Here is a 72,089-nt window from a genome sequence, read left to right as displayed (position 1 = left end):
TGCAAAATGCCCACGATCACGAAGCAAACGCAGGCAAAATTGGAGTTACAGACCATTCTTCTTTCTATCTTGTGATTTTTAGGACCAAAATATGATATAGGTGTTTCTTTGACCTACAAATTCTAATTCCAAAAATTTCTAAATAAATTTTAGATCATTTATTCAAATAATTTCAGACCACCTAGGAATACATTTTTATCAGATATGGGTGGGTATTCTAGTTTGCTAGCTGCCGGACTGCAATATACCAGAAATGGAATGGCTTTTTTAAAAGGGAAGTTTAATAAGTTCCTAGTTAACAGTTCTAAGGTGGAGAAAATTATTCCAGTTAAAGTAAGTCTATAAAAATGTCCAAATTAAGGCACCAACAGGAGGTTTACCTTCACTCAAGAAGGGCTGATGAAATTCAGCGTTTCTCTCTCAAGTGGGAAGGCACATGGAGAACATGGTGATGTCCACTAGCTTTCTCACCAGGCTTCTTGTTCCATGAAGCTCCCCCAGGAGCATATTTCCTCTTCATCTCCAAAGGTCTCTCTGGTTCTCTCATCATCCTCCCACTTCCTCCAAAATGCTTCTTCTTTTAAAGGATTCCAGTAAACCAACCATGACCCACTTGGAATGGGTGGTGTTACATCTCTATCTAATCCAAAATTAATACCTACGGTTGGGTGTGTCACATCGCCACGGAGATAATCTAATGAAAAGATCCCAACCTACATTATTGTATAGGGATTAAAAGAAACAGTTGCTCTCACAAAATTGGATCAGGATGAAAACATGGCTTTTCTAGAGTTCATAATCCTTTCAAACCAGCACAGGTGACAACAATTTTCTCAGCCTCTCTCAGCTTCAGTTTCTCACCTGCGAAATTCAGAAAACAATGTATATTTTCCTGGCTAGTTAAAAGGACTAAACTAGTTGGACTACAGTTGTAAAGTGTTTAGTTCCAGGTCTGGCACACAAAGAGCAATCAATAAACATTTGTGGTTATAATCACCTTCATCATCATCATGATCATCATTGTCGGTCCATCATGGAAAAACAAAAAAGAAATCCCTTTTATCATAGACTCAAATGCCTGGAAGAACTCTTCAAAGACATCTGATTTATCTCTCTTGTTTTATGTAGTAGGGTTAAAGTTCTCCTTATCTACCCTCATTCTTCTCTCAAATGGTTGTAAGAGCTATGATAAAAACACTTCTTCATGGATACCTATGTAAATAATGCCGTTTAATTGTTACAATATTATCATTTGTTTCAGTTGTTTTCCTCCTAAGAAATGTATGCATTTCTAAGCCACAGCAGCTGACAGCTTCTTGAGACAGTGTTTTCATTAAAGATCATTGTGCAGAAATCTTTTCTCTGACTAGTACCAGGAAGAGAGGCTGTTAGCAAGCAGGCAGAAATATATTAGAGATTTTCAGAGAGCAAAGAGCTTTTGCAAGCTTGAGGGGTCTCCTTTTTGCCTAAGAAATCTCTCTGATTAGGCAGAAAACTGTCATAGGAGCATAAAAGCCATTTTTAGGACCATGTAAGGCAGTCTTATTTTTTTTAGTTAGACCAGTGAAATGAGAGTGACATCTCTCCAGTTGCAGCTGCCAATTATTTAAGAAGAGGCAGTACTCAAGAAAATCAGGAGCAAGTCTCAAGCATAAATGATAAAGTTGTGCCCAGAAATGGATGCAGCTTATGGCTGGCTTTATGGCCCTTTGGTAAGGTTGAACTTGGAAACAGCCAGAAAAAAGTAAACTGCAATTCTACCATAATTGTAAGCAGAAGCTTCAATATGGGTAAGGCAATTCTGTTTAGAATTAGCTGTTGCCAAGGACTGAGAAGACAAAAATAACTAAGTCCCATCCAGATTAGACCTGGCCAACTGAATAAATGAAAGGTATTACTTTGTTAAGAAATATAGGGAATCAAGGTTGGAAGAAAGGTCCTAAGCACAGATCAGAGAGAAAAAATTAACAACAACAAGAAGAAAAAAAGATTTTTAAAAGGGATGCATATTTCTGAGACCATTCCCAATTAAATTGGAATAGAGTAAAAAAGAACTATTTAAAGCCCTTGTTGGATTTAAGTTGTGTATTTACATTTGAAATCTAGTCTAAAGTTTATAAAACATTTTATTAATTTTTAAAAAGTTTATTAATGAATATTTTATTCACTGATGATTTAACAAATATCTATGAAATGCTCAGTGCAGGCCAGGCATGAGGGTTACTTGTAGTGGGAGGAATGATGTACTCCGTCTCCTACAGAGTTTAAAACCTAGTGAGGGAAATGGACATCAAACCAAACATACAACTTTTTCTTTAAAGGGTGTGATAAAAGATTATGAGAGGAAAATATGGCTTAAATGAAGAGGTAGTAAATATAAGGTAAATCTAAAAGACCAGTAAGAGTTAGGTATTGAAAGGAAGAACAGGAAAATAAACATTTCAACTCAAAGGCCTTAAGGTGAAAGAGAAATTAGAGTATGAAGAACTGAATGACAGGCAGTGTGGCTAGCACTGAGAAGAGAAGAAAGGGAAGGGAAGTAAAAGATGCACCTGGAGATAAAGATAGGGACAAGATCACACAGGCCATTTAAAGAGTCTTTCTTTTATCCTAACTTAATGAGAGGGCCATCAAATGGTTTTAAGCAGAGGGAACATCATTAGATTTATATTTGTGAAAGAATAACTTGGGATCATTCCATATACAGCATAACGCACATATAAGATTACGTGTACGGACTAGTTAGTAGAGTACAGCTATGGTCTAAGGCAAACAGAGTGGTGGTTTAGACTAGACAAGATATGTGGAGAGAAGTGGACTTATTCAACATCTATTCTGGAAGCAGCATTAACAGATCTGGTGATAGATTAAATGTAGAAAAGATCTGAGAGTGAGGTGTTGAAAATATCTCCTGGTTTCTGGTTGGAATTACAAAGTATAGAGGATAGGGCCATTAACTGAAAGACATAATGGAAATTACAGAGTTGCAGGAAAGTGAGAAGGAAGGAGAGCAAAAGTTCAGTTAGGGGCTTGTATCAGGTAGACTAAAGTAAGGAAAATGGGGAAAAACAATTCCTGAGGGAATGCTGCATAAGAAAGAACATGGAACCAAGAAGAGCATGTTTTACGAAGTTCATTGCAGTCATTTGTATGGAATACCACAGAATATCAAGTTATAGAATGAAGTACAAAGGCCCATTAAAATATAAATATCATTAAAGATCTTGGCAAGACCTAAAGAAATAAAAGGGTCAGAAGTCAAAGTGGAATGACCCTAACAGTCAACAGGGAAAAGTCAATAGGCAAAGATTGTATATTGAACAGAAGTGTTCGTCTCTTCTTCCCATCCTCAAATCCTTGGAATGACAGAAAAATTATACTTTTTAAAGGAATACATAGTTAGCAGAACATGAAAACATGAAAGGCTGTTGTCAACATAACACTTATTTTGAGACATTTTTAGAAGATGGAAATAAAATCAGACTTGTACATAATCAAAAACAAATGCAAACCATAGCCTAAAATGCTTGTGATAAAAATACAAAAACAAGCACTTAACACTGTTTAACACATACCACATAATTTACTTATGTATAAATTACTATAATCAATGCTCTGGGAGGGCAAGGATGGACCGTTTTGCTATTGCTGTAATACCAGAGACTAGATTAGTGTCTGGATTCCCGTCAGCACTCAGTAAACATATTTTTTTAAACAATATATAAGTAACTCATCCAAACTATACTCCTTTGATCCACAGGTTTTGATCTGTAGTGCTCTCATCTTTAATTTCTAATTATCTTTTAATTTCAGTTCTTATTGCCTCTTTAATAAAGGAGGTATGGGTCTCTGTTTTCCAATCACCCTGATTCTTCCTTATCCATCAGTCAGAGCCCCCACTTTAGAAGTACATATTTAGGTATATTCTTAGATCTCCCTTTTCAGCCCCATACTGAAAACTATGATCATTTTTTTCATGGACTATTGTCACAGTCTACCTTCCTTGCCTATCTCCAGTGTTGTTCTTATGCGAACAATTGCAACGAGACTCAGCTTCCTTAAATTCAAACTTAATTTTGCTATTCTCAGACTTAAAACCCTTTATTATGACCCCATTGACAGTAAGAGAATAAATACCAAGATTTTTGGCATGTGTTTATTTAGATCTCTCCTAAATCTCCCTACAGTATAATCTCTCTCCACTCCACATTTCCTATAAAATATTTATAGCCTCTTGATGAGCCAAGTCATTGCACATCTTGAGCCTCTGCTTGGAGTATACTTCCTACACTCACCTCAACGCAAAGTTGCTGAGCTACTCCTTCCCCTGTACACTTACTGTGCCTTTAACGGTATAACTACACAACTCATTGCTGAATAATTGTTCACTCCTGATTATGGCTTGTGCAAGACAATGAACTCCTTGAAGGCATGAAACCATCTTATTCACCCCTGTTTTTTTTATGTTACAGTCAAATGTTTGTTGAATGACTAACTTTTAAAATAACAGATATCAAAGTAGGTATATATGTGTGCTGGTTTGAAATGATGTATGTCCCCTAGAAAAGCCATGTTTTAATCAAAATCCCATTTCATAATGGCAGAATAATCCCTATTCAATACCATATGTTTGATACTGTAATCAGATCATCTCCCTGAATGATGTGATTTAGTCAAGAGTGGTTGCTAAACTGGATTAGGTGACGACATGTCTCCACCCATTTGGGTGGGTCTTGATAAGCTTCTGGAGTCCTATAGAAAAAGAAACATTTTGGAGAATGAAGTAAATTCAGAGAGAGCAGAGAATGCTGCAGCACCACGAAGCAGAGACTCCATGAGCCAGCAACCTTCGGAGATGAAGAAGGAAAACACCTCCTGGGGGGCTTCATGAAACTGGAAGCCAAGAGAGAAGCTAGCAGATGATGCTGTGTTGGCCACGTGCCCTTCCAGCTGAGAGAGAAGCCCTGACTGTGTTTGCCATGTGCCTTCTCACTTGAGAAAGAAACCCTGAACTTCATTGGCCTTCTTGAACCAAGGTATCTTTTCCTGGATGGATGCCTTACATTGGACATTTCTATAGACTTATTTTAATTGGGACATTTTCTTGGCCTTGAAACTTTAAAATAGCAACTTATTAAATTCTCCTTTTTAAAAGCCATTCCATTTCTGGTATATTGCATTCTGGCAGCTAGCAAACTAGAACAATATGCCTTACAAATTTAACATTCCATCCACAATACCAAGACCTTGAAGGAGTCAAAATGTAACGCCCTGTTACACTACTCCACAGTTAGTGTTTACTATTACATAGGAAGTGACATAGGGTTATCTATAAGCTAGATATATTTTTATCAGGAAGTAAATCTATCTGCTTTTACTTCCTGCAATAAGAGGAATCTCCAAAGAGATTTTAAGCACTCTCATGCTCATTCTTTCAAAACTGTTCTGAGACAAATAGTGAGTATATATTTGGGTAAGAGTACAAGGGTAAGAAAGACCATTTCGATTAGAGTAGAGATTTTCTGAATGGGAGAAGTCATGTTCTACCAGAAGATATAACAGAATCATCGGGAGAGAATAATTGGAAAAAGAATATTTTTGTTATGATACATTTTTCCACTATAAAAGTATGCTTGAGTACATATATATATATATTATTTATATTTTATTGTACTGCACATGTATTATGTTGCATTATTTACATATTCTATATATGTATATCTGGATATATATCTTTTGTTTTCTAACACAAGCCACAAAAATAAAATCTCAGAAAAGTCTTTTTTTTTTGGCTAAGAGAAGACCAGCATGTCCCCCTAGGGGAGTGAATATGATCTCCAGTGACTGATGTTTATCGAAAGGGGGAATGGATTGAAGAAGATTAAGAAACTCCAAGTAAGAAAGAGCCTCAGGGCCAAGTAAATCCTCAAAAATAAGTTTAAGGTTTAACAAGAAATAAAGGTTGTTAAAATTTCGTAGAGTGCATTGAAGGGAAGCAGTGTCATCCAAAGAAGTAAATTGTAAAAGACTCTATTGTCAAAGATGGTACCTCAATCAGGTAGGTGTATGAGCAGAGACTGGAGACTTTATGTAATTATTATTAAGTCTATGAAGCAAAAGTGGAGCACATTGAAGATCTGCTCATTAGGTTCCTGGATCCAAGGAAGGACCACTACTGAAGTCACCAATGGGGACACTGCAAGTTAAGGGTTATTGCCTGTACTAGAATGAGGAGGCCCTGGAGATGATTTCAGAAACTACTGTTTGTCTTTATCAAGTGCTGTACAAAAGCATGCCTAGTGAAGCAAGTACAGTTCATGTATTAGTTAGGGTTCTCTAGAGAAAGAGAATCAACAGGGAACACTTGCAAATATAAAATTTATAAAAGTGTCTCACATGACCATGGGAACGTAGAGTCCAAAATCCACAGGGCAGGCTGTGAAGCCGATGATTCCAATGGAGGGTCTGGATGAACTCCACAGGAGGAGCTCACCAGCCAAAGCAGGAAGAGCCTTTCTCTTCTGAATCCTCCTTAAAAGGCTTCCAGTGATTAGATTGAGTATCACTCATTGCAGAAGACACACCTCTTTGGCTGATTACAAATGGAATCAGCTGTGGATACAGCCAATGTGATCATGATCTAATTCTACGAAATGTCCTCATCGCAACTGACAGGTCAGCACTTGCCCAACCATACAAACAAGTACCACCACTTGGCCAAGTTGACACATGAACCTGACCACGACAGTTCTCATTACAGAAAGTGAATTCTAGTCAATCTCAATAAAAGTCCGGAGTTAAAGAATTCCTCCAAATGTTGTTTGGCACTTGGTGTGTCACTCAGTCTCTTAGCCTCAGTTTCCTCAACTGTAAAATGAGGCTAATGATGGTACACATTTATAGAAATTTACAATTAAATGAGCTAAAATCTGTAAAGGGCTTAAAACTGGATATGAAACTATATAAATGTTTATTTGAAAACTAGTATTTATTAATTGACTAAAATAAGCATGTGAAAATGGTAATTTAGACCAAATGTGCTGTGGAATGATCGGGGGTGGAAGGTGGGGAAACCCAGATAATTGTCTATTCTCTAATAAACTAAGTTTTTGATCCAACATAGTAGCTAGGCCATTGACATCCAGGTTTGCTGTTATAAATTAATTCAGTATATGAGCACATGCTTGATATTTGGGGAAAATAAAAAAAGAATATGACAGAGAACAAATGACAAACTCACTGGCCCAAATCTTATGAGATGCCGTTCCTAGCAGCGAGAAGTGTTTTCATTTAACCTGTATCTTCATTAGAATCATGTAAATTCTACCAGGAACTAATAGCCAAGCTGAATATCTGTAAGTATTTGATATTTCCATAGAATTTCACATTTGTAGAGAAAGCACAGTTTCATTCAATATTTTTACATATGGATATTTATACACAAGACTCCTCTCACTTAAATTCATGATTAGCCTTCTATTTTAGTTTTCTAGGCTACTTGAAGGAAATAGCATGAAATGGTTAAACAATGGGAATTTATTCGCTCATGGTTTTGAGGCTGAGAACACGTCCAAATCAAGGCATCATCAAGGAACTGCTTTCTTCTCGAAGACCATCTACCAGTGATCCTTGGCTCCTCTGCCATGTAGCAAGGCATATGGCGGCATCTCCCTTCTCTCCCATCATCTGAGTTTCATTGACTTCATCTTCTTGCTTCCATAGCTTTCTCTCTTTGTCTGAATTTCATTCTCTTAGTAATTAATCCTTCAATAATGGGATTAAGGCAAATCCCTAATAAAGTAGGTCACACCTTAACTGAAGTAGCCTCATTAAAAGGTCCCACTTACAATGTATCCACACCCACAGGAACTGATTAAATTCAAGAACATGTTTTTCTGGCATACTAATGGCTTCAGACCACCATGCCTTCATATTAGTAATATTTACCTGACCAGATATTCATGAATTTCCTATTGATGTTCTCAGCTGAAGCTATCAGGATTTATTCATAGACTTTAACATTTAGAGCTACATTTTAGTCTTCTGTTTCATTTAAAAGTCAGAGGAAAAGTGAAAGGGGTCAGACACAAATGGGAGAACGTTCACTATACTTCAATTTATATAAAATTCTAGAAAATGCAAACTAATCGATAAATAAAAATCAAATCAGTGGTTGCGAGGGGCTGAGGGTGGAGAGAGGGATGGAGTGCAAAGGATCATAAGGAAACCTTTGGAGGTAGCAAAAGATTTGAGTCTTTATTCTGGTGGTAATTTCACCATACACCATTGTCAAAGCTTATCAAATTATACAATTTAAATGGATGATGTTTATTATACATAACTTACACGTCCATAAAATTGACTTGAAAATAAATAAAAGTCACAGGAAAATGTCTAGAATCACACACAAAATTTTAGAAAACAACAACTGAGAGCTAGAAGAAAGGTTTCTAGCTAAAGATCAAGTTCACCGGCAAGGGCAATTCCACCCCCCACCCCTCAAAAAAAAAAAAAAAAATTCAGCAAATGGTGCTGCAATAACAGGATAGTCACATGGAAAAAGAATGAAATGTGACTCCCACCATACAGCATAAAAAAAAAAAATCAAGTTCAATTCTATTAAACTACCTAAGCTAAAGAAATAACAATTTTTGCCAGCACAAATTAAATTAAAGCTAGCATTTTAAAAAGAGCTATAGAACCAGCTGTCATCTAAGCTGAAAATTTGTATTTTTATAAACTTACACTGAAGGAAATAAAACAAGGAGATGCAGAAAAGTTAGAGGTGACTGTTTCTTCAGTGAAAATGAAACAGGCTTCTGCATGCAGAGTTGTCAGGAATATTATGGTTACTGATGGTTCAACCTGAAAATTTTATGGAATCAGATGTTAAAACTCTTTGCAAAACTATTAATGGAACCAGCCTAAGGGCTACCTGCTGAGTATTTTCCTTGTACATCATAAAATCCTCCATCCCACATCAAAATTTTAGAGTCTGCATTATAATTAATTATGCCTGCAGAGTGTTGGCCCATGCAAGGGAGCTATAGAGGCGCTTTATGTCTCTGATGTAAAACACCATTGCAGGATTACAACGTACTATCATGCTCATTACAATTTACCACTAGCCTGACAAAATAATCAAATTCACTGGATTAACACTAAATCATTTTCCTTATTTAACTAGTACAGCCTGCTTCACAAACTCAAAGTTCAATTATGGCTCTATTTCTTTACCCCCTTTCAATTCATTACTCAAGCTGCAAGTCTATTTCACTTGAAATTTCTCACTCCCCCTAAATTATCCAAGGTAAAATAAAAACAAAACAAGTGTTACTGCAGTCCAGGAGCAGCGTACAGGGTGTGCTATCCAAATTAGCGACCCCAGCCAGAAGCGCCCAGAGGCCCCATGAGTCCACCACTGCCATCATTTCTTGCTGCCAACCAGGATCACACCACAGTGTAATTTATGCTTGTGTTGTGCTAGCTGAGCTCAATAAATAAACACACAGTTCCTTGAGGATAGTCAACCCCTCTCAAGCTAAGGCTGTTTCTGGAGTTGACACCCATGGGCTCAGCCATTGCTCACCAAAACTCAATCCTGCCCTAGCAACAGTGATTGAGGGGGACTTGCAGCATTAGCCATGTCTTCTGTCAAAAGCTGCCTCCTTTATTGACGATGAAACCTTTGTCTGGAGCCCGAGGGCATCTGCCAAGAATCTGTGTCAAGCTGTGTTTACTCAAGACAATCTTCCTCCAGGAGCCTCACTGTCCTTCCTTGCCTCTGAACTTTGTGCAGGGCAGCTGTAGTTCACCCTAAACAGGTCTTACCTGTTTTATGTCTTGGGAAACGGAAGTCAGACTAATTATCCTTTCTTTACCAGGAGGCTCAAGGATCATAATGCCAAATGATCCATCACTTCTCCAAAGTCTTTGCATACCAAATATTAGTCAGAGCTCTCTAGAGAACTAGAGCCAACAAGGGATATCTGTAAATATGAGATTCTATAAAAGTGTCTCACACTTTTATAAACTGTGGGGATGCATGAGTCCAAATTCCATAGGGCAGGCCAGTAGCTGGCACTTCCAATGAAGGTTGTCAATGGACCCTTCAGGAGAGCCCAACTGGCTGAAGAAGGGAAAGTCCTCTCTTCTCCATTATAAGTCTTCAACTAATTGGATTAAATACTGCTGATTGGATTTTCTCATTACAGGAGATACTCCCTTAGTTGATCGTAGATGTAATCAACCACAGATGCAGTCATTGACTAAAGATTTTAAAAACCAGCCTTCTTATTTATTAACCAGCCTCAAAATGTCCTTGCAGTAATGGTTAGGCCAGTGCTTGCTTGACCAGACAATTGGGCACCATCACCTGTCCAAACTGACACATGAACCAAACCATCACACCAAGAATCTCAGAAGAATAATAGCCTCGTTTGGGGGCAAAAAATATTTTTTGAAATCCTAATACCAAGAAAATAGTTATCCACTATGGCAAATGCTGTTAGTGCCCTAATCATATCCCCTTGGCAGACACCATTTCTGAGTCCACTTGCCTACCTCCCAACTGCAAGTACTTTGCCTGAGGGCTTTCTCTGAACATTGGTGTACACGCTGCTCATACACTGGGCAGGCCAGAAGTGCTGAGTCCCCATGCCCTGGGAACAGCACTCAATTAAAGAAATGAGGGGATTGTTGGGTACAATACACAATTCCTTTGCCCCCCAGGTAGTGTACTCACGGAAATGTTCTACACCATTTCCCAGAGCTCTGCAATGGAATTGAGCTCCAGTTGCCCACAATGAAAATTTGGCTAACTCACTTTGTATTGGCTTCCTTCTCTTACTCCCTTACCAATGTTTCCCTGAGAGCACCTCCCAAATAATCTATGTGTATTCAAATCCTTGTCTCACGATCTGCTTCTGGGAGAAGCCAAACTGAAAGTTTGCTAATTCAGCATAACTAGTAGCCAAAACAGAAGTGCAGTAGAGAAAGATGGCAGAGACATGGTCTCAGAGTACACGGGTTACTCAGGAGACAAAAACAGCACAGAAAAATGAAAGCAGGGACATTTTAGGGACGAGAAATCAGGCAGGTGGTAAATAAACTCAGATCACAATTGGAGAAGGTAAGAGAATGCCAAAGCAGAGAGGAGGCATTGGGAGAAAAGTGTTCATATAAAAATGATATGGGCTGTTAGCACAATTCCCAGATACCAGGCACAAGGAAGCTGTGGAGCAGACAGCACAGCCTCCTTAATCCTGAATTCAGGCTTTTCAGGGCACCTATAATGAGACACCTTCACAGCAGGAGAAATGACTATGACCATGTGTATCTGAGTTGCTTCTATATATTCTCAAAGTATATCCTCTCAGGTTATAGCAAAAGACCTTTGGAAATATATCTTGTCTCTCCAGTAAGATTATGCGCTTAAATACATTCTTTATACTAAACATAGTCCAAGGATTTTAAAACAATAAGATTAAACCAGACATATGTGTGTTTGTGTGTACCTGTGTATGTAAATAAATAAGCCTCAGATGACGATGGTAGTGTTTTCCCATTTATAAGTAATTATATATTACTTAAACCTCATTGCAATTTTGTAAGATAGAAAAGACAGGGTAAATTATTTTAAGTACTAACATTTCTTTAACTGACATTGACCTTCAGCAATCCCGACTTCTAGACTCCAACACTCCAAAATATACTTCCTGCTTGAAATAAAGAAATTTTGGAACTTTAAAATAGGGAAAATTTTTCCTCACTTTACTCCCTCTACTTTCTCCTGAAAATAGAATTTATTTATTCTCAAACAAACAAATACCAAATATTCTTTTAAAAATTTTTTCTGTTGAGTTCATTTTTTAAAGATATTTCAGTGCTAAAATATTTAATGCTTTCAGATACGAATTTGTCACTGGTTAAGGCCTGCTGCATTGGTAACTATAAAAACCTGGAAGTGAAGATTTTAAGGTGCAAAAAATCTGAGATCATCTGAAAAGTGAGAAAAAAAATCTGAATTAGCTATTTAAAGTATATTTGAAGAATTGCTCTATCTCCTAATAGACAATTTATCCCCTAATAAGTAGCAGGAAGAAACAACTAGGTATCACAAATTTTCATTAGCCTCCGAGCCTCATTCTATTCATTTACACTTCGATATATGTTGATTACACACCATAGGAAAGACACTGAGCTATTTTCTTTACTTTCAGGGACGAGAGTATGATAAATGAATATATTTAGTATCTGGCTTAAAGAAAAATTTTGAGTCATGCTAAACTAGGATAATTTGGTCAAGTTATTTAACCTTTTCATGATGCAGCGATCTACATAAAATTAAGGTACTAATACCTAATAATATCTGCAGCCCTTCAATGAGAATTAAAGATAGTGATCCTTAAATACTTAACACTGGATGTGGCGCAGTATGTGTTTGGCTGTAAGTATTGAGTAAAGAGTAGGTTTTAATACAGAACTGTTCAGGCACATACAAAAATAATTATATATTTGAAAGAGTGGGATTCCATAGGATTCAACCAAAAAAAAATTGCTATTTTCCCACACTTTGCCTTTAAACCAAATACGTGGACTCATATTTCATTGTCTTTTTTAATAAAATGTTAGCCGCAACCCCAATTTGTTTCCAATTCATCTTAGATGGATTTTAAGTCCTCTAGTCACCTTTAGTAACAAAATACTCCCACATCAGTAACTAAAAATTGAATTAATCCTATGTAATAAATAAAGTTCCAATCTTTATTTAAAATTAAACTCTTCCCCTCCTGTAGCTCGGTTCAGCTCCAGCTGGCCAACTGCAGAAGGAAGGCATATGATCAGCTCTTCTAGTTCCATACCTTGCAATTATCCTTCTTCCCCTACTCAGAGACTGCCAGCCCTGGTTTCTGAGCCTTGGGAGCTCTAGTAGCAGAAAAGAGGTGAGGCGTTGAAAAGTCTTACTTGACTGATAGTATCACTCTCTAAACTTAGTACATATTTAAATTTGGATCTTTCTTTATTGAATACTTCCTTGGATTCTTTGGAAATATCCCCACTGGTAACATCAATTGTACATCTTAGGATTCAGACCATGCACCCTATAGCCAGGGCTGGCTTCATGGACATGCAACCAATGCAGTTGTATAGGGTTTTGCGTTCAGAAGTGAACCAGGCTTGACTGAAATCTCATTTGTCCTCATCTTTAAATTCTAAATATTGTGCCTATTCTTGTGCTTAAATGTATACTCCATTGAACTTCATTTACAAAACACAAGTTCAAAGATACCATTTTGATTAAGTTGTTTCCATGGAGCTGTGGCCCACCCAGTTGTGGTTGGGACCTGTTGATTAGGTGGTTTCCATGGAGATGTGTCTCTACCCATTCAAGATAGGTCACTTACTGGAGTCCTTGAAAAAGGAAACCTTTTGGAAAAAGCTTCAGAACAACACAGAGAGAAACTTTTATAGATTCAGAAGTAAAACACTCTGAGCAAGCTGTTTTGAAACCAGAAGTCAAGGACCAGCAGACATCACCATGTGCCTTCCCAGATGACAGAGAAACTTCTAACATCATCAATTCTTCTTTGAATCAAGGTATTTTTTTCTCTGTATGTCTTAGCATGGACATTTCTATGGCTTTAGTACTGTAAACTTGTAACTTAATGAATTCTCTTTATAAAAGCCATTCCATTCCTGGTATATTGCATTCCTGCAACATTAAGCAAACCAATACACCAATTAATATTTTATTATCAAACTCTTAGGGTTTGATAAATTTTGCCAAGCGTAAAATAAAGTGTCATAAGGATTCAAAGATTTTTGGTGATTATATTTGCTTAGGGGAATCAGAACAGTTGTGAGAGGCTTTTTGTTGAGGCTTGCAGAATGGGAAGATTTTCAGGAAATATAGCTTGTTTTCCATAATAAAGAGTTTTAAAAGTGCTCTCTGCAGCCCCTATCCAATCCTTCTGTAGCCCAGGAATTTGTGTGGCTACTGCGGGAAAGAAAAAAAAGCCTAACTCTTATTCAAGGACAATGGATAAAAGGTTTTGTGGAAGTGATGTCAGACAACAAGTCCCAGGAGTTCTTGAAGTAATTGAGACCTCAAACAAGGGCTGGTGCTGTGAAGGTTCTTCATTCAGTCACAGGAAGGAATTCAAGGACTAGTCAATGTGTACAGCCAAAGAGTTGAATAAACTCAATGCCATGGTACCCCAGGAGTTCTTAGCCAGATGCTGAGGAGCCCTGAGATTTCTCAGCTGGATACCAGAGAACCCTGGAATTCTAGGCTGGCTGATGCAGAGCTCCAGGAATTCTCTGTTGGATGCCATAGAACCCCGAGAAATCTTGATGAAGTTGAGAACTTGACCAGAGGCTGGTACCATGACGGTTCTTGACTCAGCCACAGGAAAGAACTTAAGGACTAGTCAGTGTGTACAGTCAAAAAATCTAAAGACTAGCCAGTGCGTATAGCTCAAAACTTTAATGGCATAGCAAAAGCACACACTCAAAGGAAGATGGACTTGGGTATTTTCCAAAGGAGAAGCAGTCTGAGGTTGGGATCTTGTACTTTAGGGATTTGGATTGGGCCATTTCCCCACTGGTTATGCTAACAAGGGATTGATGAGTTGCAGTTTTCATTGGTTCTTTTCAGGTGCTGACTGAAGTGCGTACTAGGTATGTGGAGGCTAGTTAGGTGTGTGTGCTCCAAAAGGAACTTTTTGTTAAGGGTTTTAGGGTCACTTGATCACTTTGCACTCTCCCCTCCTCTATCAAACCTGCCTCAGAAGCATTTCTGAGAGAAGAAAATATACTGCAGTTCTGGCCCCAAGGAGATAAAGGGAATAGCCATCTACAGGGTAGCTATATTTTGAGGAGCACCTAGAGTGATTTCTTAGCCCAAAATGCTTTCTTCATTGACAAAAGTCAGACCATTCCACCACCTTCCCATCCGCAACACAGACAAAAGTTTTTTGGGCTTTTTTTTTCAATGTCATAGTTAAAAAACTGTAAGTCTTCTAAAGTACGAATATAAGTAATTTATATACAGAAATACATTTACAAAGTATATATATTCAGCATATTTATTTTATGTATATAAAATGAAAAAAAATGAATTACTTTTCAGCCCTTTTGAATGATTCTATTTTTAAAAAAGGCCTGGGAATGTTGCTTTCCTTTTGTTTATTTATTTTTGTCACTATTTCTAATCTCTACTGTCTCAGTCAATTGCAACAGGAAGAAAATCTAAAATCTTGCAGGCAATTTGATATTTTCTATGTTACCAATGACTATTTTTATCTATTAAAGTGTTTAATTATCCTTCAAGAGGGTCTCTTCTATCTTGAAAATTCAGTAACACCAACTGCTATACAAGCCCATGCTTAAGAAAAATTCTCAAAATGTAAGGGTTCAAAAATAAGTAACTAAATATTCACTATGGGAAGCCAGAATCACCTGGTCCATGTTTAAAAATAGAATTGGAATTTAAAGAAATAAAATAATGGAATTACTAATTTCAAGGAGCAAGTCAGTTGAATTAATGCCTTTCTTTTCATTCATGCATTTTCTTGTTAAAGTAGTGAACATCTTCTAACGTAGATGTGGAAAGGAGCCCAATGAGGTATAAGTGTCCATATAGTCCAGATTTGCTTTCTTATCAAGTCCTCATTTAAAAATAAACATTCTGGAAGACTTCTTACTAAGGAACAACTATACCTACCATCTTCTCAGCCATTTAATTCTCCTAAATTGGCAAATGTAATTTTTCCCAAGAAGGACAAGGAATTAACTTTTTATTCATTTAGACATCACTCTAATTGTTCTGAACTTTCTTGGCCAAGTGGAGGAATCATTTTTTCTAGTCTTAAAAAAAGATAGGAGTTTCTTTTTCCCCTAGAGAAAATTAATTCAGACCTACAAAAGGGTTATATTCCAGTTCAAGAGAATGTGTGAATTAATTAGTGTTAGAAGAAAAATCATTTTTCTTACTCGCATAACTTTTGTCTTGGTTATTTCAAATAATGACTGCTTTTGTTCACTGCTTAAAAAGAAAAGAGTATTTTTTTCAGGGATGTTTGGCACAGAGAAGGGTAACACGGCATCTGAGAGGAATTTGTGTATGTTTGACTTAATAACTTTCTCAAGTCATCAACCGTAATTTGAACTTTGATCCAATCAAAACTTAAATTACAGTTAAAAACCTGCTCCAATAAATCAATAGTGGAACTTAACAGAAATTCTTCAGGCTTTCCTTTGACTAGTCTAGCCCAGCCTCAATAAAGCAATCAATTCTTAGAATTTTTAATATATATAGCTTCCAGGAACAAAGAAATTAAGATCGGAAAAAAAGGCACAAAGAAGATAACAAACTCAAGGAAGAAACTTTGTGATGAATATTACCTGAAAGTCTTCAGTACCTTCTCAATACAGCATGTAATTTCCAAATAATGTTTCCAATGCACAAACTCTTGAAAGCCTTGCTGTTCTATAAGCTGCTGGCATCATCATTTAAATGTTGTAAAGCTAAGTCATTTTTAAGCTATGGGAGTATCTAAAAAGCCAACCTTTGGAGTTATAGTGTATGAATGAGAAGTAATTTTGTATTACCTGGAAGACTTCAAAGGGATTCTAAACCAGAAAGAGTTTAAGAAGAAATGGTTTATTCTTTATGGAGAACTTGTATTTCCTTGGGGAGCACTTTGTATTTGTGGCACTACCCACACTATTTATGATTTCAATCTAGAGTTATAGACATAACGATTCCAAGTGAGTCAGTGGATGAAACCATCATTAATTAGATTAACCACCCAAATTTCAGCTGTTTCTCTGCAGGGCCCAGGATAATTCTGCAGAAAATAATGCTTCTCTAATTAGGGTTAAGAAACACCTGGCTTCTTATATTCAGTTTTTTATAACTGGACTTATATAAGTCAACACAGTAGAACAGTTATTCACAAACTTTGCTGCATATTAGAATCACCAGGGGAGATTTTTTAAATCCTGATGCTCAGCTGTCACCTTATACCTATTAAATCAGAGTGTCTGGGAGTGGGAACCAGGCAACAGGCATTGTTAAAGATTTCCAGGTGATTCCAGTGTGCAGCAAACTTTTGGAACCACTGAAGTCAAAGTTTAAAGGCAATTAACTATTGGTAAAACACAGTCAAGGACTAAGGAAGAACAAAGATAAGGTCATTCCAGCTAGAACTCACAGGTTCCAAATATTTGAGCATGTTCTCTTTTGAAATGGAGTGTGAATATGCATTAAGAGTTCAATGCACACATGCATACCCTATGCCCCAGTGAAATCTAAATGCTTGTTTATAATTCTGTAATAGTTATCCATAAATACATACTGCTTGTGCACATATTTTATTGGGTGACAAAATTCCTACAAGGGATATAAAAAGGGATTGATTAGAAGAGAATAAATGACTGTGAACACTTCAGCTATTTAGGGCAAAATGTAGCAGCAGCCATTAAGAATAAGTGAGTTTGACTGCACCTTCCCTGCCCTCCCTGAGAAAGAGGCATCCTTTGAAAGACCTTGGACAGGAGCACATTTGCAAAAGTGTTCAATAGACTGATTTCCAAATACAACCAGAGGTGACTCTAATTTTCAGAGAATAGTGGGTTAGAAACAGGAAAAAGAGTTGTACCCAAGAGACATCCACACACTTTGCCCTCCTTGGAAACTGTCTTAGGAGCCTTCTCACTTCTCCACAATGAATGGCAGGAAGCATCGTGTAGACAAAGATGAAGCAAACCAAGCATACTAATTTACCATCCCCTTTGAAGCTCAAGCAGAAAAATAAGTTTGGCAAATAGTAAAGTCACAGAGAAGGGAGAGAGTTGAAACAAAGACCTCATGCAAAACTCTCAAACCAAAAGTGATTTATATAGTCCTTAGAACTGCTAATTTACCTAGGAGTGCTGACCTGCACTAAGGTAAACAAGCTCTGACTATTCCTCCATGTTGGCATGTACTGAAGCATTTGCTTTTCCACCCAGTCTCCGGTCGTACAGACAATACCAATGTCCACTGACATTGCCATGCTCTGAGGCTCCTCTGGTTTAGCTGGTTCTCGGTCCACAAGGATATCACTTGCTTACTGAGGAAAATATTTGCTCCTAGGCCCTATTTGGGTCTCATGGAGTCCCATAAAGTTTCCTTGGGATTTTTAGCCTCAACCCAATGAGACAGTCTTTGGGGAGTTTTTTCACCTTTTGGGGTACCAGAGAAGTAAGAAGCAGGTCCTTTTCTTTCAGTCACTCTCCTTTGTTGACACCTTCCATCTTTACTTACTCCTTCATCTGTCTCACATCTCCTAGGTGGAAGCTCTGCTAAAGGTATGCTCTCCTACTTCCTCATCTGACAACCAGTCCTTGGAGAGATTCTGAAGGCAGAGCAGTGGAGTACGTGAAGCACTGATGCCTGAATTAGTAGGAGAGATCCCAAATTCTCAAAACATGTTTGACTTCATATATTTTTTACAGACTCAAAACCTCCTCCTTTCTTTAGTAGCTTTTACCTCATCCTAAATTTCCACTCTCTACCTCCCTTGGAGTCAGCTGTTTCGCCACCTACCTGATGGCACAATTCTCCTACTTCTGTGCCCAAGTCTTTATTTTCTATGGTAGTTTGGAGCTGTTTATCCCAGAAAAAAAAATGTTCTTAACCTTAATCCATTTCTGTGGGTGTGAAATCTTGTAAATAGCGTCTTTTGATGGTGTTACTTTAGTTAAGATGTGGCCCAGCTGAATCAGGGTGGCTCTTAATCCTATCATAGAAAATTTTATAGGGAAGATCATTGAGAGAAAACAAGCCAGAGGGAGCAGCCAGAAGCTCAAAGTTAATGCAACCTGGAAGAGAAAGTAGAAGCCAGGAGATGCTGTCATCTGCATTGCCTTCTGGCAGAAAGCCAAGGGACAGCCTGCAGCTAGCTCCAGGACACCACAGTCTTCCAGGAGAAAGCATGGTCTTGCTGATGCCTTGATTTTGGACTTCTCCTACCCTTAAAACCATAAGCCAATAAATCCCCATTGTTTAAGCCAACCCATTGCATGGTATTTGGTTTAAAAGCCAGGAAATTAATTACTTACCCTTTATTATATAATGGAGAGTGGTGCAGTATCCTAGGTGACTGTGGTTGGAGCCTGCCATAATCCATCACTGAATACAGTCATGATGCTACTTTATTTTCTTCCATGTTATGGTTGGTAAACCTTCATATGTTCTGGTGATCCAAAGTTTGGCAAAACATCACACATGTGCTTTTCATTGTATTTTATATACACAAATCAGTGTTAAATTGATCTCATATTTCATGTTCTTGTACTTCTTGAGTCTATTGTTCTTCTGATGGTATAATCTACTGGTTTCTTAAACTCTATATCAGTTTAGCCATACTGAAATATTTTATAGTCAAATTGACCTCTTTTTTTTTTTTTTCACTGCACAACTCATTGACCACTTAATGTTTGCCAGGGGAGGAGGTATCTGTCAAGAGATATGATTGAGAATCAACAGCATACAAGTGGTAATTCTTTCCATGGTTTTGTAAAGAAGTACCTAGGGACAATAGTGTCAAAAGAGAGAAACAGATGCTCAAGGTCTAAGCCCTAAGACACAGCAATGATTAGAGATCAGAAAAATTAGCAAAATCCACCAAAGGGCACTGACATAAAAGGACAAGCAAGAGAAAATGGTATCCTGAAGGCCAAAGAAAGAAAATGTTTCAAGAAAGACAGAATAATCAACTGAGTAAAATGCTGCTAATAAATTGAGGGAATGGAGAACTGAGAAATGACCATTAGTTTTGGTATGTGGTAGTCACTGATGACCCTGTTGAACACAGTTTACACGTAGGAAGGGAGAGAATGATTTTTCTGTGTTCCTGGTTATGCAGAAGCAATTAAATAGTCTGTCTCCCATTCCCAACTTCTTTTTTCCAATTTGTGATATGCCTGATACTGAACGAAAGAGAATACCTATCTCTAAGAACCAGCCTATTTATTGACTCAGAGTCACCAGACACCTACGTCATAAGATTTTATCTGGATGGGTCCATCTTCTCCAAATGAACAAAGATTATGTCATATGTTTTGCTATCCTTCTACCCCCAACTGCTGGCAATGTTATTGCCACAAATTGTGAAGTTTGTACTTAATTTAAGAGGAAATTCCATGCTCAAAGTAAAGTGTAACATGAGTATCTCTGTCCTACAGCCGTCTATCAACTTCAGTCTATAAGACCCCAATGTGCAAAAGCTACAGGAACAAAAAATAGAAGTTCTTTGCTTCATCATCACCCAAACCATGAAGTTGGATATTAAAAGCATGCTTAAAATTATGACAGGCCATCCTTCCTCAGTTACATGAGGAAATTGATCTAAACAGGCTTACTTCAGAATGTGAGAAATAATGTATTTCTCTATCAATATGATTGGAAATTATCCCTCTGAATCAGTCATATTTCCTGAGCCCTCTAGAGCCACATTGTACAATGTGATATACACTCTGTCAGAGCCAGGAGCTAAGAACTCCAGGCCCAGCTTCACTAAACTACTGAGTGACATTGGCAGGTCATTAAATTGTTCTCTGACTTCTTTACCTTACCCATGGATGGATCCGTAAAACTACTTGCTCTTCCTTCTTCATAATATAATTGTGAGGATGCAAAGATAAAATCAAAGGAAAGATTTTTTAAAAACTTAAAATGTAATACAAATCTCAAATAGCATGATAAAATTATCATTAGATTCAAAGACATTAAATCTAGAGATAAAAGAATATAAAGACATTACAACCTATAAATTCCTCCCTGTGTACTCACAACTCCTTCAGATATTAGCAATGCTAAATGAAGGGAATTCTCCAACATAAAATTTGTATGTCAATGGGATAAATACAGTGTTCACAAATTTTTGACAAGCTATAAATGGTAAGAGCAGATAATAAGTTTCATACTGTAAATGTGAGGAAAATTCAAGAAAAAAGATTAAGTTAATAATGAAAATTTAAGAAATTAACAAAATGTATATTAAGAATGGGGATTTGGGGTTAAGCAAAAACTTATGTTTGGGTGATAAAGAGGAAAGTTTTATATTATTATTTCCACTAATATAACACTGAATATTGGATTTTTAATTTATGGATGAGGCTTATTTTTATGCTTTTTTATTTTATTATACAAAGCCTTGAGGTGCTTGCATGATAAGGTACCCCATAAATAATGCTGTGTAACTTCATACAGCATAGTTATTAATCACAAATGTTAAACTTTTCTTTTCTTTTCTTTTGGCATTGAACAAAGAAATCTTGGAAGCAGAAAGGAAACAGATCAGGATAAGCTGCCACAACTATTTATTTCACTTTAAAGAGTTGCCTCAGAACAGGAAAAAAATGTCAGATTTATCATTTCCAACACCAATGTCAAAGGTTTGGGCAAGAGTTTTCTAAAGTATTTGCAAAAAAAAAAGAAATTAGTTGTTGCATGAGGTGTTCTGCTTCCAACCTAGGATAATTTTTTTAAAATTGTTTCTAAATTAAGCTTTCCACTCAACCTTCTGCTCTAATGAAAATTATAGAACACAAAATTGAAATTCTCATTAAAACAACAGGCATATAGTGCTAACCTCATGGACCAGATTTTTTATTGACTATCCAGGGTTACATCCAAATGTCTTAAGATCATAACATATCATTTATGCCTTACTCACAGGTGAAATGGCACTGTTCTTCACAGGTGAATTAATTGTCTAACACCCAGAGGTTGTAAGCAGATTATTTTTCATGTTTCCTTTCTGCTAACTTCCGGGGAGGCTGTTGCATGTTGTAAATCTTTATTTAAAATTATATACAGCATTCGTCACAACAGTATCTATGTGTTTTATACGCCTTGCGTTTTGACTCCAAACATTGTGTTGTATGAATCTGCTTAATTTATAATAGGAATCTGAAAATAGACAATTTATATGAACAATTTTAAAAATTAACCTAAGAGGCATGCACGGGTGGTTCAGTGGTAGAATTCTCACCTTCCATGCAGGAGACCTGGTTTGCTTCTCAGACAATGCACCTAAAAAAAAAAAAGTAACCTAAGAGAAGGATAGGATCAGTAAGAAAGGAATAGGAGCTATGTGGTGGGGAAAAAAAACCTAACTGGGTGATGGATAACAAACAATTTAATATTATAATTGTTGCCTTAGGCTTTTCAAGAATGGAAACGTATTGATGGTAGTGCAAGAACAGCAACAATGTGATTTTTAAATATAATTTTAGTTATTTAGGTTGTAAAGCTTAAGTATTGTTCATAGTGGATTGTGATATTGTAGTTTGAGGAACATCTTACAGAAACGTAGAGCAATTTATTGAATGTTTACTGAATTTATATATATATGCATATAGCTATGTAAGATGACAGATCCTGAATATTATTTTTTGTATTACATATATATAATGATAAATGTATCAGAAAACAAGTATTAATTACTTTTTTATTTTTCTTTGTCTCCTTTATTGCTTGCTGTGTTGTTTGATAAATAAAACATTCCCAAGAAAATGATAAGGCTCTTACCCTGAGGAGCAGGAATTGAATATTGCCACATCAACAATAAATGTGACAAAAAATTCAATTTTGGGAGAGATATTTTGGAGATAAGGATAATTTCAATGAGGAGAAAGATTTCTCTTATAAGAGAAGGCACTGAGATGGGAATTTTATATTTTTTTAAATAAGGTATTTGAAAGGTAAAAAATAATTTACAGATGATGTAAAGATACAATATGTAAAAAGGTTTTAAAGTTTTAAAAATTATTCAGGGAATTAGAAAATAGCAAAGGCCAAAGGAAAAAGAGATCTAGTATAAAAAAATGCCAAATGTGGAGAAAATAAAAGGGGAAGACCAAACAATAGAGAGTTGCAAGAGATAAAAAATTCTACAGGTCATAGAAAATTCCTTTTCATTACAAAAGCAAAATACTATTTATTCCATATCCAAAGGAAGAGTATTTTGTGTTATAATGAAACATTCACATGTAGAACAAAAGATGCTAAAGGGTGTGTGCAGATGGGAGTGTCCGTGTGCATTCCCTAATTGAGTCTCCCAGTGCCCCACACCAGTGCAAGTTGTTGGTGGTGGAGGGTGCATGGGAAGCCTGTGTTTTATGCATGATGGTTCTGTAAACCCACAACTTCTCTGCAAAAGAAAAAGGCCCAACTGGTGATGCCTGCCCTTCTAGTCAAGTTCCACACTACTCCCACTGAAGATTGATGTCCGCTTCGGCTAATGATTGTTTGGGTGCTTTTGGTAACTCTTTTGACCTGGATTCCACTCCATCCATGCCATTTTGTAGCAAAGAAAGGTTCCCAGGGCATGTGCTCACTTATAGATCACACTGCCTCATTGTATCTTGCTATTAATCCCACTTCAAGCTCTTTAGTGAACCCAAAATACTTGAACATCCAAGCTGTAAACGATAAGATTGACCACCGCAGGTATAGCATGTTAAACTCTGGATACAAAGCTTCATTCTTCATTTTTTTCAATTAGTATTTTGCAACTGCTGGGAGTTGACAGTGATAATTGGCTCTAGGTATTATTTTCTTATCCTTCTCCTTGTGTTTTCAATCCAACAGTACATGATGGAAAATTAAGATAATTTGCTTATGGTGGGTATGGATTGGAAATACCATTCTCAATAATTTGATTGCATTATAAATACTTGTTTTCACAATTCTTCAATGCAACAAAATATCGATCAGGATCAGAAATATGACTCCACTTGTCTCTGTCTACAGTCTTTCTTAAGCATTCTATCTACAAGAATATGTGTCTATATTTGCATCTTCTGGTGGCTGTGTCATTTTTTCAATATCTAGCAATAATGCTATAATCCAGGAATTCATTACATCATCCTGCTCTACTAGGTTTCTATATTTTCTCACACCTGACCCAAATGTTTTTTTGAAGCTTCTCTTTTAACACTTGGAAAGTTCTAAAACTTTAACACTTGGAAAGTTCTACTTCAGCATGATGGTTAACATAATAGACTTTGAAGACAAGTGGACTTTGTGTGGAATCTTACTTCTGTCACTTCCTGGCTTCATGATTTAACTAGCTTTATCTCCCTAAATTCTAAAATGAACCCAGTTCTCTCATCTATAAAATGGGGGTAAATATGTTCACCTCAAAAATTTACAGATTTCTTTTAAGTATTGTTCTAGTTTACTAAAGATGTCAGAATATAATTTATCATAAACAGGTTGGTTTTTATAAAGGGGATTCATTAGGTTACAAGTTTATAGGCTATAAAAATGTCTAAACTAAGGCATCCAGGGAAAGATACTCTGACTCAAGAAAAACTGATGGCATCCAGAACACCTCTATCAGTTGGGGAGGTGCATGGGAATTTCTGCTGGCCTTTTCTCCCAGTTTCTGGTTTCAAAACAGCTTCCCTTGGGGGTATTTCCTTTTTGCCTCTCCAAACATCCATGTCTCGTGTTGGCTCTGAACTCTTTCCTCCAGTAAGTGACCCACTTTGAATGGGTGGGGACATATTTCCATGAAAACCACCTAATCAAAAGATCCTGACCACACTTGGGTGGGGAACACCTTCATGGAAACAACTTAATCAAAAAGATCCCACCCAGACAATGGATTTGCCCACACAAGATTAGGATTAAAAGAACATGGCTTTTTGGGGGTATATAACATTTTCAAACCAGCACAAATATTAAATAAGATAATGTATCTAATATATTTAACATGTATTCAATATACAATAAGTAACATCATTTTTGTTAAAAATTCAAAAGTAACTTTTATTCATAATGCTGTTATGATGCAAAGAGAGACCTCAAAGTACTTTTAAAATTGTTAAAAATAAAAATTGCTCTCAAAACAGTGGTAAGTGTACTTTTCCCTTTTTTTTCCTTTGTTAGGGAAGTGGTGGGTTTACAGAACAATCATGCATGAAATACAACACCCCACCATACCTTAAATTAGTGTAGAACAGTTGCTGCTGTTGATGATAGCATGTTGGCAAGTTTGCTTTTAATATCTTCTCTCACTCCTTTTTACCCTTCTAAATTTAGTAATCTTAACAAATCATTGTTTGGTATCTTCAGTAAACCAAAATAGTTGCCAAATTGCATTAAATATTTTCCTCTGCTTATTTATGAAAAACGGATCCTATAATTTTTTTTAAATGTCATAAAAGCTAAACTGCTCTAATATCATTTTTTGAATGTAATATTTCCAGATTTACATTCCCAGACATTAACAGTCTTACCAATTTATAAAAGCAGGTGAAGGTGGGAGGAAATGCACACAGAGATAGTAAAGTTAAATCTTTTATAGTAAACAAATAAAAGGTGCCATAAAGAACCCGTTTTCCCAATTCAGTGCAAGATACTCTTATCTAACCAGAGTAAGTTTTATTCATGCTGTTTTACTAGAAAAAAATATGGCAAAAATCAAATGACTTGCTTTTACTTTCATGTAATTAACAATTTGCTGATGCATATCAGGTATGTATATCACTCCAACTCTAAATTAAATTAAATTAAACCTTTGGCTTTTATGGGATATTAACTTATATCAGAAAGTCAAAAAATAATTTTGACCCCACAATTTTATGGGGTTTCAACTAAATCCAAGCATGTGTGAAATGAAGAGACTTAACCCATGTGGAGGAGATCAAGTAAAGACAAACAAACTATTAAAACTTAAAATCTAGTGAGCTAGAAATCCTTATGAGGTGCTAATCTATCACAAAAAAATTTTAAAAATACATATAGTTCTATGTATTTCATAGCCAAAATAGTTCATGTGAAGCATAAACATTTGGGGTGTTAATGTATGCTAACAAAATAATAATAATCCAGATCAACTGGCATTAAAAGGTTGACTCTAGACAGAGAAAAAAACATTAATTCCAATTAGTAGGGAGTTATGTATACTTGAATACTTAATGCATTAAATTAAACCTCAAGCATTACTCATAGATTTACTGTTACCTAAACTCTAATGAGGAACAGATACTGGGGTGATGTTTTATTCACTTACATTCAAATTTTCCCCAGCTTGATTTTGATTACATTTCGCTAATGAATTTTTCTGAATCCTTTCTAATCAACACCACAGTTGGTATTACAAGTGGCATCTTTATCATCAGCCTCTATGATAAAGTCTAAGCTAACTAGACTAAGTAGTTAAGTAAGTAAGTTAAGTCTAGGTAACTAGTTTGAGCTCACCAACATCCTGAGTGCCCCTGTACCCATGATCACACTAACTCTTCTGTGCCTTTCATCTCTGCTCTTTCTTTTCTAAAGGTGAAAAAGCTAAATAAAGAAAGAAGTTGACTTTGAAAGATCTTAATTTTACCCATGTACATTTTGCCTGGGAAAGGTGTTTTGAAAAATTCTATTATGCCAATTCTGGCTATTTTGCAATATTTTCAATTTTTACACCTTATCTCCCTCTATGTTTCTCTGGCTCTCTTTCTCTCTCTCACACACACACACATTCAAAAGTTCGATAATCGCAACTCAAATGTTTAATATAGCATATTCCCTCTGTTCCTGCATTAACAATTTGGTTTTCATCAACATGGATACAAAAGTGATTCTTATACTAAAATAATGCATAGGAGATGACTTACAAAACATTCAGGTCCCCTGATGTTTAGATGATACTTAGACCTCAACTGCCATGCCCACCTTTGATATTAAACTCTACTACAAATGATGACAGCCAATGTTAGATATTCTCTACTCTATTCTTTTTTTTCTTTACCTTATACTCCCATTCCTTTAACTTACCTTAGTTTTCAAGTTTTATTCCCACATAGGTGTAATTATTACTATAAAAGCACTGTGATGGTTGAGTTCATGTGTCAATTTGGCCAGGTTATGGTGTCCATTTGTTCAGTAAAGCATGCACCAGCCTGATTGTCACCATAAGGATATTTCATTGACTCAAATCATCAGTAAGTTGATTGCATCTATGACTGATTACATCTAAAAATGACAGAGGAGATTGCCTTCAACATGAGAGATATTTCATCCAATCATTTAAAGGCTTTACGAGGAGAAGGGATGATTTCAGCAGTCAGAAGAATTTTCAGCCAGTCAAGTTCTCCTAGGAAATTCAGTGAAACCTTCATCAGAATTCCCAGCTTGTGGTCTTCCCTACAGAATTGGGACTTGCCCATGCCCACAGAGGTATGAGACAATTCTTACAAAAATCTCTTAATATTTCAATTATATACCTATATATATACATATACTGTTGGTTCTATTTCAAGCATAAATTCTTAATTTTATAGAGGTTGCCTAATGTATGCGATTAGGGCCTATGTTTAAGACTGAGAAAGATCTAGAGTTAATTCTAACTCCAAAATTCTGATCCCAGATAACATAAAGAGCATATTATCTACCTCCTTGTGATGGTTAGATTCTGGTGTCAACTTGGCCAAGTGATGATGCCCAGTTGTTTGGTCAGGCAAACAATGGCCTGATCCTTGCTACAAGGATATTTGATGGCTGGTTGTATTAAATCATCAGTTGATTGCATCTGTGGCTGATTACATCTGCAATCAACAAGGCTGCTCCTCCTACCCGTGAAATAATCCAATCAGTTGAAGACTTTTAAGGAAGAAGAGAGATTCGTTCACTGCTTCTTAGCCAGAGGGTGTCTCCAGTGGAGTTTGTCTAGACCCTTCATTGGAGCTGCCAGCTTCACAGCCTGTCCTATAGATTTCTGACTATTCCATTCCCTCAGTTGCATGAGATACCTTCATAAATCTCTTGTTTACAGATCTCTCCCATTGGTTTTGTTTCTCTAGAGAACCTTGACTAATACACTCCTTTGTATTACTAAATCCACCACCACTATATTCTGAAGCCAAAGAATGATAGAAGAGAGAGAGACAAAGAGACAGAAAGAGAGAGAGAGAGAGAGAGAGAGAGAGAGAGAGAGAGAGAGAAAGTAGTTTAAAAAGGTGAATTCAACAAACAAACAAAAAAAGATTTAGAAGCAGACTTCAAAGTTGGAGGAAATACTTTATAAGTGAGGAATAAAGGGGGTCTGTTTGTTGGAGAAATGAGAACAGAGAAAGGTGTAATACAAGAACACCTGAAGTAAGGTATTTCCAGGGAGTTCCACAAACTCCAGAGCTAAATTATGGTTTAGTCTAGAAATGGATGGATTGTTCAAAATAAGGAAATCCATGAGCATAACTCATCATCTTACAAACTATAGAGAAAAAACAAAATGATCTTATTAAGATACACTAAAACAGCATTTGACAAAATTAACCAGCTAATCAAATCTAAGCCAAATATTAATAGAAAGAAATTACTTAGAATGAGTTTAGCACCATATAAATGCAAACTTGACTCTAAGTAAAACATTTTCATTATGATTATATGCAAGTAGGACTATCTCCATTACCATTATTAGTCAGCATTTCTTTTGAGGTTCTAGCAAATGCAATAAAGAAGAAAATTAAATAATCAGTATCAATTTTAGGGAAATATAGCTAGAATTGTTTTTGGTTGATGACATAACTGTATTTGTAGAAAGTCTCAAAAATTCTAGTAAGGAAAAACCTTACTGGAATTAATAAAGTAATTTGGTAAGGTGGCTAGTTCAATATAAATGCATGTAAATACTCAGTTTTCTGCACTGGCATTAATATCTAGAAATGCTAATGGGGAAACCATTCTATTTTTGTATCAGCAAAAATAATGAAATACCTAAGAGTATATTAAATAATTAAGGGATGGAGGAACAGGATTTGTCTAAAAGAACATGACAAAATATTGCTGAAAGACATACAACATAATCTCAATGTATTAGTTAGGGTTCTCTAGAGAAACAGAATCAACAGGGAACACCTGCAAATAGAAAATTTATGAAAGTGTCTCACGTGACCGTAGGAACGCAGAGTCCAAAATCCACAGGGCAGGCTGCGAAGCCAATGACTCCAATGGATGGCCTGGATGAACTCCACAGGAGAGGCTCACCAGCCAAAGCAGGAATGGAACCTGCCTCCTCTGAGTCCTCCTTAAAAGGCTTCCCATGATGGCATTTAGCATCACTAATTGCAGAAGACACTCCCCTTTGGCTGATTACAAATGGAATCAGCTGTGGATGCAGCTGACGTGATCATGACCTAATCCTATGAAATGTCCTCATTGCAACAGACAGGCCAGCACTTGACCAATCAGATAAACAGGTACCACAACTTGGCCAAGTTGACACCTGTCCCTAACCATGACACTCAACAAATGGAAAAAAGCATGAAATGTTTTTGAATGGCAAGGTCAGATATCATAAAAATATTAATTATCTTAAATTAATGAATAAATGTAATACAAATGCAAATATAATCCAAAAAGGCTAATATAAGAATTAGAGTTGATGAAATTAGCATTTGTAAATGACTGAATGTCAGAAAGCAGATAAGAAAACTAGGAAAAAGACATAGAGTTGGGGTGAGGTGGTGTCAGGGGAAATGATACCATATACTTTGAAGCCGTTCTAATCAAAGCAATACAATATCAGCATAGTATTAGAAAAAATAAGTCAGTGGAACAAAAGAAAGAGCCCTGAAATTACCAAATTCCACACATATATTAAATGAATGACAAAAAGTAGCATTTCAATTCTGTGACAAAATGGTTTTCAAAAATAATCATGCTTATAAGGGGATATTCATATGGAAAAAGAATGAAATGTGACCCCCGCCATACAGCATACAAAGAGAAAAAAGTAATAATCATGCTTGATGGAGCTACAGGGATGACATGCTTATTATATGAAATATTTACCAATAACTAAGGAAAAGACAAACAAACCAACAAAATAATAGGCAATGAATCTGAATCTAAAATTCCAAAGAGAAAATTCCAAAAGCCAATATAAAAATTGCTCAATATCATTAACCAGGACAGGTATATTAAAGTATCAATGTATATCCCCTTATTTTCAAATTGTCAAACCTTCCAAAGATGTACAACTGGAAGAAGAATCACCGCTAATTTGAATGGGAAAGAGGACAGAATAAATAGGCTTGGCAATATGCTGGAGCATATCAGGGGCTTAGTTGTGCAGGATAAGTTTGAAATGCCTCTTGGACATCCATGAGGAAGAGTCCGATTGGCAGTTGCACACATCGATCTGGAGTTCAGGAGTGAAGTCAGATAAAAGTGGGGCTATGGCACATACATGTGCCTGAATGCAGTCATTCATATAATAAATGTAGAGAAGGGGTACAAAGATTGAACACTCAAGCACTCCACCTGTTTTAGTTTTGTAGGCTTTTTAAGCAAATACCACAAAATGAGTTGTGTTATTAGCTTAGGGTTTTGAGGTTCGAAGAAACTTCAAATCAAGACATCACCCAGGTGGTGCTTTCTCCCGAAGATTGTGGAATTCTGGGACTGACTGCCAGTGATCCTTTGGTCCTCTGACATACGACAAAGCACATGCCAGCATCTCCTGGTCTCTCCCTTCTCTTCCAGGTTCTGTTTCAGATTCTTGCTTCCTGTGGCTTTCTCTCTCTGATTGTCAGAATTTCATTCTGCTTATAATGGACTCTGGGTCTTATCACCCATCCTGACTGAGGTGGGCCACACCTTAACTGAAGTAGCCTCATCAGAAAGTCCTCCCTACAATGGGTTCACACCCACAAAGATAGAGTAAGTTAAGGAACATGTTTTTCTAGCATATATAGCTCCAAACCACCGCAATAACATTCTGGAAGATATGGTTTGCAGAGTCCCCAGGATCCCTGAACAAAATTGAAGCTTGGCAATGAGAGACAAGAGGTAAATTAACAACCCATCAAACAATAACACAGCCATTAAAAAGAATGAGCTGGCACTGTGTCATTTAATTTGGAGGGATTTCCAAGATGCACAGTTGAGTGTAAAGAGCAATGTGCAAAAAGTTTATTTAATATTATTCCGCTTATATAAAATAATGACACAAAGAAACCCTGTGTGTGTATGTGGGCATCTGTGTTTACACATATAAGTATGTTAGCAAGAGAAAGATAAAAAATACATACTATGTGGTTAACTTTGGTCACCAGAAAGAGAACATAGGACAGAATGGAGAAGAAGGCAAGAAAGCAATTGATACCATTTTTAAATACTCATTTTAATATAATTTAAAAGCTTGTTCACGATTTTTAAAACCAATGTGTGATATTGTAGTAGAGGCTGCAGGGTAATGCTAAGGCATTTATTCTCCCAGTTCTTAGGAATGACGCCTCATGGCTGATCCCCTCCACAGGAAGCTGCCCACTATACAGGCATCTCTTTCCTCAGGGAGTCCTAGTCCAGGATCCAATGACTGGTGTATGCAGAGGTAAAACATCTCAGCCCTCTTACTGTAATTAGTGATAACTCTGATGGACCAGCCTGGTCCATGGCTCTCTGCTGAGTCGCCATCTTTGTGGTAATTATCACAGTTTAATTTCCCCCATTGCCCCATCTTGCTTTCCTTGCCTCTTTGCGGTATGTCCAATTAATTTCCCACACACAGATCTCCTTAGTCTGTTTACTGGTGAACCCATCCTAAGGCACATATAATCCCAATTATATAAAAGTAAAAATGCATATGTTTTTGTGTGTATATTAATGTATGTACAATGAACTAAATAAAATATGGCTCGCAAAATATTAATTTAGTGCCTTACAGTAAAGTGGAATTTCAGCTCACCTGTTCTTCATCCCTATATTTTTACTTATATTTTCAATTTTTCCAATGATCGTAGGCTATTTTTATAATCAGAAAATATGTATTTATTATCAAAGTATATAGCAACCAATAGAATAATTAAAACAATAGTTATTAAAAATGGAGAGGCAACTGAAAAGAAAATGGGAAATTAATCCCTTACCTTTCATAGCAGGGAGTCATAAGATACTACATACAAATGATTAATCACAAACTGGGAATTGAGCATTTTATTTTTGAGTTATTGTGATCGTCTCCAGGAGAATCAAATCCAGAAATGATTAAAAACAATTACTTTTGGGACATGAAGCTAGGTGTATAAAATTTGGGTAGGAATTGTGTCTTTTGATTTTCATTTTGTTTTTCTTTACTGTTTCAATTCTTTATTTTAATCATTGAATTTTTGTAGTAATGATGTCTTAATTCCTTTGGGGCAAATAACACACATTAAAACAGACCAGAAAAAAAATTTTTTAATTATAATAGTGATAGTAGAGATAATTGAGTTATTTATATCTCTATTGTTGAACTGTCTGTAGAGGTATTTTCCATAATTTAAGTAAACATACGAAATTTAAACCTCCCATGTATGAAAGCTTGGAAACATTGCTTAACTTCTATAAACCACATTTTCCTCATCTTGAGTATGATGATTAATAATAACTACTTCATGTGCAATGGTTAGAACTAAATAATGAATGTGCAAGCCTTAGTAGACTCACTAGCACACAGAAGTGTTTTGTAAATGATAATTCAAACTGAGGCCTGACTTTCATCTTCCTTACCAATCCCAGTTACCCGTGTAGACCTAACAGTAGTTAAGTTTACTGTGCTAATTAATAATACCTGTGGTCCCAGGGTAATTAAAAAAGAACCACATTCTCAAAACTGTCCCCATATATAAATGATATCATCACCCTATTCACTGAGAATAACATTAATATAAGACAGAGTAAGAAATCAGATATTCCTTCCAAGTTTATAAGGTGCTTCTTTCAGCCTACTACATAGCTAAGATGTGGTGACTGAAATTTGTTCAATATCTGTAATATACATTTCACACAGAAGTCAATTAATCATGGAAAAGTTCAATTCGACAGCATCTCTTGAGCAGTCAAATATAAGAATAACATTATTACATATAAGTTTTGTAACAATACACATAAATTATTTTGAATGCAAGTGTATGGTTAACCTTAGAAAAATTTAATTAAGTAGTCATGATTTTTTTTTCCTGTCAAAGAAACACCCTAGGTCACCAAAGTAGGAAACAAAGAATCACTAGGGAGACATAGGATTGCCTTCAGTTATTCTCGTCCTGCCCATCCTCCCAAAACAGCTCACTCTACTTCTTGGAGGCCCATTTCAGGTTACTGTGGTACAAAAATATAAAATTAACTTTTTTGTTATGATGAAGCCTTATGTGAACACTGTGACACTATCAATCGGTTCTTTTCTCATTTTGAATAGGCAATCTCCTTTGAAAGATTTTTTTATCAATTTCTTACTTTTTAAAAGTGGAGATATTATCTACTAGAATTACATTGATTGGTCAGACAAAATTGGAGTTTTACCTGTGCATTTTAAAATGACCTATCTCTAAAGTCTAATCACCTCAGACAAAGATACTATGTTGCCACAAAGTCGTACTTAGCAGTGCTTCTGCAATGCTAGCCTTAGTAATTAGGACTCAATCTTCCAACCATTATGCACACAACTCTGAGCGACCCAGAAAACTCCTGCTGACATTGGAGGAACATAATGAATACATAATAAGCCATTCCCAATCTATCCCCTTTCAGAGGCTGTGTATCTCTGCTTCACAAAAGAACTCTCTTCTACCTAAATGAAAACATCAGATGCTGAAATTCATGCAGGGAGGTGTTAAAGGAATGAGATTATAACTAGAGAATGACTCTAAATGATCAATGTCATTTAAATGGCTCAAGAATAAGACGTTTTAGTGTGAGCAGCACTAAAGGACCGCCACTTCAATTTCACTCTTCCCATCTTTTCCTTAATCCCGAAAAGAATTCTTCTGTAAACAGGCAGATTCTCTCACCATCCCTCAAACCAGTCATGGTATGTCTGCCCCTGAACACTTAAATCAGTTATCATTTACCAAACACTTTTATGTGTTAACGACTCTACTAAGCCTTATGTATTCATTATTTCATTTAATTCTAACCATTGCACATGAGGTAGTTATTATTACCAGCATTTATGTACGTCTCCTCAGTACAATCTGCTTATATTTCCTGGTCTACTCAGTCACATCATAGGAACATCTTCTCTGTTTTTATTTCTGGAAGAATCACTTACTCTCCTATACTGTCTTGGGACTTATGCACAACTGTGGCAGAGGCTGACTAGCCTTTCACCAAACTCACTTCTTTTATAGCTGGACCTCATTTCCCAGGCTCCTTTGAGTCAGGTTTGATCATGTGACTGAGTTGCAGCCAACAAAACAGGAGTGGAACTGATATATGATATTTTGGACTGGCTCCTGAAAACCTCCCTCATGCAATTCTCTATGCTATCTTCCTTCACTCCTCAATTTGAGTCAGATAATAAGAGAACTCAGGAATTGAAAATTGTAGACCCCAAGATATAGTCACCTGGTAGGTCAGAGCTGCTTCCCAAACAGGAACGCCTACTTTGAACTGTTATGTGAGTGTAATATAAACTTCTACTATGTTAAAACAGTGATATTTTGTAATATCATGCATCAACAGTTGGTATTACACAAGCTGATACAAAAATTGGTATCTGAAGTTGTGTGCTGTGACAGCAAAATAAAATATGTAGCATTAGCTAGTGATCGGAGGCTTAGCACCTAAGAAATAGGTTGATATTGAAACACTGAAAAGATAGAAAACGATGTTATCCAAATGGCAAAATGTTCAATAAAACTGTCACTTGAGATAATTCAGAGTGCAAATAGCATGGCTACTGTGGGAATAAATAAGGACCACCCAAATGAGAAGAAGCAGAGGCTATTTACTCAGAGCTTTGTATAGCAAGGAAGTCAACTACCAACACTTGGGTTGAGCAAAGACTCAAAGGTAGGCAGGAGAGTGGGAAAGCTTTACTGTGAGAAAAAGAAAAAAGGGAAGGTTTTACATATTCACTCATTGGAAGTTCTTAGCAAGGGGAAATTTGGAGGCAGGCCAACTTGAAAAGGCGCGTCCTATGTGATTGAATTGGAGAGCATATTTGACTTTCTCTGAATTGTCTTCCTGATTGAGTCCTGAACATTTTAGGCTGATTGCTGCCGAGGTTTATAATTTGGCTTTCAGACTGGGTGATGCAGAAGCTGAGGGTAAGAGTTTTATTTTAATATGTTTTCCGGCCATGGTCCATCTGTATATTCAGTCTTTCGCTACTGAGTCTGTAGGTCTAGGAAGAGTGCTTGGAAAATGGTAGATTGTGTATTGCCTTTTATTTTCTGCTTTTTGCAAGACATGCTAATAAAGAGGTGCCTGAGGAAAGAATGAGATGTTTTGGAAGAAAAATGAAGCGAAACTGATACTCCACAAATTTAAAGCCTAGATTTGGAAAACTAGAAAACCCAACTGACTTTAGATCTCAAATAAAAGGATACAAGACTGAAGATGATTTTGAAGGACAAAAGTTCATTAAGACTGCTCAGTGAAACAAAGTGGCAGTCAGAAGCAATCAGATTGAGAGTATTCCTTCACATGCAAGCCAGTTGTGTTTCAGATGGCCTAAAAATAGTTCTATTAAATTGAGAAATTGAGGCAGTAGGTATTGAAGCCCCTTCACAAAGACCATCAGGAAAACACATTGATCAAGATCAAACAAAGAGGGGGTGCAGGGGTAGGTCAGGGGTAGAATTCTCACCTGCCATGCAGGAGACCTGAGACTGAGTCCCAGTCCATGCACTTCCCAAAAAACAAACAAACAAAAACATTCAACAAATGGTGCTGCAATAACAGGATACTCTACATAGAAAAACAATGAAATGTGGCCCTGCCATACAATATACAAAAAAAAAGACCAAGCAAAGAGAGTTTATTGAACTTACAGCAATAAAAAAAAAAGTTTTCACTTTTAGTATCTCAAAAGCTAGAAATTAGGGAAGGATATAATAAGGATTTAGGGTCTAAACTGAGTGATTTTCAAGCAAGTTTTGCAAGGCAGGGATCTATTTGGGAATGAACAGATTATGACACAATAATAATTTGTGGAACAATGAGGCAATGTCCTTGAAGCAGCCCTGATAAGCAAGTTGTTAATCTTTATGAGCATATTAGCTCATCCATAGTCTAATATTACAGGAAAAGGTATTTTCTGGGGTAAGCAACCTACTATTTTTCCTTGGTATCTGTACTATTTAAATAAGGCCAGTAATACACGACCAATCTAATCAATGTTTAATTTAGAGGCATGAAATTATAATCAGAAGCATTAGAAAGTAAGATCTCAGTATTATTTAACACAGAAATAGGAAATTATACTGACTGCAGTTCTCAAACCCAAATTTTTGTCATTCTTCAGCCTAAAATGGAGGTAGGCCATTTATCATCTGTGTTCATGATCAAACCAAATCCGCATTGCCACTTGATGAGACATGATCATGTATTGAGTTTCTTTTTTAGATGCTCATTCATTGGATCATTTGACAGAAAAGTTACTGTACAACAGCATTTAAGACTATGGAGCTAACCCATTTGAGCACTGCAACACAGGCAAATATGTAGAAAAATGAAAATAATAATTTTTTGTCCATTTGTAAGCCAAGAATAAAGAGTGCTCAAGTGGAAGAGAACAGATCCAATTCCTAATATGAAGAGACTGTAGAACATAATTTTTTTAATTGTTTGTCAGATGCTTTCAGAAATAATAAAGGTCCTGGAAAAGCCTATGGGGTAAAGAAAACAATATTATATCCAGAGCTGCTGTATTTTGAACTCCCACACCAGATCTCCCTCATGACCTTCTTAGCAAGGGAATCTTAGTAGCATTGTCAAAATCTGTCAATATATAAGCAGAGCATCTGGAATATTCCCCCACTCTATGGGCACTGTAAAGAAAGAAATAAGGAGACTTAAGGACAGAAGAGATAAGTCCAAAATTCCCTCATAGTTGTCAAGGGTCTCAAATTGAGATCCAATTTTCCTTCTTCTTAAACTAAATTATATAAAGATATTTTCTTGGTTTTTTGTTTTCTTTTGTTTCACTTGAGAAGGAAAAATTGTGTGTTGAAATAGACTTTGGGTGACATCATATATATCCATGGAGATAGGTTTTAGATTACTGAAATAAAAAGAAACTCTCCAGTTTGCATGTTGTAGCCAAGGGGCTTTGTCTGCACATAACCAATACCAGTCATTGAGAGCCACTCAGTGTTCTGGTTTAATCCAAAATATCCTTGTGATTTATCTAATTATTTTGTATACTTTTAGTGCCACTCAGTAATAGCAAATTGAGCTAAATGGTGAGATTTAAATTAGAGAAATCATCAATTAAACCTACAGTAAAAGAGCATGACATTGTTTAAATAGTAAATCTTCATTGCAGCTGTGTTAAAATAAGGCAGTTTCCACTTGCTTGCCACATTTGTCTTAGTCATATCCCAAATTCTATTTCTGTGAAAGTTTTGTTGCAAAGACCTAGTATGAAAGGTCTCTGGATGTTGTTTCAATAAAGACATAACCCTCCCATCCTAAATTGATCTCATAAGAATTTTAGACTTTTGGCTGTCTGGGCTGTTACAGTGTTTGTGATTTAAAAAGTTGCTTTCTAGTTGAATGCAATCAACCAAGATACTAGCTAATAGGACTTGGTTGTTCTGATTTTATCGTTAAGCCAAATTACAAAAAAATTACAACCAGCCACTAAAGTCATACTAAGGAGTGGTTAGGGATGCAAAGACTTGTATTAAGGACATGGGCTTTATGTATATCATAATTAAAGGGTAACAATTATATGCTAGTAATCTAGAACCTTAAAGCAGCAGAGAGCATATAAAACAGTTGAGAAAAATAAAGAACAAGAGCATGCAGATTAAAGCATAGTAACCTGTAGCTTCAGCCAGCTGGATCTTATTCTGTAGGTCTTGAGCAGAAGTTGTTTATTTCATGCAGTTGTCAACTTGATCCAAATGCCTTGGGTAGAAGCAGTACAATTTAGTGCTTCTGGAAGATTGCTAAGAATCAACAACTTAAGTTCTTTGGTCAAGAAAAGTCTTCCAGTGTACTAAGAATGATTTGTTTTTCTTAAATTGGTACATATAAATCAAGGATCAAGTTTTACTCAAAGTTTTACTATGATGCTGATGTTTAACAGTGATTATATAATGTCCATTTAATAAGGATTTGAGGGCTGTCCATCTTTAAAGTCTCTTCCAGAAGACTACATTTCCACTATACAAGGCTTATTCAGGAGATGTTGAAGAAAAGCTCCCTGTACTTGGTGATGATAAGCCTCAATATGCCATATAAGGCCTTGGTAGTATTTGGCCATATCTGCTTCCAGTAGGATCAAAGGCAATATTCCTGAATTCATGAATCAGTTAATTCTAACCCCTAATAAGAGAGTCTATGAACCTGAAAAAGAGTCATGTCATTATCATTAAAGACAACGGCAGTAACTTGGGCCATGCAAGTACAAAAGATTCTGAGAATTTTGAAAATTTTCATTTCAGAATTTCATTTGTTCTTTCTCTCTTTCTCAAAGATTGGGAGGTGTTATGGACTGTGAAGTTTCTCAATAAGTGGCAAGGCCTTAAAAATCTCTTAAATGAGAGTCCAGCAAAATGGGTGCCTTATCACTGGAAAAATAGAGAACAAAACCAAGCAAATTTTTTAGTACCATTGTAATTTAGTTTCCTGGCTGTAAAAGCTCTAATAAGTCCTAACGGTAAACCAAGAAAGACCACGACATAACTAAAACCTGCAGGTTAGCTAAATAAAATGCATTTGAAATTTTTCAAAGATTTGGATTGGTAGGTGCACCAAGGTAAGGGTCTTGACAAGCAAACCGTGAAAAGTGGCTGGATGGTTTCACAGTGTAATATTTCAGGAACAAAAATGTGCTGGAACAAGCACTAAGTAATTTTTGTTTTCTCAATATTTTTTAACATAGAGAGAGGAAAGTATGTTTGGTCTCAATAATATATTTTACTGGCAAAATAAATTATGTCGGCTTTCAGTTTTCAAGAGCAATGAAGTAAAAGAAATAAAACATACCAGTGGACTATGTCCAGGGTAGAACTTTGAGAATGGTTTTTGGCATTAGAACAGACCAAAAATAAATAGATAAGAAGCTCACTAAATTCTTAAGATAATTGCATTGTCAATGAAACTCTGAACCTGGATTTTAAAATTCTTTGAGTTCTTCAAGTCTTAAAACACCCACACCCTTTGGCAACAGTAAAATTGCACCAGCATATAATGGTTGTGAAAGTTAAGTAGCACCCAACAAAGAAATACTCTCCAATTTCCATTTCTGGTATATAATGGACAAGGAGAAATCTCCCATCAGATGGAATCAACAGCTATGGAATACACTAGACAAAGGAGTTCCTTCTGGAAAACTGTGCTGGTTTGAAAGGATGTATGTCCCCTAGAAAAGCCATGTTTTAATCTAAATCCTATTTCATAAAGGCAGAATAATCCCATTCAATACTGTATGTTTGAAACTGTAATCAGATCATCTCCCTGGAGATGTGATTTAATCAAGAGTGGTTGTTAAGCTGAATTAGGTAACGACATGTCTCCATCCATTTGGGTGGATCTTGATAAGTTTCTGGAGTCCTGTAAAAGAGGAAACATTTTGGACAATAAAGGAGATTCAGAGACAGCAGAGTAGAATGACATAGCCACAAGGAGCAGAGTCCACCAGCCAGCGACTTTTGGGGATGAAGAAGGAAAATGTCTCGTGGTGAGCTTCATGAAACAGGAAGCCAGGAGAGAAAGCTAGCAGATGATGCCATGTTTGCCATGTACCTGTCCAGCTGAGAGAAGAACCCTGGACTTCATTGGCCTTCTTGAGCCAAGTTGTCTTTCCCTGGATGCTTTAGATTGGACATTTCTATAGACTTATTTTAATTGGGACATTTTCTCGGCCTTGAAACTGTAAACTAGCAACTGATTATATTCCCCTTTTTTAAAGCCATTTCATTTCTGGTATATTGCATCCCAGCAGCTAGCAAACTAGAACAAAAACATAATAGGAATTTAATAAATAAACATCCTCTATGTACCACATAGAGGATCTTCACTAAGCTTGATACTGGAATTTGTCAATGTTGTAGACCAGAGACAACTGTGTCATTTTCAGTATTCCATTTTGGCTATGGGAGACAGTGCAATTACCTTGTCTCTGCTTTCCACTGTATATGGGGCATGTGTGGAAGACATGGATATCTGTACTAGGAGTTGGGGGGGTGGGGCTGGCGAAGTGGAATGGTTTGTATTTTAGTTTACAGACCACCAGACCACAAAAAGCCACATCTGGATCATATAAAGGGAAAGCTATGCCACAAAGAGATCCTAGACTCAGAGCCAGATGCTTCATTAGGTTATTTCTTTTGTGAGATGTAAGCACCTTCTCAGTGTGAGAATGTGTGTATGTATATTCATTCGTATATCTCTGCGTATGTGCATGTGAGTTTGTGTGTGTCTTTGTGCATTCTGAGAACTGAAATCGTTGAAACCAAAATAATTTCTTATCCCCATATTATATAATACAAGACCAGGCATATTTTCCAGTTCTTATGTTAAATGATATTGAGACAAAAACAAAACATAATAAGACAGAAAAGCTAAATAAATAAATGATATTGAAACAAAACAAAAGTAGCACAGCTGCTTGCTCCAGGACATAATTACTCCTGAAAGATAAGACTGTGAAGCAATAATAATTATCTCTATAGATATTGATATCAATACAGATGACATAGATGTAGATACAGCTGGTATAGATAGAGATATGGATATGGCTGTAGATGTGGATACAGATAAATGGATAGAGTATAAATAAAGACAGAGACATTGACAGAGATGACAGAGATAAATACAGACAGAAATAAATAGAAAGAGAGAGAGAAGAGCAGAGGGTAGCAGAAACTAGCCAGCTATTTGTCAGACCCATGTCTTCTCATTCCTGGACTCACAGCTAACTGAATATCCCAGCATCACCTGATCCTGGGTGTGACCACATGACTGAGTTCTAGCCAACGAAATGAAAGCAGAACTGATGGGTGCCTCCTACCTGTGATATTTTGTGCTCTCTTCCCCCAACTCTGGACTGGAGGTAGACAATCAGAGCAATCTCAAAAACCATTTGGTGAAAGTGCTGGAATCACAAGATACAAGGACCCTCAGTCCCAAAAATCATGACACGGAGGTAAAGCACTTGCTGAGCGGAAATATCAATTGAAAGGTTTTATAAGATAGAAATAAACATTTATTCTGTTAGTGCACTGATGATTTAGAAAATCCTTGTTGCAACAGCTAGCAGCATCCTAATTAATACAGTGCCCTTATGGGGCAGTGGTAAGGCCACAAGCCAGGGCTGAGAAGAACAGGGTTTCCTCCTTACACTCTTCTCAGTCATGCCCCTTTGACCTAGGTAAACTGAGTAATGCATACATGGTGACCTTCTTCTGTGTTTCATACACACACACACACATACACATGCACACACACAAAGATTTCTTTCTGCAGGCTGCCTAGTAAAGCACGAGGCCAGCACTTGATATCCAATGAATTCAACTTAATTTCTCAATGTGTGCATTCAATGACAAACAGCTGGTCCTTAGTAGCTCGAAGCCTCTCAAACTTCTCTGGGAAAGACGATGCCCCATTAAAGTTCTTCTACTTTGGGGAAAGCATGAGTTCAAATAAATTTTTAATGGAGAAGAAAGAAGACCCTACCAGGAAGATAAGACTGTTCAAATGACATGTCAACACTAAGCTGTCAAAATCTACCAAGGAGTTAAGAAAAATCCTTAACTCTTATAAATTCTGTAAATAGGTTTCAGTCTCAGGTCATAATTCTCTGTTCAGCCTGCTCTGAAACATAATGTGTACAAAGAATTTCTATTTGTGACCACTGGAAATTGGATAGACAAAATGAGCCAAAAATCAATAGTTAGAGTGATCTAAATGTAGTCCAAAAATCCCAGATCCTTTATTTTTAACATATTTGCCATTACTTCACAAGTAGATCATTTACGAAAAATTGGCACATTAAAAAATACCAAGAAGAATCCAAAATGCATATCTTGGAACCCTCTCTGTAATAGTTTTATTAATAAGAAAGTCTAGCAAAAACACATTTATAATTAGGTAGCCTTGTTTATGAAAGCAGGATGCCAGTAGTCAGCCAGAATGCTTTTCCATTTTTTCTAGTCACTAGCAACTGAAAATCCCACAAAATGAAGCTATTTGAGTCACAATATTTCAACCTACTTCTGCCTCGTGTATCAGCTGGAGAATTGAAGCAAACCTACATCTTGTGTCAGCATTCTGGGGAAAACAGCCGAGGAGTATCAGTGACTTTGTGTCTTTAACTTTACCACATCAGCCAAGAATAATTAGCAATGGTCTGAAAGGAATTGGATTTTTTTTTTAAAGAAAACAATTCACACTTCAGCATTTATGCAAATTTGGGTAATTTAAATGTATGAGATGATTAAGAAAGAATCTTCTCTTTAATTCCCCAAGCATGTGTATGTTCTTTTCTCCTCATGCAAATTTCTAGGATACTCTGTTCTTTGATACGTTCCTTAGATCACCACACTGCTTAAAGTTATACACTGTAAATATACACAATGGAATCGGAATCTTGCCTGTGGCTTCACATAAGATTACGCAAACATTTGGAGGGAGCAGTATTTTAACTACTTTTGAATACTGACATACTTACATGGAAAATGGGGGTGGAGAAAAATATAAAGGCAGATACCTATGGAAATTCTTCAGGATAATTTGTCAAGTCTGATAAATGTAGTGCTGGAGTCTAAACTCTTAAGTGCCTTACTGCTTTGTGCCCTTGCATCAATTAACATTTAATTTGACTTTTTAACAACCTCACTTATCACTAGTTTTTTCACGCTTGTGAAGCTAATAAATGTTAGCTTTTCAAAGCTGACAGTTTATGATTACTTATAACCAACACAATTTCAGGGTAATGCAATAAGAGATTAATGGACCACAGGGATGATGCAGCCACAGGGCTTGCTATAAAAAAGGAATGAACTACAATCCTGGAGAATGCCTCTTTTGAATAAATATATTCAAAGACCAGCTACACCAATGTCAAGAGGGAAAATTTTCAAACTAATTATATTAACAGTACTTCTAATTACACTCTCTAGAAGTGATTGAAAGTCTACGTTTATAAAATTCTTTCATAACATATCTGATATTGTAAATGAAATGAAAAATTTCATTAAAGAGCATTAAGAAAGCAAGAATTTTAGATTCATTTTAATAAAACTATCAATAGTTTGTTACAGGAGGAAGCAATAGATTTGAAGTTAAAAAAAAAACAAAACAGAAAATATCAGTTGCCTTGGTGTTTAGGAAACATACTGAGGTATTAACTGCATTAAACTGAAAAAAAAAAAAAACAAAAAACAGTTGCAGTAGTGAATTAGTTAATCCTTGAGAGGAGACAATTAGCTGTCTTTTCAAAGATGCTCAATAGAACTGTTTTATACTTTTTTAAAGGAAATGGACATGCTCCCTCCACTTGCAGTTCTTCAAAATTGATTAAAATAAATTTCCAAACAAATTAAATGCCAGTTGAACCAACAGGACTATCCAACCCCATTCTGACAACTAGCAAACTAGAACACCCCCCAACTAAATCTTTAGACATACATTCATCATTATCCTGTTATTTTCTTTAAACAGATGGAAGAAATAAGCTACCATACCCAGAGAAATAAATTTACTCCCGTGCTGGTTTAAAAGGAAGTATGCCCCTTAGAAAAATCATGTTTTAATCAAAATCCCATTTCATAAAGGAAGAATAATCCCAATCCAATACTGTATGTTTGAAACTGTAATCAGATCATCTCCCTGGATGATGTGATTTAGTCAAGAGTGGTTATTAAATGGATTAGGTGATGACATGTCTCCACCTATTTGGGTGGGTCTTGATTGGTTTATTGGAGTCCTATAAAAGGGGAAAGGATTTGGAGAATGAGAGATTCAGCGGGAGCAGAGAATGTCGCAGCACCACAAAGCAGAGAATCCACGAGCCAGCTACATTTGGAGATGAAGAAGAAAAACGCCTCCGGGGGAGCTTCATAAAACCAGAAGCCAGGAGAGAAGAAGCTAGCAGATGACGCTGTGTTCACCATGTGCCCTTCCAGATGAGAAAGAAACTCTAACTGTGCTTGTCATGTGCCATTCCACTTGAAAGAGAAACCCTGAACTTCATCGGCCTTCTTGAACGAAGTTCTTTTCCTGGATGCCTTTGATTGGACATTTCTATAGAGTTGTTTTAATTGGGACATTTTCTCAGCATTAGAACTGTAAACTAGCAACTTACTAAATTCCCCTTTTTAAAAGCCACTCTGTTTCTGGTATATTGCATTCTGGCAGCTAGCAAACTTGAACACCCCCCAACTAAATCTTTAGACATACATTCGTCATTATCCTGTTATTTTCTTTAAACAGATGGAAGAAATAAGCTACCATACCCAGAGAAATATAGCTATGAAATAGCACAAATTTCTTCTCATGTTTTTTTTTTTTTTTAATTGGTCTATCCCATGGTTGACAATTGAGAGAACAACATTCAATGATTTGCTCTTCTGGACAGCTCTTCTGAAGAATCAAACTTCTGTTCAGTCTCACACTGAAAACAGTTTTAAAGTACTAAACCAAAGCATATGACTAAAAATCCAAGATAAACTGTGCTGAATGTCTTTCATATAGTTCTAGCAAGTGTTTTTGTTTAATCAAGCTATCTATGACACATGGAAAATTTAGGAATGATAGTATTGAGGCTGTGTGTCCAATTTTACCTATGATATTTTTAATCACACTCATACTTTATCAAAAGTGGCTGAATCAGATACTGAAAAGTTCTAAAACTTAAGGTTTTTATTTTTCAGGCTTTCTATCTTTTAAAGTACATTTAAAAGCTGACCAGAGTCGTCATGAAATACTGGACAATCTCACTGGGAAGGAGTTCCCGTCTAGTGTTTAAAAATAATCTAATGCTTTTTCGAGTGCTTTAAAAAGGTAACGTTAATTCACCCTGCATATGCGTCAATGATATTTTCTTGAATAGATGATCAGTTTTAAAATAAAAAGAAAAAAGACTCATATAAATATTTAGACATATTATATACATATTTCCTTTACAATAAATCAATATATATATATATATTCCTTTACAATAAATCAATGAACTTAGGTTCATCACATGCTCAAATTCTTATCTTTCAAGTGCCCTCCAATAAATGTTAGATTCTCAGTGCCTTTCCACTAGCCTTCCCTCCAAATCTCCCAGAACTTCTTACCTGTTCTCTTTTTGTGCATTTCAGGGTATATCAAAATCATTTGTGCAGAGGTCTCCTCCTCTCCATCATTAAATTGTAAGCTGCTTTGTAATAGGGTCAACACTAGTAGTTGCTTTGTGCATAACAGGTGATCAATACATTTTTGTTAGACAGAATAAATAAATAAATAAATGATTGAATACCTCAATGGATGCTTTAACAACAACCAAAATGAAAGTATTGAAGATAAAAAATTCATATAAGGTAAAAAAAAAAATATGAAAAATTTCAGCGACCTGCTTTGATATAAATAGTCTAAATAGATTTACTTTAACAATATATAACATTACACATGGCCATTTAAAAGGATAAAGGAAGAAACCAAGATAATAATTTTAAAATCACACATGGATTGAATGCCTATTAAATCAGCCAGGCACTGTGCTGAGATAAAGGATCTACAGATGAAAAGACAAAGTCCCCACTATCAAGGAGTATTGTTTAGTTACAAAGTGAGACATGTGAATGAATAATCAAATCAGTTCATATAATTACAGCAAGCAAGACCCTCCCCCAGAACTACTTCCCCCCACAAAAGTAAGCTGCTGTTCACAAAAACTAGAGACGACACCATCAGCAGATGAAAAGAGTGAGTAATTTCTGAAATCTTTATTGCAAATACAGCAAAATCCAAAGGAAGCAGCAATCTTACATAAGAAGGCAGCTTGCTGTAGAAGTTGAGGGCCCAAGTGCTTGTATCAGAATACCTGGGTTCAAATTCTACCTCTTCCACTTAGCTGATTGTTTCAAGCAAGTTCTTCACACTTTTTCCTTCCTATATCTTATCTATCAAATGTATGACTATAATATTTAATTCAAATGGGGAGTTTTTAGGATTAAATGTGTTAGTAATTACATGCATTGTGCTTCACAAATAGTCAGTCCTTAAATAGTGATAGGTAATATCTTTACTGTCTATTAGTGTTTTATTGTGATCATTCCTATAGGGAAGAGAATAATTCCCAAAAGAATAGATATTCCCAAGAGAATCCTAGAATTACCTCCAAACCAAAGGAATAGTGACCAAGAAAAGAACTGTATGACTAATCATATTAATGAATAGCCTATAGAAAAACTAGTTCACTGCTTTGGAGAAAGAGACTCCAGAGATTGACCATCAAATAAACCATTAGTGCAACTTTCCATATAAAAGTGGAAGTTCTGACTTAGGAGACTTACAAAGTGGGCCTAGTGCTAGAGGAGAGGTCAAATGTCCAGGTAACTGACAACTGTCACTGCCTTCAATAACTTGTTATGTTCACACTGTAATGCATCTATTAAAAGCTCACATGTCAAAGGGACAGGACAGATATGAATATGAGTGATGTAGGTAGGGTGAAAAATAATAGGGACTGGTAGAGACTGTGACAAGCTGAGGCTCAAATGCCACATCTAAAGGATAGGCTCTACTTAGCTATGTAGCTATGTAGGCCTATAACCTCAGATTTGTTAGATCTTTCCAATTCTCAAGAAAAAAATGAAAGCCCCTCGTTTCATATGATCCAATTTTTTAATTGTGGGTAGTTTATGTCCTCTGCTCTGAAGCAATTCTGTCTATGCTGCAATAATTTTCCTATCCCTAAAACTCACCAAAATCTATTTTCATTTCCAGAAGAATAGGATTCTCATTTAGAATCAAGAAAGATTCATCATTTACTTGCTAGTACAATCAGCAAGTAAACAACCAAGAATCACCAAATATTTGAGGGAAAACAACATGACACCAAACCCCATGAAAAGAAAAGGTAACTTCTGAGAAAACATAATCAATTCAGAAATAAAATATTCATTAAGTATAGTAAACATCTTCTGATATTTATGAATATTACAAAGAAGAAAAATGAGGAAGAGTTGGAGGAGGAAAAGAAGGAGAAGAAGAAAATGGAAGAAAAGGAGAAGAGATTGCCATGAAAAAGAAGCAGTAAGAGCTATTGGATATTATATATCATATTTCCAAAGTTAAGAGCGCAAAAGATAGAATAAATGGCAGAAATATCTAAGCCGAAGATAAACTATTTGAAGTTGAAAAGGCAAGCACAGGGATAATCTTCAAACACAATGTAACAGGACACAAAGTTGAAAATATGTCAGAAAATGCTAAACTTATGGAATTATGTCTAGAAAGTCTATAATTAAACTAATAAGGGTTCTAGAAGATGACAGAGAAAATGGAGAGAAAAAAAATAAAGTATGAAAGAAAATTTCTTTGATCTAAATAAAGATTAAAGGCTTTAAACAAAAAAAGTTAACTGATTAAATGAAAGAAATTTACCTAGACATACTCTGGTGAAATTTCTGAATTTCAAGGATAAAAAGAAAATTCTACCATACTATATAGAGAGAAAACAAACTTTTCTTTTAAAAAAATTGACTTAAGTTTTCTTAAAAGACACTATAAAGAAAATTAAAGTATGCTACCAAAAGTTCTAATTAACAATTATTAAGAATGTAAAATACTGCACCTAGCAAAACTCAAGAATTAGGAAAATTTTAAAATAGATCTTCAATTTGTCATATATGAACTCTTCTGAAAAATTCCTTGATAATTTACTCAATATTGTGCTACATCAAAATGAAAACTAAACACAAGGAAAAGTAAGTCATGATTCAAGAATATAAAGGGGTGATATAAAAATGTATAAATAATCTAATCTGAAGTGTTTCTTTTATAAATAGACAGAATGTGAAATTTCAAATAGATTTGTTAGAAATTTAAGTTTAACCACTGGGAAGAAAAAACTTTAAGAAGAGGAGAAGAAGAATTAGCAAAGTAAGCATAACAAATAGATATCTCAAAAAAGATGGTAGGGTATGCATGGTGATTCAGTGGCAGAATGCTTGCCTTCCATGCAGGAGACCCAGGTTCAATTCCCAGACATGCATCTTAAAGAAAATTTAAAAATTTAAAAATTTAAAAAAACATGGTAGGAATAAATTCAGAAATATCAATAATCATAAAAAATATTAATGGGTTATATTCTACCATAAAGACAGAGATTCTTACATTGGATCAAAACTACTATAAATTGATAACAAAAGATGATAGGTAAAACAAAATGGCCCAGAGAGATTGAAAATAAAGAGATATTTTGTATATAAAATGTTATATATATTTATATATTTTTAAAAAGCATCTGTGGTAAAAAAAAATTCAAAGTCTGGAAATTATTACAAAATGACAGGGGAAACAATTCACCAAAAGAAAATATACAAATAGTTACCTACTTTTATGCACCCAAAAAACCTAGCACCAAAGTATAACAAGGAGAGTGATGTCATCAACTTGGCGATATAAGATATCCCCTGAAATAAACTACCCTCAGTATCAGCTAATAAAAAGACAAATATCACATGATTAGAACTGGAGGATGATAGAGACTGGAGAAGAACTCCACAAATGCTGAATCAAAAAATGAAAAAAAAATCTCCAAGAACAGGTAGGAAGTTTCTGACACAGACCCTCCACTTCATATACCTCCTCCTCATTCGGTCCCATGCTTGGGAATCAAGCAGAAGCAGCATGGCTCAGGTCCCTCCAGCCATAGATGTGGAGTGTAGAGACACTCATAGCAGCAAGTTAGAACCCAACAATATCCAGGCACAGGAAGCCAAGTCCACAGAGACCCAGGAAGAACACAAGCAGCTGAGTTGTGCTGAGTGCTACATACAAAAGTGCCCTTGGGTTAGGTCAGGGGGAGAATGGCAGAACAGTTGGCAAGAGATGTGGGCACTCAATCCAGTTTCTGTTGGCTGGAGCACTTAAACACAGAATGGACTTTTCCAGATTGCCCCACCTCTTTGTACTGACCCCTTCTCATTCTCCAGGACAGTATACACTAACAGGGAAGAAAAGCCTCACAGAGAAAAAGAGGATGGGAAGGGGAGTACTGAACTGCTGTAAGACTGGATAAGTCCCAGAACTGAAAAGTGCAGGGAAAAATGGGCACTGAATAAGGGAGAGAATTTAAACAAATCACAGGATCTGGGGAGAAAATTCTACACAAAAACAAATGAAACAGATCAAGATTCCTGGTGAAGGAACAGAGGAAAGGAAGCTTTCTTCTGGAGGTGAAACAACTGCACAAAAAGTATAATCTTAAAAACTGTACTGAACATTGAAAACAAGAGTCCGATGAAGTAGAGCTGAGAAAATCTGAACAGTTAAACAGAAGCTACTGTAAAGATTCACTCTCATCAATAAATAAACATTTAGACAGAAGAACAATAAGGAAACAGAGAACTTAAATAATATGATAAATGAACTAGACCTAGCAGACATACATGGAACATCGTATCCCAAAACAACAGTAGATACATTCTTCTCAAGTGCTCATGGATCATTTTCCAGGATAGATCACATGTTGAGTCACAAAAGACGTCTCAGTAAACTTAAAGAGATTGAAATTATACAAAGCATCTTCTCTGACCATAATGGAATGAAGTTGCAAATCACTAACAGGCAGATAACTGGAAAATCACAAATATATGGAAGTTAAAATAACACACTCTTAAGCTATCAGTAGGTCAAAGGAGGAATTGCAATGGAAATAAGTAAATATTTTTAGATAAAGAAAAATGAGAACACAACATATCAAAACTTGAAGTATGCAGCACAGGCAGTGCTGAGAGGAAAACACTTAGCCCTAAAAGCTTACATTAAAAAGAAGAGCTAAAATTAAAGACCTAGCTATATACCTGGAGGAACTAGAAACAGAAGAGCAAACTAATCCCAAAGCAAGCAAAAGGAAAAAATACAACAAAATTAGAGCAGAAATAATTGAGAATTTTAAAAAAATGGAGAGCATTAACAAAACCAAATGTTGGTCTTTGGAAGGTCAATAAAATTGACAAACCCTGTGCTAGACTGACAAAGAAAAAATAAAGAAAACACAAATAAATAAGATCAGAAGCAAAAGGAGTGATATTACTACTGACCCTACAGAATTGAAAAGGATCATAAGAGGATACTATGAGCAACTGTATGCCAACAACTTAGACAACCCAGATGAAATGGACAAATTCCTAGAGGCATGCAAACAACCTACAAGTTTTAGAAAAAATGGAAGTTCTCAACAGATCAGTTGCAAGTAAAGAGATGGAATCACCTATTAAAAATATCACAACAAAGAAAAGCCCAGGACCAGATGGCTTCAGAGGTGAACTCTACCAATAATATGAGAAGCATTAATACCAATCCTGTTTAAACTCTTCCACAAAATTAAGCAGGAGGGAAAATTACTTCACTCATTCTAAGAGACCAACATTGCCCTAATACCAAAGCCAGACAACAATAGTATAAGAAAAGAAAATTAAAGACCAATTTCTCCTGTGAATATCAGTGCAAAAGACCTCAAACAAAATTGAATCCAATAGCACACTGCACAAGCTATATGCCATGATGAAGTGGGTTTTATCTCAGACATCCAAGAGTGGTTCAACATAAGAATATCAATTAATTTAATACCCCATACTAACAAAATGAAGGGAAAAAACACATGATAATCTCAATTGATGCAGAAAAGGACAAAATCCAGCATTCTTTTTTGATAAAAAACACTTTGAAAAATAGAAATAGAAGGAAACTTCCTCAAATGATAATGTGTGCATGTGAAAAACCCACAGGTAACATCACACTCAATGGTGAAAGAAGGAGAGTGTTCCCGCTAAGATCTCCCACAAGACAAGGATGCCCACTGTCACCGCTGTCACACAACATTGTGCTGGAAGTTTCAGCCAGAAGTTAGGCAAGGAAAATACGTAAAAGGTATCCAAATTGGAAAGGAAGATATAAAACTTTCACTATTTGCAAATGACATGTTCGTATATAGAGAAAACTCCTAAAATCTGCAACAAAGTCAATAGATCTAATAAATGAATTCAGGAAAGTGGTGGGGAAAAAGATCAACACACAAACATCAATAGTGTTTCCATACACTATTTATGAGCAATTGAAGGAGGAAATCAAGAAAGAATCCATTTACAATAGCAAGTAAAATAATCTAATATCTTGGAATAAATTCAGACTTGTACACAGAAAACTATAAAACATTGCCTAAGGAAATCAGTGATGATCCAAATAAATAGAAGGACATTCGGTGTTCATGGACTGGATGACTAAAATCATCAAGATGTCAATTCTAGCCAAAATGATTTACAGATTCAAGACAATTTCAATAAAAATTCCAACAGCCTACTTTGCAATCATGGAAAAGCCAATTATCAAATTTATTTGGAAGGTTAAGGGGCCCCAAATAGCCAAAAATATCTTGAAAAAGAAGAACAAAGTTGGAAGACTCATGCTTCCTGACTTTAAAGCTTATTACAAAGCTGCAGTTGTCAAAATAGCATGACACTGGCACAAGGATGACATATAAACCAATAGAATCAAATTGAGAGTTCAAAATTAGATCCTCACAGTGATAGCCAATTGATTTTTGACAAGGTTGCCAAATCCACTCAATTCAGAAAGAATTGTTTCTTCAACATATGGAGCTGACATGAAAAAGAATGAAAAAGGACCCGCTCCTCATACCCTATACAAAATTTAAGTAAAAATGGATCAAAGGCCAAAATATAAGAACCAGGACTATAAAACTCTCAGAAGAAAATATAGAGAAATGTCTTCAGGATCTTATGTTAAGGAAGATCACAAGCAACAAAAGGAAAAAATAGATAAATTGGACCTGGGTGAACACTGAAGACATTATGCTGAGTGAAATGAGCCAGGTACAAAAGGACAAATAGTGTGTGGTCTCACTGATAGGAAATCATTAGAATATGCAAACTTATAGAATTAGATTCTAGAATATATGTTTCCAGGGGCTAAGTTGGGGTAGAGAATAGAGTTAATGCTTAATTTGTGCAAAATTTATATTTCAGTTTTTATAAAATTTTGAAATTGGATGGTGGCGATGATCGCATAATATTGCGAGTGTAATTAACAGCACTGAATTACATAAGTGAATAAGGTTCAAAGGGGGAACTTCAGGTCATTTATATGTCACTAGAATACAAATTAAAATATAAAGCATAGGCTTATGTAACACAGTGAATCTTATTGTAAATGATTGATAATAGTTAATAGTGCAAGTATAACAATATTTTTTCATGAATTATAACAAATATACCACATTAATGCAAGGTGTTAATAATAGGGTGGTATATAGGGAAAGTACATCTAATGTAAATTATAGACTAAACTCAATAGTATAATTTTAATTATCTTTAATTAATTATAACGAAGGTATTACAAAAAATGCATAGTGTCAACAATAAGAAGATGTATGGGAATGTTGTTACATGCTTTTTCTGTAAACCTACAACTTCTACAATTTTAAAAAAACTTTAAACAAAAATTCTAGAAATACACAGAGAAATTTACAAATTGACATTCATAGAGGTATAGTTGGCACACATCTCCAAAAAAGGTCAGAGCAAACATAAAGAAAAGCAGGATCCAAATAAGGTAACTATAAGCATTATAATCAGACACAATAAATTTTATTAGTCGGCATCCTGCAGAGAAACAGAACCAACAAAAGATATCTATAACCAGTGATGAGGCAACTGACAAATCCAAGTTCTAAAGGTCAGCATGTCAAGCTGCAAATTCCAATAAGAGCTGATGGTAATTCTTGAGTCCAGAATCTATAGGAAAGCTATGGAAAGTCAGAGGCTTTAGAAGACTTTAGAAGGTATAGTCTTAAGGCAGTTTCCTTCTGGAAACCACAGCTCTTGCACTTATAAGTTGATTATAAGACCAACCACAATAGCAAGGGTAATTGCCTTTATTTAAAGTCATCTGATTGAAGGTGTCAATCATAAGTTTACAAAATACTTTCACAACAACATCTAGGTTTGTGTTTAATCAAATAGCTGGATACCATAACTTAACTATGCTGACAAATAAAAGTTAGCTGTCACACCCATCAAGCAGAGAATGTACATTTGTTTTGTTTTATTTTTTTACATGGGGCAGGAACTGAGAGCTGAACCCAGGTCTCCAGTCTGGCAGGTGAGAACTCTGCCAGTGAGCCACTGTGGCCCGCCCGAGAATGTACATTTAAAAAAATATTTTTATTAACAAATCTTCACACACATATAGTCCATACATGGTATATAATTAGTGTCTCACAATATCATCACATGGTTGTGTATTCATCACCATGATAATTTTTTGAACATTTACATCACTCCAGAAAAAAAAATTTAAAAAAAAAACAAAAAATTCATACATCCCATACCCCTTACCTCTCCTGCTCATTGACCACTAGTATTTCAATCTACCCAATTTATTTACCCCTTATCCCTCCTATTATTTATTTACTTTTATACATATTTTTTACTCATCTGTTCATACCCTGGTTACAAGGACCATCAGACACAAGGTTTTCACAATCACACAGTCACATTGTAAAAACTTTATCATTACACAATCATCTTCAAGAATCAAGGCTAGTGGAATACAGCTCAACAGTTTCAGATAATTCCCTCCAGCCACACTAATAATCATAAACTAAAAAGGGATATCTATATATTGCATAAGAACAACCTCCAGGATAACCTCTTAATTCTGTTTGAAATCTCTCAGCTACTGAAACTTTTCTGTCTCAGTTCTTTCTTCCCCTTTTTGGTCCAGAAGGCTTTCTCAATCCCCTGATGCTTAGTCCTGGCTGATCCCAGGAGTTTTGTCCCACATTGCCAGAGAGATTTACATCCTTGAGAGTCATGTCCCATGTAGGGGGAAGGGCAGTGTGTTCACTTGCCGAGTTGGCTTCATTCATATCTCTAGTCGAAGTTTGATCCCTTTTTCAACTTTTTAAACAGTTCCTTTATGGGTAGTGCTGACTTTCATGGCTTCAGAGCTTTAACTCTGAGACTCAAGTGTCACATAAATACCCAAAGTTTCTGGGAACAACCAGGTTATATACAAACAGCTCAGTATCTCAGTATTTAGAAATAACAGTTACAACTCTTGAACATATGTGAACTGCTGTAAGAGTTTACAATCCAGGACACTTTACAATAGGCCCCAATCTGATAACCTGATAGCCCATGCTCTAGGCTTCAATTCACCAAGTTTTTATATTACAGTTAGTCCATATGAGAAAGGCATGATAATATTTGTCTTTTTGTTCCAGACATTTCATTCAGCATCCAGCTCTTAAGATTCATTCACCTAGTTGCATGCCTCACAACTTCATTCCTTCCTGTGGCCACTCACTAGTCCATTGTATGTAGACACCACAGTTCCCTTTTCCTTCCCTCAGTCATTGTACTCTTAGTCCACCTCCAATTTGTGAATCGCAAACACTGCCGCCATGAACACCAGTGTGCAAATGCCGATGCCTGTCCCCACACTCAGTTCCTCCAGGAATATATTGAGCAATGGGGTTGCAGGGCCATATGGCAATCCCACCCCCAGCTTCTTGTGGGACCACCACACTGCCCTCCAAGGGGCTGCGAGAATGGACATTTTTAATGTAGCAATAGAACTTTCAAAGATTTATCACAAAACATCCAAAATTTCATAAGGTACCGTGACAAAACATCTAAAATTTCTAAAAGTACATATCATATAAAACTGTACTTTTTTTTTACCACAGTGCAAATTGGAAACCAAAAGCTAAATGATACACCAAAATACCCAGGCATCTGAAATCTAAAACATTCTCCTCATTTTCAATCATGCACCATTTAATTTTTCAAATCACAGGAAAATGTTTAGGATTGGGGGGAAAAAAGGAAGAGAAAACTCTATTTGACAATGGTTCCAACACCTGAAGAACTTTAAAAAAATTTCTGAAGCCACATCCCACCCACCGAATAGCAGAATTTTTAAAGTTCCCTCAGGTTATTATAAAATGCAGTAGATTCTGAGATGTACTGGACTATGCAATGGCCAATAGTCAGTTCACTATTTGGTACTGAAGAGCTGGTGAGAGGTCAACTAGACATTATTTATTTGTGAGTTAGGAGTAGCAAGCCAGATGCTACAGGCTGAATTCATCATGAGAAGCTGTTTATTTGGCCCGGCATAATATTTTTGCTTTTTTTCACTCTGTGTATAATTTTAAATCTTTTTAGTCATTTCCAGTTTTCCATAGGCCCCATTATTTTCTATTCCTTGCACGGATCCAATTCACATATTTACATTACTTGCCTGCCCCCTACTATACAGGGTAGTAAAACCAAGATCGTATATAAGATCCCCCAGGGAAAGGGAGAAGGCTAGAGAGTACTATGACTACTTTGAGTGGATAAGGGGTAGAAGAAGACCCAGGGAAATAAAATCAGAAGGAACTGTAGGAGAGGTAAGAGGAGAAACCAAGAGAGGGCTCCTAGTTCGGTATATAAAATTAATAAGAATCAATGACTAGCCATACAAGTAGAAGCTTAAATTAATTTAGTTTTATTATGAACCTCGGTGCCACCACTGATTTGAAGGGTTGAAAGAGATGCAGTTGATAATACTTTTAGGCATTGGATGACAGAAAACTGGGCAAACTTGTTAAGTTATGGACTGAGACCATGATCAACTGTTGACTAAATGCTCTATATCTCATGTGTAAAGTCTGTAAGTTTCTACCTACAAATAAAGTGATTGAGCAAGGTATAACCTTTATTTCCTCAACTGCAGTCAACACCTGCTGGATTAAATGATAAGGGAACACTTTCTTAATCATGTCTAATTAATGCTTTCTTGCTTAGACATTGTTGAAAAGCATGCCAATTAGTGCTACCAGCCAGCAACTGCATTTTCACTGTTTTAAACAGTATGGAAAAAAGACAGTACATTCTGGAATGCCATTTTTGTTGATCAAACTTGTTTTTCAGTTTGTAATAATCAAGAAAAATGATCATGCATCTCTAAACACTTATACGCTTCCATGCAATAAATCTAAGGAGAGACCATAGATGCAGGGAGAATATTAATTCAAAGCACATGGCAGAATATATACACATCCACCATCTCTGATACCTGAATGTAAATTAATTGAGATCAAGGATTGTATCTGCCTAATACAATCCATAATAAATAATGGATACCCAGCCATCATACTAAGCTAATTATTGGCCAGAAAGGACTAACTATTGTGAATGAAGGGCTCTGAGCAAACACTGGGCAGTTATTATAGAAAGAAATCTGTAGAACAAACAGTCAGCATCCCTCACTCTACTTCTAATCTCCACGTACCCTATGCTTTAACTACATGGATGTGCAAAGCCCTCATTTCCATGGAATCTTGCCTTTGTTAATATTTGAACAAATATTTGCTCCGCACTAATCACATCAACCAATTAGTATAACCTAATTCTGACCAATGAATTCTAAGGAAAAAATACTGGGAACTGCAAGAAAATGTTCCATCTTGATAAGAGAGAGGGCTGCAGGGTAAAGCCTTTTGCTACTCTACTCTTTTCTTATTGATTGGGAAGCTGTCGTGCAATGAGATAATGCCTGGAGTATCAGCATTCATATAAACAGAAGGAGAGATATTACCTGCATTGCAGATGATAAGGCCAAAGAGAATGCATGTCCCTGAAGACCTTGCTGAGGCGGCTGCTGAAGCAATATGGAAACTTCTTGTTAGGCTAACAATAAATGTTCTCATGGTTTAAAACATTGGTGGTCAGATTTCCTGTTTCTTTTAGCAAAATATTCTGATATAGTGTTATACCCCGTAGCAAAAAATGTTTGTTGCCTACAAGCAGTCATTCTCCCATTGCCTTTCCTATCAAGAAAGAGTCAGTGTCACCAAGAGCTGAAGATATCAGAGACTTGCTTTCGCATCTTCACTTGCTGAAGCATGAATATACAATGCCATCCTTTCCTTTCATTCCTGAGAAGAGGTCTATAGCAGAATTTCTGGTTAAGATTTCATCTTTCCTAAAAGATGCACAAGGAGTAGCCTCCCTTCTCATCCTACACTGAACATGCTGTATGAAGATATGGACATGGAGCTATGGAAGTCATTCAGTGAACCTGAGTGGAAATCTAACAGAACTAGAGAGAAGCCAACTGAGAGCCCTGATACTTTTGAGCACTTGAATCCACACTAGAATCACCTGTTTACTCTGGACTGTAAATAAAGTAAAATAAAGCCCTATATTTAAGCCAAATTTAGTTGAACATTCTATTATTGCATGTGGAGGAATCCTAACTGAAACACCATCTAATAAAGCCATCATGAGAATTAGACATGAAAATGGTTGTAAAGTTTTTAGCACAATGCCTCGTAAAAGTCCTAATAAATGTTAGCTAATATAACTATTTTAAATAATATACATTATTATGTCTGCCCAGAATTCTTCCCTTATTCTGGTACCATTATTCTCCTTATCTCAATGATAAGGAACTACCTCCACCCCCCCACTCCTCTTTCCAACAGATCATATAATCTGATTAGGACTTTACTATCTGATTAGGACCTGCCTTCTACAAGATCCAAATTCCCACGTGTAGTACAATGAAAAACTTGGCTGGTCTTTGTCCCTTGTTCCTGGGGACGTAACCTCTGAATCTCCGGAATTTCCTGGGACAGAAGTATCTTTTGTTTTTCATGGTGGGTCCAAGACCACACCTGACAGTTACAGGGCAGCTTAGAGTACGGTCTGCCTCCACCAGAGAGACCAACCAGATGATTAGGGAGTTGGGGTGCTAACCCATATCATAGCAGCCCACCTGGAACAGGAAGACTGAGTTCAACCATGTGGACATTGATTCTATAAATCATGCTTCTGTAATGAGATTCCATATAAATCCAGGACACTTGACACTCTGAGAGCTTTCATGATTGAGAAATTACATTTCTGTGCCAAAAGGGTGATGCATTCTGACTCCATGTGGAGAGGACATGGAAGCTTGTGTTTGAGACTCTCAAAGACTTTGCCTCACACATCTCTTTTTTTTTCCTTCTTCTTTTTGTATCCTTTCATAATAATGAAACTATAATCATAATTATAGCACTTTCAGTTAGTTCCATGAGTCATTCTAGTGAATTATCCAGCCCAAGATGGTCATGTGGGGACGGTGGCAGGAATATCCAAGTTGGTCAAAATATAGCTGACCTGACCTCCTGATTTGCAACTTATGCCTGGAGGACATTCTTGTAGAAGCTTGCTCTTAACCTGGGGTTCTAGCCTAACTCTGGGTAGTTAGAGTCATACTTGAATTGAGTTATTATAATATTTGAAGTTGATATAAGAAGCTGTGTTGAAAGTTATTGAGGCTGTGTTGAAAGTGGTTGATTTACTGATAACCTTTATACCAGATTACAACTCTTGGCCCAGAAGTGCAAATTAGTACAAAGCTAAGGTAAGGATTATGCTCCATCACACTGATTACATTCTTTGGTCCAATAATTGATGTTTGTGAAAGGTTTAGGAGGTGAAAGTATGAGAAAGAAGAAAGGTAGACCAGGAAATTTAAAGTGGGGGGGGCGGGTGATTTCTGCGTTCCTGGGCAGAACTCACCAAACCCAAGATGGAGGGAGGTGAGTGCACACATGGGCTTTGGTGTGGGCAGCTTTTAAGGATGGAGGTCAGGTGATGTCCGGAAGGGGCAGTTCATTAGTTCCAGAAGTCAGGTTGGGAGGGGCGACACAGTCTCCGCAGCTCCAGTTGCAGTGCCCTTCCCCATTCCCCCGACCTAACATTCCAGCCTTTTTGTGATAATAGGGCGCCGAGATCTTTCTGGCTACTTCCTGCTGTAATGGGGTGGTGTGGGGTTATAGGCTGGAACCATCATGGCCACAGGAGTGGGGACACTGGCTGTAGGAATCTGGTGAGGAGGGCAGGTGATGATAATGATGCAGGAGCATTTGGTTGACTGCTACCCAAGATAGTTCCTTTACATGTCCCTAAAGGAGGGTGAGGAGGCAGGGAGCTAGGAGGAAAAAGAGACAGATTAGGATAACTGGCCCTAGTAGTGGGAGGAGCCATGTCACCAGAGGAGAAGAAAACCAGCTTAAGGCAGAGTTGGTTCCTTGTTTTCTGTGGTAGAGATCCTCCTTTAGTTTGTTTAAGGTTTGAATATTTTGTACCACCAGACCCGACTCGTTGATGTAATAGCAGCATTCCTCTTGTTGGAATATGCACGTTCCTCCTTTCTCGGCTGTCAGCAGGTGTAAGGACCATCGATTTTGAAGAGTTACCTAGGTTAGTGAGGTGAGTTGGCATTGTAGAGAGGAGAGGGATTCTGATGTTGATTCCAGGGCTACCTGTAGTCGAGTTTTGAAGTTTTGAGAGGTTAAAATATTGTGTCCCAGTGCCCACTCCGCTGTGGCTGAGGCTGCAACTGAAACAGTTAGGCTGATGCCTACTAGGATAGGAAGAAAGGAGCCCTTTTTGAGCAAGGAGAGGGCAGTAGCCAAGTTAGTTCAGACTCCCCATAGAGGGTCAATTGAGGAACAGTAGTTACCAGGAAACATGGTCCTGGGGCAGTGGAGTTAAGTCACTTGGTAAGAGTTTCATTATACCAGAAATATTGTCCTTTGGGGGCATGGGCGGTGTTGTGGATAATGACGTTAATCTGGCACTTGCTATGAAGTTTTGTTTGAGGGTTTTTTTATCCAGTGTAGTGAGGTTCATAATTTGGCAAGAAGATCTCACCCCATTAGTGGGCTGGGGCAAGAAGGCATTACTAAGAACAAATGTGTAATGGTGTACCCTTCTATTAAACATGTAAGTAGTCCAGTAGATAAGGGGCATGAAGGATGGCCATCTGTGCCCATAACCATGACCTGGGAAGGAAGGAGTTGACCTGAGTAAGAGGGGAGTACAGAAAAGGTACCCCTGTGTCCACTAAAAAGGAGATGGATTTACCCATTACCTTGATTGTTACCCTGGGCTCAATGAGGGTGATTGGGGTCGCTGAGGCCGGGCGTCGCCAGTTGTTGGTGGCCAGGCCCAGGACTGCCAGCAGTGAGTGGGTCAGGGGTTGGAAGGACAGGCCCTCTACAGCCAGGTGCCGAGGGGCAGTTACTTTTCCAATGTCCCTCTGTACCACAGAGAGGGCATGGTCCCTTGGGCGGTCAAGGATTGGGGCACTGGTGGGACCAGTGTCCTTTGAGGCCACATTTGAAACACTTTCCTGGGGGTGGATTAGTCGTAGCCAGCTTCTTCTCTATTGAAGTGAGCCTCAGAGCCACAGTCAGGGATTGGGTTTGTAAATTCACCTTTCAGCGGTCCCGGGATTCCTTTTCTGCCCTCTCCAGTTCATCGCGAGTATTAAAAATTTTAAAGACCATGTTTACCAGGTCACGGATAGGGGCCTGAGGACCATCCTCAATTTTTTAAGTTTACACCTAATATCTGGAGCCAATTGGGATATAAAGTGTGTGGCTAAAACTGTTTTACCACCTCTGAGTTGGGGTCTAGGCGGGTATATTGGGAGAGGGCTTCTGTGAGCCGGTGTAGAAAAGTAGCCGGGTTTTCATCAGGACCCTGGGTAATTTCCCTTAGCTTACGGAAGTTTACTACTTTATGTGACGCTTTCTGCATGCCTACTATGAGGCATGTAAGCATTTTGTCCCATCTAGTCTGCCTGTTCCTCCCCACTGGAGTGTCCACCTGATATTCCCACCCTGGCTCCTGGTCTGGCACTGCCTCAGCCCCCACCAGCATGGTGTGGTCGGTTATATGCACCTGGTTATCATGGGCCCTGGCTGCATTGAAAACGTGGTCCACTTCACCTGTAGTTAGGGAAGAAGAGCAGATTACATGAATGTTATGCCAGGTTAAATCGTAGGCATTAGCTAGATATTGAAATTCCTTAGTATAGGTGGTTGGGTCGCTGGAGAGTGAACCTAGCCATTCCTCAATATTAGGTCAGCTAGGGAGAAAGGGGTGTGTACTCAAACTCACCCCTCAGGTCCCGCCACTTCCCATAGTGGACAGTAAAGAGTTCTTTGAGCGGGTATGAGAGCTTATAGGTGAGGAGGGCAAGGCTGTTGAGGACAGTGGGGGACTGGATGGAGATGGAAGGGGAGGGTAAGATGGCAGCTGGAATGCTGCTGGAGTGGGGGGGAAGAAGGGAGGGGTAAGATGGCAGCTGGAGCACCACCAGCGGAGAAGGAGGAAGAGAAAGGAAAGATGGTGGGAGGAGTGCCGCCTGCGCAGAAGGGGAGAGAGGAGGGCAAGATGGTGTCTGGGACATCACCGGAACAGAGGGAGGAAGAGAAGGAGAAGATGGAGACTGAGATGTTGCCGAAGCAGAAGTGGGGAGGGAAAGGCAAGATGGCGACTGGAGCGTCACTGGAGGGAGGGGAGAGTAGAGCGAGGGAGAGGAGGATACAAAGGGAGGGGCGGGAGCACAGAAGGAAAAAAGCCTGGACATAAGGAATTTTGGCCCATTTGTCATTCCTCTGGCAAAAGTTGTGAGGTTCGTAAGGATATTAAAATCGAAAGTCCCATCCTCAGGCCCATGAGAGAGGACCTGCTGCCCATACTGACGGGTCTCAAAGGAGAAAGGACTGGCCCAGGGGGTGTCAACCAACGCCCTGAGAGAGTCCTCGGAGCTCTTACAAGCGGGGGGCTCGTCTCCCCAGGGGACATCTCACCCTGGTTTGAGGCCCTTTCAGGTCCTGGACCTGAATTTGGGAGGGAAACGAGAAGCGGGGCATCCCCACAGTTTTTTGAGTCCCGGGAAAGGGTATCAGGCTTGCAGGCGTCCCCATTCACCTCAGCCCTCGGAAGAGAACCTGACATGAATTCACAATTTTTGGAGAGTAATTAATGGACAGGCTCTCCGAACGGTGAGACCCGGCAGCAGGGCTAGGAGGGAAGGGACTTACCCAATCTGTGGTGGATGCAGTGGTGGGCCCAAGGATCCCTTGTCACTGGCTATGTGGAGGAAGGAGGAGAGAGGAAGCTGGGGCGCCTCTGGCCAGGCAGGCGGTACCCATGCTCCTCTCCCAGGTTTCCAGCACCAAATGAAAGGTTTAGGAGGTGAAAGGATGAGAAAGAAGAAAGGTAGACCAGGAAATTTAAAGTGGGGAGGGTGGTGGTTTCTGCGCTCCCGGGCAGAACTCACCAAACCCAAGATGGAGGGAGGTGAGTGCACACGTGGGCTTTGGCGTGGGCAGCTTTTAAGGATGGAGGTCAGGTGATGTTGGGAAGGGGCAGTTCATTAGTTCCAGAAGTCAGGTTGGGAGGGGCGACACAGTCTCCGCAACTCCAGTTGCAGTGCCCTTCCCCATTCCCCTGACCTAACAGTTTGTGCATGCAGGATTGCCAGGCACCTATAGCTGTAGTCTCCTGTCAGAGATGAAGCCAACACACAGTGAAATGCAGAGATGAAAGAAAATGGAAAGAGCCTCGTGGCATTCAAGTCCCTGGTTCCAGTTCCTCAGGTCCCAAACAGCTTCCCTGGTTATTGTTCTCTTGAATCATGGGTACATATATCCATTGATTCTGTGAACTACCCTAGCGTTGGGGGTCAAATCATGTACCCCACACAAGATATGTTGAAATCTTAATCTACACGTTGAACTCTTAGTTTACTACAAATGGGTAAGAGTGAACCCTTTTGTAAATAGGCTCTTTTGAGGTTAAGTTGTGACCAAATTGAATCAGGATGTGTCCTAATCCATATGACTGGAGGCCACATAAAGAGGAAATTTAGACTCAGTCAGAGGAAGCCAAAGGAGGAGGCCAAGGGTATTGCCAGGTAATAGAGGCAGAGATGCAAGTCAGGGGACCCCAGGGATTATAGCAAACCATCACCAACATACCACAGACGCCAAGAGAAAGCAAGGTCTTACTGATGCCTAGATTTGGGATGTCTAGCCTCTAAAATTATGAACCAGTAAACTCTTGTAAATAAATTGTTTGTCAACTCATTGTGAGATATTTATCACAGAGTCCTGACAACTAAAATATCTACTATCTTTTAAACATACTCATCAGAGTTGAGTTTTTGGCAGTGGATACCATTAGAGCTCTGATTACCATATTTTCCCCTATCTTAAGAAATCCCACTCACCCCTCAACAAAAAGAAACTGTCAACTCTATTCTTTCAACAAATATCTATATTTAGCACCTACAATAACCAGTCTCTGTGATAAGCACTATGGAGACAAAGATGACCAAGGCATACTCTTTGCTCTCAAATTGTTTAGTCTTTAGAGGTATATATTTGTCGAGATGATTACCAAAATAGTATCAGGTGCTCAAAAGAGCCATGGAATGGAATGATGGGAGTAGGTGAAAAAGGACATTTACTCTAGTATAGGAAGGGGTTAGGGGCTAACAAACAATTTCCTGGATGTGAGAAGTATCTGAAAGAACAAATGAGATTTAGTCGAGTTTTTTTTTTTTTTTAATCAAGGGAGTAACTGGATGAGTTATATATATATAGAACTAGCAGGACTTATCAACCATTTGAATGTGGGATTGACACAAGTCTAAGTTTTACAACTTTGGTAAAATGTGTTGGTTTGGTTACTCAGATGGTGTCATGGTTAGGGATAGGTGTTAACTTGGCCAAGTTGTGGTACCTGTTCATCTGATTGGGCAAGCGCCGGCCTGTCTGTTGCAATGAGGACATTTCATGGGATTAGGTCATGATCATGTCAGCTATATCCACAGTTGATTCCATTTGTAATCAGCCAAAGGGGAGTGTCTTCTGCAGTTAGTGATGCTAAATGCAATCATGGGAAGCCTTTTAAGGAGGACTCAGAGGAGACAGGTTCCATTCCTGCTTTGGCTGGTAAGCCTCTCCTGTGGAGTTCATCCAGGCCATCCATTGAAGTCATTGGCTTCGCAGCCTGCCCTGTGGATTTCAGACTCTGCGTTCCTATGGTCACGTGAGACACTTTCATAAATTTTATATTTGCAAGTGTTCCCTGTTGATTTTGTTTCTCTGGAGAACCCTAGCTAATACATCTTGGTACCAGGAGTGGTTCTTAAGGAACAGAATCTTAAAAATGGGTTTTTATGAATGGTTTTCTACTCTGACTGGACTCAGAGAAACTAAGAACTGATTCCCATAATCAGAATAACACTCCCAATCCATGGACTGAGTTGGCAAAGGAGATAGTCAAAATATCATCATTCGATTCTCCTAATGCTTCGCTTGTACGAAACCAGACTCTGGGGGATAATGTTTTTGACACCTTTACAGAGTTTTGTAGAAATAAGAGTTATAGAGATGTTGGTTGGTTGTTGTTAGATACACTGTCTACATTAAAGGGTGAAAGGGATGAGCTTAAGGCTTCAAATGAGAAGCTTAAGCGCCGTCTGAAAGATGTAGAGGTTTCTATGAGTATCCTGAAGGAAAATCTTATTTTCTGTAGCCATAGACTTGAGATCTCTGAAAATCGGACTCAGAATCTTATTGTTAGAGTAGCAACTTTACAACGTAAACTGAAATCTCAGTCTTGCATGGTGTCTGCCGTTAAAGTGAGGGCATTGATTGGAAAGGAGTGGGACACTGAAAAATGGGATGGTGACATATGGATTGATAATGATGTTGGGGGGTGAGGTTGAAACCCTAGACCATGCTGAGCCTTCTTTAGATAACCCTATAATAGTGTTCCCTGAGGACATAGCCAACCCACCTCCAGCCTGCCTTGAGGAATTGGCCACCCAACCTCCTCCTGAAGGGATTAGCTCTAGAGTTATTAATCCTGTTTCACCAGATGAAACTGCAAATGAAAGCCCTGAAGCAAATGGCTTGGAAGATATTTCTAATTCTTTTCAAGACCCACCCCCACCACCCCTCATTTCTTCTAGACCTATAACTAGACTAAAGTCCCAACAGGCCCTTAAAGGTGAGGTACAAAATATCACACATGAGGAGGTACATTATACTCCAAAAGAACTGTGTGAGTTTTCCAATTTATATAGACAGAAATCAGGGAAATATGTGTGGCAATGGATTTTAAGAGTTTGGGATAATGGTGGGAGGAATATAAGGCTGGATCAAGCTGAATTTATTGATATGGGCCCACTAAGCAGAGATTCTGCATTCAATGTTATAGCTCGAGCAGTTAGAAAAGGTGTTAACAGCTTGTTTGGGTGGTTGGTTGAAACATGGATCAAAAGGTGGCCAACATTACCTGAGGTTGAAATGCCAGAACTGCCCTGGTATAATGTAGATGAGGGGATCCAGAGGCTTAGAGAGATTGAGATGTTAGAGTGGATTTATCATACAAAGCCTGCTCTTACACCCCAGGAATGTCCAGAGGATGCACCTTTTACCAGAACAGTGAGAAATAAGTTTGTGAGACTAGCACCATCATCTCTCAAGAGCTCTGTGGTTGCACTTCTCTGTAGGTCAGATATTACTGTAGGAACTGCTGTCACTGAGCTGGAATCCTTAAACACAATGGGGATGACAGGATCCCGGGTTGGCAGAAGCCAGGTGGCAGCACTTAATCACCAAAGACAGGGTAGATGCGGCTATTATAATAGACAACAAACTCAAAGGAGGCATCAAAATTATATGACACGCAGAGATTTGTGGCATTGGCTAGTAAATCATGGGGTGCCTAGAAATACAATAGAAGGGCAGTCTACTAAATTCTTGTTGGAGCTATATAAACAAAAGAGTTCTAGGTCAAGGGAACAGAAGTCTAACCTGAATTACAAAAACACAGAGTCACAGCCCCTTAATCAATTTCCAGACTTGAAACAGTTTACAGATCCTGAGCCCCTTGAATGAAGGGGAGGCCAGGTCCCTATGGGGGAGAAACCTGTTACACTGCCACAAATTTATACTGTTAACCTTCCTCTAAGTCTTCCCCAAGGAGACCGATGGCCTTTTACCAGGGTAACTGTGCATTGGGGAAAAGGAAATGATCAGATATTTTGGGGATTATTAGACACTGGTTCAGAAGTGACATTAATTCCAGGGGACCCAAAACATCACTCTGGACCACCAGTCACAGTGGGGGATTATGGAGGCCAGGTGGGCAATGGAGTTTTAGCTCAGGTCCATCTCACAGTGGGTCCAGGGGGCCCCCAGACCCATCCTGTAGTTATTTACCCAGTTCCGGAATGTATAATTGGCATAGACATACTGAGCAACTGGCAGAATCCCCACATTGGTTCTCTAACTCGTGCAGTGAGGGCTACTATGGTGGAGAAGGCCAAGTGGAACCCACTAGAACTGCCCCTACCAAGCAAAATAGTAAACCAAAAACAATACCGTATTCCTGGAGGGATTGCAGAGATTACTGCCACTCTTAAGGACTTGAAAGATGCAGGGGTGGTGATTCCCACCACATCCCCATTCAACTCTCCTATTTGGCCTGTGCAGAAAACAGATGGGTCTTGGAGAATGACAGTGGATTATCGTAAACTCAACCAGGTGGTAACTCCAATTGCAGCTGCTGTTCCAGATGTAGTATCATTGCTTGAGCAAATCAATACATCCCCTGGTACCTGGTATGCAGCTATTGATCTGGCAAATGCTTTTTTCTCAATAGCTATTAGTAAGGACCACCAGAAACAGTTTGCTTTCAGCTGGCAAGGTCAGCAATATACTTTCACTGTCTTACCTCAGGGGTATATCAACTCTCCAGCCCTATGTCATAATCTTGTTCACAGAGACCTTGATCATTTCTCCCTCCCACAAGACACCACATTGGTCCATTATATTGATGATATCATGTTGATTGGACCTAGTGAGCAAGAAGTAGCAACTACTCTAGATTTACTGGTAAGGCATTTGCGTGTCAGAGGATGGGAGATAAATCCAACAAAAATACAGGGGCCTTCCACCTCAGTAAAATTTCTAGGTGTCCAGTGGTGTGGGGCATGTCGAGATATCCCTTCTAAGGTGAAGGATAAATTGCTGCATCTGGCCTCTCCCACAACCAAAAAAGAGGCACAATGCCTAGTTGGTCTTTTTGGATTTTTGCGACAACATATTCCTCATTTGGGTGTGCTACTCCAGCCCATTTATCGAGTGACCAGAAAATATACTAATTTTGAGTGGGGACCTGAACAAGAGGAGGCTCTGCAACAAGTTCAGGCTGCTGTGCAAGCTGCTCTGCCACTTGGGCCGTATGATCCAGCAGATCCAATGGTGCTGGAAGTGTCAGTGGCAAATAGAGATGCTGTCTGGAGCCTTTGGCAGGCCCCTATAGGAGAATCACAATGCAGACCTTTAGGATTTTGGAGCAAAGCCTTACCATCTGCTGCAGATAACTACTCTCCTTTTGAGAAACAGCTTTTGGCCTGCTACTGGGCCTTAGTAGAGACTGAACGCTTAACCATGGGCCACCAAGTTACCATGAGACCTGAGTTGCCTATCATGAGTTGGGTGTTGTCTGACCCACCAAGCCATAAAGTGGGGCGTGCACAGCAGCACTCTATTGTAAAGTGGAAATGGTATATACGAGATAGAGCCAGAGCAGGTCCTGAAGGCACAAGTAAGTTACATGAAGAAGTGGCACAAATGCCCATGGTTTCCACTCCTGCTGCCACATTACCTTCTCTTTCCCAGACCAGAGTTATGGCCTCTTGGGGAGTTCCTTACAGTGAATTGACTGCGGAAGAGAAAACTCGGGCCTGGTTTACAGATGGTTCAGCACGATATGCAGGTACCACCCAAAAGTGGACAGCTGCAGCATTACAACCCCTTTCTGGGGTGTCCTTGAAGGACAGTGGTGAGGGGAAATCCTCCCAGTGGGCAGAACTTTGAGCAGTGCACCTGGTTGTTCATTTTGCTTGGAAGGAAAACTGGCCAGAGGTGCATTTGTATACTTACTCATGGGCTGTTGCTAATGGTTTGGCTGGATGGTCAGGGACTTGGAAAGACTATAATTGGAAAATTGGTGACAAAGAGGTCTGGGGAAGAAGTATGTGGATAGACCTTTCTGAGTGGGCTAAAAACATGAAGATATTTGTGTCCCATGTGAATGCACACCAGAGGGTGACTTCAGCAGAGGAAGATTTTAATAATCAAGTGGATAAGATGACCCGTTCTATGGATACCAGTCAGCCTCTTTCCCCAGCAACTCCTGTTATTGCCAATGGGCTCATGAACAAAGTGGTCATGGTGGTAGGGATGGAGGTTATGCATGGGCTCAACAACATGGACTTCCACTCACCAAGGCTGACCTGGCTAAAGCCACTGCTGAATGCCCAATCTGCCAGCAGCAGAGACCCACACTCAGCCCCCGATATGGCACCATTCCCCGAGGTAACCAGCCAGCTACATGGTGGCAGGTTGATTACATTGGACCACTCCCTTCATGGAAGGGGCAGCAATTTGTTCTAACTGGAATAGACACATACTCTGGATATGGGTTTGCTTTCCCTGCATGCAATGCTTCTGCCAAAACTACTATCCGTGGGCTTACAGAATGCCTTATCCATCATCATGGTATTCCACATAGCATTGCTTTGGATCAAGGAAAACACTTCACAGCAAATGAAGTGCGGGAATGGGCACATACTCATGGAATTCTCTGGTCTTACCATGTTCCCCATCATCCAGAAGGAGCTGGATTGATAGAATGGTGGAATGGCCTTTTGAAAACTCAATTACGGTGCCAACTAGGTGGCAAAAACTTGAAAGGCTGGGGTAATGTTTTCCAGGAAGCTGTGTATGCTCTGAATCAGCGTCCGCTGTATGGTGCTGTTTCTCCCATAGCCAGGATCCATGGGTCCAAAAACCAAGGGGTGGAAATGGGTGTGGTGCCACTCCCTATTATTCCTAGTGATCCAGTAGGAAAATTTTTGCTTCCTGTCCCTGCTACCCTGAGTTCTACTGGTCTACAGGTTTTAGTTCCAAAATGGGGTGTGCTTTCTCCAGGAGAAACAACAGTAATACCACTGAACTGGAAGTTAAGATTGCCACCTGGTCACTTTGGGCTACTTATGCCTCTGGATCAACACACCAAGAAGGGGATTACATTATTGTCTGGGGTAATTGACCCTGACTATCAGAAGGAAGTAGGACTGCAACTACATAATGGAGGTAAAGAAGAGTTTTCTTGGAATATAGGAGATCCCCTGGGGCGTCTATTAGTACTACCATGCCCTGTGATTAAAATCAATGGAAAACTGCAACAACACAATCCAGGCAGGACCACTAATGGCTCTGAGACTTCAGGAATGAAGGTTTGGGTCACCCCACCAGGCAAAGAACCACGGCCAGCTGAAGTGCTTGCTGAGGGGAAAGGGAACATGGAATGGGTAGTGGAAGAAGGTAGTGATAAATATGAACTTTGACCACGTGATCAGTTACAGAAACGAGGACTGTAATTCTGCTTTGTTCATGTTATACTATTTAAGTTGTAAGATATCAAGTTTAAGAATGAATGTTGCCCAAGGATTTGCACCCTATTCTGGAGAGATTTAATGTGTTTCCAGTTATATGCAGGACAGTTGAGTATTGTCAGGTAAAAGAAAAAATGTGTGCTTATTTGCTTTCATTTGGAAATTAAGTATGGTCTAAGGTGATATATATATATATAGGTGCCAAGTTGACAAGGGGTGGACTGTCACGGTTAGGGACAGGTGTCAACTTGGCCAAGTTGTGGTACCTGTTCATCTGATTGGGCAAGCGCCGGCCTGTCTGTTGCAATGAGGACATTTCATAGGATTAGGTCATGATCACATCAGCTACATCCACAGCTGATTCCATTTATAATCAGCCAAAGGGGAGTGTCTTCTGCAGTTAGTGATGCTAAATGCAATCATGGGAAGCCTTTTAAGGAGGACTCAGAGAAGACAGGTTCCATTCCTGCTTTGGCTGATGAGCCTCTCCTGTGGAGTTCATCCAGGCCATCCATTGAAGTCATTGGCTTCGCAGCCTGCCCTGTGGATTTGGACTCTGTGTTCCTACAGTCACATGAGACACTTTCATAAATTTTACATTTGCAAGTGTTCCCTGTTGATTCTATTTCTCTAGAGAACCCTAGCTAATACAGATGGGATATGAAGAAAGAGAAGAAAAGCAGTTTATGGGAGAAAAGATAAATTATGGACCCAGTGAATTTCAAGTACCTTTGCAACATGCAAGAGGAGAGAGTAGAAACTTTGATATATGGTCCTGGAACTAAAAATAAAAGCAACTTGGCTTACAAACATATATCAATATATAGATAGCAATTGAAGCCATGAAAGTGAATGGCATTGTGAGAAGACAATGTGAAGAATAGAAGAGGTCTAAGAATGGAACCCTAAGGGGCACATCATGTTTTGGAAACCAATAGAGGAGAATTTCAAGAACAGAGTGGTCAGTAATTCATATCTACTGAGAGAGTAAAGTAAGATTAGTTCTAAAATATATCCTTTGAATTCAGCAATAACCTTGACAACAGCATCTTCTGTTTTTCTTTCTTTTTTTTTTTGAATATAATGATATGGATTGCAGAATGAGTGAGAGGTATACAAATGTGGGCAGAGACTAAATTAGTTACTCTTTTGAGGGGCTCAGTTATAAAGGTAGGGAGAAAGATCAATTGGTAGTTAAAGTCTTTGTGTGTTGTTGGTTGTTTATTTACTATGGAAGAAATACTTGAATATGTTTATAAACTGAGAGAAAGTTCTAATAAAGAAAATAAAAATGAGTTAAAAAAAAACAAGATAAGAATACTGAAGATGAAGATTTTGCCAACAGTAATCAGGTAAAGCTGGATCCAAACATTCCTCTACTCTGACCCTTCCAACAGCCTACAAGGCCCTACATTATTTGACCTTCACCTGCCCCCCATCTTATCTTCAATTCCTTCAACACCTCCTGATGTTCACTCCACTTCAGGCACACTGGTCTTATTGCTGTCCACAAATATGCTAAACACACTCCAGCCTCTGCACTTGTGCACTTTCTTATTACTGTTCCTAGAAAATTCTCTCTACATCTCCCTGGTTCATTCCCTAACTATTTCAGGTCTCTGTGCAAATGTCACCTTATCATTGAAGCCTTTCCAGATGACTCTAACATGTAAAGTAACAACAATCCCTTGTCTGTAGCACCCTCTAGTCCTTTTAATTTGCTTTATATTCTCCCACAGCTCTCATCGTATTCTGACATATTATAAATTTGCATGTTTATTCACTTACTGTCTATCTTCTTCTTCTGAAATGTGAGCTCCATGATGAAGGTGAAATTTATTTTTTTCAATATTGTATTTCCAGTGACTAAATTATGATGGGCACTCAATGAGTGATCAAATAAATATTGGTTAAATGGATGAATGAATTAGTTGTATTACAGAGGGCAAGCTAAATTAGGAGGGAGTGAAGCCACAGAGGAATGACAGATGAATAGAAAAGGAAAGAGTAGAGAGGTCAAAAAGCAGACTTCCAAGAAGTAAGAAACTCAGAACAATGTTGAGATATGGGTTGTGGTCAGAAATTAGGGTTTAAGTTCTCACGGGGCATACAGTTATGGGTAATGCTAAGGTCCAGGGTGAGCCAAGGTTGAGGGGAGTAAATTCTTGAACTGGAAGGAAAGACTCTTTGTTGTTTGGGAACCAGTAAATTTAATGGTAAGGTGTTGGATGTGTCATTGTTGTAACAGTGGATGGTTCCTAGAGTAATGGCAAGACGTAGTATGTAGAGGCAGACAATAAAGAACCTGAGAGAACCAAAAATGTCCAGGGAATAAGTGGTGATAGCAAGGGACAGAGCAGAGGGTAGGGGCCGATGGTGATGACAAAGTCACACAAGACAAATTTAAGGAAAGGTGAGATTGGTTGACCTGAGACTTCCTAGAAAAACACAGACTGTTGGTGTCAACAGCTAAAGAATGGATGAAGCTAATAATTTTTGACCTCAATAAACTGTCTAAAACTTTTGCTCTAAGTTG

General features: G+C 37.8%; 1 long non-coding RNA gene across 1 annotated transcript; it reads left to right on the top strand.

Annotated features, from left to right (window-relative positions):
* Window positions 1–36,001: 36,001 nt before the first annotated feature.
* LOC143682463 (uncharacterized) lies at window positions 36,002–57,379 on the top strand. Its single transcript, XR_013175142.1, has 3 exons — window positions 36,002–36,082; window positions 46,928–47,060; window positions 57,059–57,379. It is a non-coding gene; the product is annotated as an uncharacterized LOC143682463 (long non-coding RNA).
* Window positions 57,380–72,089: the final 14,710 nt, after the last annotated feature.

The sequence above is a fragment of the Tamandua tetradactyla genome, chromosome 5 (assembly GCF_023851605.1).
Source record: "Tamandua tetradactyla isolate mTamTet1 chromosome 5, mTamTet1.pri, whole genome shotgun sequence".
Taxonomy (NCBI): Eukaryota; Metazoa; Chordata; class Mammalia; order Pilosa; family Myrmecophagidae; genus Tamandua; species Tamandua tetradactyla.
This window is presented reverse-complemented; position numbering and strand designations above follow the sequence as displayed.